The sequence below is a fragment of the Pipistrellus kuhlii genome, unplaced genomic scaffold (genome assembly GCF_014108245.1).
Source record: "Pipistrellus kuhlii isolate mPipKuh1 unplaced genomic scaffold, mPipKuh1.p scaffold_m20_p_16, whole genome shotgun sequence".
NCBI classification, from domain to species: domain Eukaryota; kingdom Metazoa; phylum Chordata; class Mammalia; order Chiroptera; family Vespertilionidae; genus Pipistrellus; species Pipistrellus kuhlii.
The window spans coordinates 10,519,459-10,591,547 of record NW_023425471.1 but is presented as its reverse complement, the minus strand read 5'-3'; the positions used below and the strand labels follow the sequence as shown (position 1 = coordinate 10,591,547).

General features: G+C 42.1%; 3 pseudogenes; all 3 read left to right on the top strand.

Moving 5' to 3' along the window:
* Window positions 1-20,191: 20,191 nt before the first annotated feature.
* LOC118720164 lies at window positions 20,192-20,632 on the top strand (annotated as a pseudogene).
* A 17,387-nt stretch (window positions 20,633-38,019) lies between these two features.
* Window positions 38,020-40,781, top strand: LOC118720163 (annotated as a pseudogene).
* Window positions 40,782-41,951: 1,170 nt separating this feature from the next.
* Window positions 41,952-44,166, top strand: LOC118720162 (annotated as a pseudogene).
* The last annotated feature ends 27,923 nt before the right edge of the window (window positions 44,167-72,089 follow it).

The window sequence follows — 72,089 nt, the reverse complement described above, 5'->3', positions numbered from 1 at the left end:
TGTCAAAATCTCAATGGGTTAGAAAGCAGTTGCAGCCGAAACCGGTTTGGCTCAGTGGATAGAGCATCTGCCTGCGGACTGAAAGGTCCCAGGTTCGTTTGATTCCAGTCAAGGGCATATACCTTGGTTGCGGGCACATCCCCAGTAGGGGTATGCAAGAGGCAGCTGATCGATGATTCTCTCTCATAGATGTTTCTAACTCTCTATCCCTCTCTCTTCTTCTCTGTAAAAAAAAGCAATAAAATATTTTTTTTAAAAAAAAGCAGTTGTGTCACTTCTGCCTACAGCTGATCCACATGAAAACGGTTTCAAATTCCCACAGCTTCCAAGAAAGTCCACAGCTGCCTTCAGGAACCTGCTTCAGTGTCTATCAGCCTTTGCTGTGAGGAAACATGCGCAGTGTATCTTAACTAAATCCCCCTGATTGCACTCTAAGTCCGTATCCTCTTATTCTAGTCTCCTTGAGTTGAAAGACAGCTGGTTTCCATCCACTGCAAAATAAGGTTCTCTCTGCTTAGAGATTTCAGCAGAGGCCCGTTCTTTAAGCTAAACAGTCCCAATTGAAGTCTTTCTTCTATAAAACCTCCCTCTAAATGCTCATGTTCCCATTTAAATTGTGCATAGTATAGACACAGTCCTCTCTGAAAACAGGAAGAACACAAATATATAAGATTGGGGTAGAGGAAACATAATTATAAAGAATTATGGAGAGACAGCACAAATGTCAAATTTTTATAGTTTCAACTCCATTAAGAGTAATTTTTCTGAAGCTGCCCACCTTTTTAGGTTAATTAAACACCCGGTAGTTATGAATTTCAGATGATCATAGATAATTGTGCTGCACAATTCACCAAACACTGTTTATCTCCTGGAACCAATAAAATATGGGAGGAACAGAGCAAATGGTGAATGCCACTAACTTCATCTGTGTAACAATGGTTAAATATTCCATTTCAGTGGCAAAGGAAGAAATACTCACCTACAGAACAATGATCAATTTGCGAAGAGCGATGACAGTTAGCCGGCAGTTGCTAAATTCGAGCAGATTCATAATGTCTCACCAATGAGTCTTTGTAAGGCACACCATTGTAATAGCATTGACATTTATTTTTTATCTGTGTATTGTATTATGTGCCCACCACCCAAAGTCAAATCATCTTCCATCACCCTATATTTGGCTCCCTCTACCCTTTACAACCCCTATCCCCTTCCCTCTGGTAACCACCATACTGTTGTCTGTGTCTGAGTTTCTGTTGGACACATATGAGTGAGCTTTTTCTCACTAACATTTCACTTAGCAGATGTGTTATTGCTACCTTATGAAAGAAGTCCTCAGTTTCCATAGTAATTAATTTTCTGAACTTTTTACAGCAAGCATGTCAAACTCGTGGCCTGTGGGCAGCCCACAATGAATATTTTGCGGCCCAGGCAATATAACGGTATGTAAGAAGTGTTTCAATAAAAATTTCATGACTTAATTTTTACAATATCCTGTAATACATAATTATTAATAATGAACTACAGTATTCGCTAATGGCTGATTACTATAATCGTGTTGCATTTATTTCCCTTACCCACTTTATGCTCAAGCACATCATTTCTCATCACTAATACCAGCAGTTAATATTTTAGCAGCCAATTGCCACGTCATTAGTCTTGTACTGATTCGTTTGGCATGCACAACAGGAAATATTTCACTTTTGGAGAAAAAGAAAAACAGGTTTATTTGCATTAAGCTTATTAATTTGTGCAATTATTTAGTGTCTGGTAAGTTAATGTTCAAGAAAAAATATAAATTTTTATTAAAATGTTCTATTATTTTATGTTAATGGTGACTCATTTATTTCAGCTCTTTGTATTCTGCATGTCTATCGAAATAAATCTACGTTTCTATGAAAATTGAAACTTTTGGGTGTTTTTGCAGCCCACATGAACTTGTTTATTTGGCCCGTTTTAGCCTTCGAGTTTGACATGCTTGTTTTACAGTGTTTTCCTTATAGGCTTTTCTGCACTGGGCCATGTGTAATATTAATAGAGCAGCAGTTCTCAAACTTTTTTGTCTCAAGACTTCTTACACTCCTAAAAATTACTGAGATCCCCAAAGTGCCTTTGTTTTACATGGGTTATATCTATTGATATCCTAAATAATAAAGAGCTAATATGCTAATTAGAACAAACAGCAGAATGACTGTCCAGATGACCTTCCAGTCAAAGCTGGGGCTGCGAGGGCCAGCCCAGGCTGTGAGGGACTGAGGGCCAAGATCCTTGCACAGATTTCGTGCACCAGGCCTTTAGTTTACCATATTAGAAATGAAAAGAGAACTTTTACAACATTTATTTATTTATTTATTTATTTATTTATTTATTTATTTATAAATAACAATAGACCCATTACATGTTCATATAAATGTTTTGTGGGGGTGAAAAATAGTTCTATTTTCCACAACAACAACAAAAAAGTCAGATGAGTGGCCTTGTTTTATATTTCTATAACTCTGATTTAATAGGAGACAAGTGTTTTATAAATCTGCTTCTGCCTTCAGTCTGTTGTGACATCACATGTTGTCCAGCCTCTAGAAACCTCCACTCTATACTCAATAAAAATGAGAATTTACAAAAGCAAATAGCCCTAGCCGGCTTGGGTCATCATATCAAATGGGTAGGCATAACGCTTAACAAGATGCCTCCCGTTACCAAGTGTTCCTCAAGCATTATCTTTATTCCCCTTGAGAGTTAGTTTTCACTGGACTGAATAGAAAGCATCCTTGTCCCTGAGGGCATACAACCAGACTCCCAGATTCAATTCAGCCTATATATATATTTTTAATATATTTTATTGATTATTTTGTAGAGAGGGAGAGGGATAGAGTTAGAAACATCAGATGAGAGAGAAACATCAATCATCTGCCTCCTACACACCTCCTTCTGGGGATGTGCCTACAACCAAGGTACATGCTTTTGACTAGAATCGAACCCTTCAGTCTGCAGGCCGACGCTGTATCCACTGAGCCAAACCGATCAGGGCTCAGCCTATATTTTTGCTTTTATCTCCTTTCTTGTTTCTAGAAACCCAAACACAAGAAGCTGTAATGTGTCATACATGGCAAGGAAGGCTCCATACGGGACAGACTATTTAAGCAGGTTTCATTCAGTCCCGGGGAAATTTAAATAACTTGATCTCTTCTGGACGTGAAACCAAAATCCTGCCTTCTCAGAGAAGGCTGCAAACGTTAAGTGAAATGTCTACCTGTATCATATAGTATAGAATAAAGCATGCCACTCTCCTGTAGGCCTAAGATATATATAAAAAAAAAAAAACTATTTCAAGACTCAATGTTTAGTGGAGTATTTGTTTGAGAAAATGGGAAAATATAGGAGAGCTCTTAGTATTCCCTTTTCTCCCTTTCACCCCTTCCTACTGATCTAGAGGAATGTGTGTGTTGGAGGTGGGCAGTATATTAATTTCCAGAAAGATAAGAAAAGAAAAAATGCCATTCATTCCACTTCTACTCATAAAAAAGTAGTTTGGCTTTTGGGAAATATTTTATTTATCCATTGCTGACTGTATGCAAAGAAAAGTCAAACAAGAATAGCTTAATTGGCCCAATCCAGGGCTTAAGTCTCTGTGAACAAAGCCATATTCTTGTCGGAGGGAATAGCAGAACAATTTCCACAGAATTAAATTGGAATATATGCGCATATGTGTATCTTTTACCCTTTGTAACTGGAAGGAGAAAACTGGGTGGCTCTGTCCTATAGTAGAACATGTATTATAACCAAACGTGGTTTAAAAATACAAAAGCAACAAATGGCTTTTTTAAAAAAAATAAAATAAAAGGAACCCCAGGGTTTCGCCTTTGGATAAGATATCACTGGGGACATTTTTTAAAAAGTCAGTAAAATACTCAAATAGCAAGTGTCAAGGTATTGTATATCCACCCAGTTGGTAAAATAAGTCAGTTAATTTGGCAGGTAAGTATTAAGTAATCACGCTGTCAGAATCGGGTGAGTATCAAAGGGAGAAAAACAAAGACTGAACAAAGGGGGAAAAATAAAATAAGTAGCAGATTATCAAATAAGTAAATAAAAATGAGAACTTTTCAATACTCTATTGTGTCCCCCCCTAAACCAGTTCAACCCTGCAGACTTTTTCCCTCCTGCTTGGGAGTCAGGAAAGCAGTGTGGGTATGAAGAGCCTGACTGCTCGTGAACTGTGCTGTTTGAGGGAAGAAAGGCCTGGCCCCTTTAAGAATGAAAAGCTGGTCTGTGGCAAGCAAGGCATTGCAGGCTGGCAAGGAAGCCCGCTTCACATGCTAGCGTTTCTCCTGCAGGAGGGGGCTGAATTTGGAGCATAGCTGCCAGGCAAAGCCTGACAAGAGGCCATTTCAGCAGATTATATTCAGGCCCAGGAAATTCACATAAGTGTTTGTTTTTTCCACTCTCAGTCTAAAACACATTGAAACCTCCCCCACTCTGGGAAGCAAGGATGCCTTATTTATCTGTGAAACTTACCGGTGGTTTTTTTGTTTTTGTTTTGTTTTTTTGTTTGTTTTCTTAAATATATTTTATTGATTTTATAGAGAGGAAGGGAAAGGGATAGAGAGCTAGAAACATCAATGAGACAGAAACATCGATCAGCTGCCTCCTGCACACCCCCCACTGGGGATGTGCCCACAACCAAGGTACATGCCCTTGACCGGAATCGAACCCGGGACCTTTCAGTCCGCAGACCAACACTACCACTGAGCCAAACTGGTTTCAGCAAAACTTACAGGTGTTTTGCACAGGGCTGGGCACATAGCAAACACTGAATACATGTTTGAGGAATCAAAAGAAAGGATAGCATCTCTAGACACTATCCACTCTTAGTTGTTACCTTATTTTTTATTAAAAAAATATATTTTATTTATTTTTTACAGAGAGGAAGAGAGAGGGATAGAGAGTTAGAAACATCAATGAGAGAGAATCATCGATCAGCTGCCTCTTGCACACCCCCTACTGGGGATGTGCCCGCAACCAAGGTACATGCCCTTGACCAGAATCGAACCTGGGACCGCAGACTGACGCTCTATTCACTGAGCCAAACTGGTTTCGGCTATTACCGTATTTTTATGTTCTGCAAGGAAACAGTGATTTCAGGCCATTCTGATGTTAATGCCAAGCTCATTTTCATAAAAAAAGACTGGAGAACCTGAATAGAATTATATGGTAAGACTGAAAAAGAGAGTTCGGATTAATGTGTGATAAACCTCTTACTGTATTTTATAGATAAGGAAACTGAGGCCCAAGGAAGTTAATAGATTTGCCTAAAATGACCTTAACTGGTTAATGGCAGAACTAAGAATAATCCATCAGGTAGAGCTGAGGTAATGAACCTGAACCTGGACCCATGGGTGGACTTGAAATCCAAAACTTTGCCCACTAATGTATGTGTGAAATTTCATGCGCATTGCATCTGTGGGAGAGACAGTCCAAAGTTGTCATTTGATTGTCAAAAAGGTATGTGACCCTCAAAACTGTGAGGAACTCCAACCTGAGAGGGAGAGCCATTAGGGAGTGACAGCGAACCCTTTCTGCCATTGCTTCTATGTTGTGAGGGGCAGAGAGCAGAATTTTGATAAGTTCCACTGAGACCTTCAGTGGGCAGAAGAAACAAGCAACAAAATGACTTTCGTAAGCTCAGGCTTTCAGTGTGCGAGAGTGCTAAAGGTGCTTCTCGAAGCAAAAGAAAAACATTCAGCCCTAGCTGGTTTGGGTCAGCGGATAGAGCTTTGGCCTTCGGACTGAAGGGTCCCAGGTTTGGACACATGCCCAGGTTGCAGGCTCGATCCCCAGTGTGGGGCGTGCAGGAGGCAGCCAATCTGTGATTCTCATCATTGATGTTTCTATCTCTCTTTCCCTCTCCCTTCCTCTGTGAAATCAATAAAAACGTATTTTTTAAAAAGAAAAGAAAAACATTCAAAAGCAGATTTAAAAGTGGCTGGTAACAGCCAGACCTCAGTGTGTTGATGACACCACATTGTACCTGGATATTTAGATTTCTTTAAATTTTAGTAAATCACTTGAGCTTATGTACATATTTAATAGAGACTATTTCCCCTGGTATTTTTTAAATCTTTTTTTAAAATAATATCTTTTTATTGATTTCAGAGAGGAAGGGAGAGGTAGAAAGACACAGAAACATCAATGATGAAAGATAATCATTGATTGGCTGTCTCCTGTACGCCCCACACTGGGGATCGAACCCGCAACCCAGGCTTGTGTCCTGACCAGGAATTGAACCATGACCTCCTGGTTCATAGGTCAACACTCAACCATTGAGCCACGCCGGTCGGCCTGTTTCCCCTGGTACTGATGCAGCTAGCATATGGTAAGAGAAGAAAATACGAGGCCTCCATGCAAGGATTCTCAGGAGAAAAATGTGCCTGATGCGATATAGACACACGGTTGGCTGGTTAACCAAATGAATCAGGTAACGCCTGGAGGTATAAAATGATACAATCACACATTAACCATTAGGTTTAACTGAAAACAAATGTAGATTTATTTGCTAATATTTCGATGAAACGTTAAGTCCTTTGAGAATGGGTCAGTTCATTGGAGTTGTATATAGTCTTTTTTACATACACTATACCTATAACAGATCATCTATGATTTTCAGATTTCACTTCTTCAGGGTGGACTGAGATCTCAAAGGCACTTATGAGGCGGTTTGCGTGGAGAATCCTTCAAGAAATTTAATGACTGGCCTGACTGGCATGACTCAGTTGTTGAGCATCAACCTAGGTGCCAGGAGGTTATGGTTCAATTCCTGATCAGGCCATATGCCTGGGTTGAGGGCTCAATCCTCAGTGTGAGGCATGCAGGAGGCAGGCAATCAGTGATTCTCTCTCATCCTTGATGTTTCTATCCCTCTCTCTCCCTCTCCCTTCCTCTCTGAAGTAAATAAAATAGTTTTAAAAGAAAGAAATGTAATGATTTTCCCCATCTTTTACAGTTATAGCCCCACATCTAATTTGTCGACAGCTGTTTTTAGCAGCTCACATTTATTGAGTCTATAAATGTATTCAACCTAATGTTCATAGAAATAAGATTATACTTACATTTCATCCATTCATTTAATATTTGATTAAACTATATAATTTACACTACTAACTCCAAGTGCCATACACAGATTGGGAACAAACACAACTGTCTGTTAAGAGCAGAGTTCATTTGGTAGGGGCGGAAATGGTCAGTGGAAAGCAGCCTACTAACTGCAAGTGGGATATTCAGTATGCTGTGGACATCAGTATGTAGGGCTTATACACGAAATGGAGAACATTAGTTCCTCCAACAACATAATTAATCTACGTCAATGAAGAAAGCTTCTATTATTCATTGTGAGTCATGGGGTCTTGGCCTCAGTTTTTGTGTTTCAAAATACATGATTCAACCACTTGAGAGACTGATTCACTCTCATCAAAATTAAAGTAACCGAGCTATCAACTGAATGCAAATGTGTTCTCTTATGGCGTATTGAACACTGATGCCCAAGGCTGCAATGATATATCCCATAGCTTCTCTCTTTCCCACCCCACCTACAACATTAGCCTGATGTTCTAAAACCTACAGCACAACGCAACTGGTGTGGCCCAATGGCTGAGTGTTGACCTATGAAGCTGGAGGTCACAGTTCGACTCCCAGTCGCGGTACATGCCTTGGTTGCAGGCTCATGACTCCCTCTGATCATTGATGTTTCTATCTCTCTGTCCCTATCCTTTTTTCTCTGAAATCAATAAAAGTATATTTTTAAAAAATATCAAGAATCTCAAAAAGTCTTTCTAATAAAGGGATGATGTGGAGGCATTATAGATTGTGATTAAGAGAACAGGCTTTGCGCCGAAACCGGTTTGGCTCAGTGGATAGAGCATCGGTCTGTGGACTGAAGGGTCCCAGGTTCAATTCTGGTCAGGGGCATGTACATTGGTTGCGGGCACATCCCCGGTGGGGGAGGGGGTGCAGGAGGCAGCTGGTCGATGTTTCTAGCTCTCTATCCTTCTCCCTTCCTCTCTGTGGGAAATCAATAAAATATATATATTTTTTAAAAGAGAACAGGCTTTGGGGAGTAAAGGAGGAAAAATACGAGACATCTGTAATACTATCAACAATAAAATACATATTAAAAAAGAGAGAGAGAACAGGCTTTGGAGTTAGACCCGAGTCCATTCTGAAATTTACCTGCTCAAGCAAATCACTAACACTCTCTAAGCCTAGATTTTACATCCTTGAAATAGAAGTGATAATACCAACATCTACTTCACAGTGTTATTGTAAAAGTTAACTAAGACAAAGAATGTAAAGCACCTGTCACAGTCCCTGGCACATATTTTTTTAAAATATATTTTATTGATATTTTACAGAGAGGAAGGGAGAAGGATAGAGAGCTAGAAACGTCGATGAGAGAGAAACATCGACCAGCTGCCTCCTGCACACCCCCTACCGGGGATGTGCCGGCAACCAAGGTACATGCCCTTGACCAGAATCGAACCCGGGACCCTTGAGTCCGCAGACCGACGCTCTACCACTGAGACAAACCGGTTTTGGCCCCTGGCACATATTAAGTGCTCACTTTATGATAGTTATTTTGATCACTAATAAGAATGCAGACTGAATCCTACAAGAAAAATGAATGTGATTACACCTTTTCTGTCACCCCAAGCAACGGTCCCCAATCTGGCTTCATGGATTTTCAAGGACGATGACTGACACTCAGTGTATTACCCTCAGGCTCTGAGAATGTGCACACACACAAGCATATTGATGCAACCATTATGGAGAACAGTCTGGCAGAATGTAATTCAAGTATCCATGTACCATATGATCCAGTAGTTCCATTCCTGGGAATATATCCCAGAAAAATTCACACATAACCCCAAAGGGGACATTTATGAGGAGTGTTAGTTGTGTTAAAGGAAGTTGGAGCAACCTAAGTGTCCATCACTGGGGAATGTGAAGGGTTCACACTGTAGCATATCAGGCAGAAGTTAGAAGCAACAAAGTAGATGGACACACAATACCATGGATGGCTACTGAGGACATGGTCCTAAATGAAAAAAAAAAACAAAAAACTAAAAAACAATAAATTCTTTGGAAAATTCATTAATGTAACTTTTTAAAAACAATGTAAATTTTAAAATAATATAAATTTTAAAATACCCACAATATAACCTTACATATTCTATATGGTCATTCTTACATAACCTACATAGCCTGATTCACATTTGAATTCAGACGTTAAACACATTGGAATCATGTCAATGGGGGGAAAGAGAGTGAGAAGTGGTGGCAAAGCGAAGAAAGGAATGAAATAATCAAGGGATAGGCGAAAAGAGGGAGGAATAGAGGGAGGGGAAAGTCTTGTGTGTTTTAATGATGATAGTGTATTTTCTTTTTTTAAAAATATATTTTATTGATTTTGTACAGAGAGGAAGGGAGAGAGATAGAGAGTTAGAAACATCGATGAGAGAGTCATCAATCAGCTGCCTCTTGCACACCCCCTACTGGGGATATGCCCGCAACCAATGTACATGCCCTTGACCGGAATCGAACCCAGGACCCTTCAGTCCCCAAGCCGACGCTCTATCCATTGAGCCAAACCGGTCTCGGCTTAATGATGATAGTGTATTTTCTATAGGGAATATAACCCAGCCCTTCAATGTAATAAGTAAACAGCACCAACAGATGTTTGCCAATAACACTTAGTGGCACAATAAATTGAGGGTCATTAAAAAACCTAAATGCTTGAGAACTACAGGGGCATGTCCTATTTTCAAATAACTGAATCACTCTGCTATTCACGTTGCGCATTTGACTAAATTCCCTTTCCTCTTTTGTTGTAAACATCTCAACTTGAAGAAATGAAAAGGGAGTGTAGAAAGTGAAAAGGAATAGAGGAGATTATTAATTTTAATATTAACCTATTAGTCTTCACTGAACTAAAGTTATAGGGTGAGATACAGTAAGAGAGCCCAGCTGGCATGACTCAGTGCTTGAGCATTGACCTATGAACCAGAAGGTCACAGTTCGATTCCCAGACAGGGCACATGCCCGGTGTAGGGAGTGCAAGAGGCAGCCGATTGGTTATTTTCTCTCATCATTGATGTTTCTCTTCTCTCTCTCTCTGTCTCTCTCTCTCTCTCTCTCTCTCTCTCTCTCTCTCTCTCCCTCCCTCCCTCCCTCCTTTCCTCCCTCCCTCTCCCTCTGAAATCAATGCAAATATATTATTTTAAAAACAGTGAGAGAGACAATATAGACTGTGATGCATACTTTCACCAAAACAGGCCAATTGTCAATATTTGAATGCTTGTACCATTATTTATTCATCATGGACATACAAAAAAAAATCAGTAAAATACTGATAGCAAGTGTCAAGGTATTGTCTATCCACCCAGTTGGTAAAATAAGTCAGCTAATTTGGCAGGTGAGTATTAAGTCATCACACTGTCAAACTCGGGTAAGTATCTAAAGAAGAAAGACAAAGACTGAGCCAAGGAGGGGGTTATGGAAAAGAAATAAGAAGGGACCAAAAATAGGAGCAAGGCGAAAATAAATGCAAGTGTGACAGATTCAACAGTGGGATGGATGTCTCCACTCCATCAGACAGACATTATCCTAGAAATAAAGACAGACACTTCAAAGTGACACCAGCGAAGCTGAGGGTCCATCAGAGAGAGGCTATTAATACAAGTGAATTATGGATTAAAGTGGTCTTTCAATGTCAGCCTTCTCCATCTTCTATCTTAATGCTTTGGATGCCACACAAACTGTTGGACAGCATATTATAACACTCACATACAGACGCTATGTTTTTCTCTCCTCACTGCCTGGGCCAGGGCTTGGCAAAGTTTTTCTGGGAAGGGCCAAATAGTAAACATTTTGGCTTTGCAGGCCAACAGTAATACCATGATTCATCAGACATTCCCTCTCTGCCCGGCTAGCCATTATTTTCTCAACTCCTGTTTTCCTCCTGTGATTGTGATGTGCCCTTTGTCTTTATAAGAGAGAGAAGATCAATATCAGCCAGACATTTTTAAAAAATGGATTTGGATGATAGAAAAGACCCTCTCTTCTGGGCATCTCTTTCCACTAATGCCGGTTCTCCCTCTGTCCTTAGCCTGCTTGTTTTTCATTTCCCAGACCTTTAATCACTTCACTTACAAGTGCCCTGTTCCTAGAATCAGTCTTTGATTTTCTTAAGAGGCCTAGACCTTTGGGGATTATCTATTGCTTTTCTTAGTCTTACAGAAGGCCCCGATTCCAAATAAGACTAAAACCCTAATTAAAAGGAGGACCACACTAGAAGACACGATACCCAACTCCAAACTGGGTGTTAACAGAACAAAGCGGGCAGTGATGCAACATGTGTGATAAGGGTTGTTCACCTATATCTGCCTCTGAAGCTCAATGCCTTCTCACAGGACCTATTTCTTCATCCACATAATATTGTAGCATTACACAAAGCACTGCTGGGTTTCTTTTTCATTCTTTCTTTTGCTTTTTTTAAATATATTTTTATTGATTTCAGAGAGGAAGGGAGAGAGAGAGAGAGAGAGAGAGAGAGAGAGAGAGAGAGAGAAACATCAATGATGAGAGCATCATGGATCAGCTGCCTCCTGTAGGCTCCACACTGGGGATCAAGCCCACAACCTGGGCATTTGCCCTGACTGGGAATGGAACCAGGACCTCCTGGTTCAGAGGTTGATGCTCAACCACTGCGCCACACTGACCTGGCGCACTGCTGAGCTTTCTGAGAGTGTAGTTAAACCTGCTTTGCAGGACAAGCTGTGCAGCATCTCGCCCAGTAGAACATCTGGATGACCCCAGAGCCTTGGTGTGCAGTGCCTTGGACACCACCCTGTTTAGAAATAGAAGTATGGGGTGGGGAGTAGTAAAAGGTAAAGGTCAAATATATGGTGATGGAAGGAGACTAGTTTTGGGAGGTGGGCATACAATGTAATATACAGATGCTGTATCATAAAATTGCACACTCGACATCTATATAACCAATGTCATTCCAATACATTTAATTTTAAAAAGAAAGAACTACGAATGGAGAGCTGCTGTAGGTCTCTTTTAAGCTTATTTTTTTTTACACACAGGGATTGGATTCTGATTCTGGTCCAACTAGAAATTAGGTCGGTTATTCCATTTTTGAAAAGCTGGCAGGAATACCTTTCTTTCAACGCACTAATTAGGCAAACTGAATATTTTCCAAATAGGAATCAGAGGGAGACTTCCGCGTCTCATTCAAGTCCACAGCTTGATCCTGCTTTGCAATCTCATTGCTGAAGGAGCGGCTGGTCACTCACAGTCACCGATGTCTCCTTGCCCACATTCACCACGTACATTTTGCTCAGAACACGAGACGTTTGCTCACAATATTGAAAGAGCTCAAGTTCATGTTGGAAAATTCAACTCAGTGGAAAAGAGAAATGATAGACCTTTCCCTGCCAAAAAAAAAAGGGGGGGGGGGAGCATGTATCTTTCTTTAGGAAGGCACAGAGGAGAGAGCCAAATCTCAACCAATCCCAGCTAAACTCTTCTCCTGGCCAAGTGCTACTGAGATACAGGTAGGCATGTGTATTGTCCACAGAAGTATGACTGAGACAGTCCCTCAGACTCAGCATCATGTCATCCTCTTCAATGGCAGACATGTTCCCTCCAAATGCAGGGCTCTTGATGACAGTGTGCTGGTAATGTGGGAAGATGAATGCTCACACTCCTTCTCAGGACGGAAATCCCAAATCTCAGCTAAAATGAAACTGCTGTGCCCTCACCTTCTATATATATATATTTTTTAATCCTCACCCAAGGATTTCCCCCCCCCCATTGATTTTTAGAGAAAGTGGAAGGGAGAGGGAGAGACGGAAAGAAACACCAATGTGAGAGAGACATGTCAATTGGCCGCCTCCTGCATGCCCCTGACCAGGAGGGGAGCTTGCAACCAAGGTACTTGCCCTTGACCGAAATCGAACCCTTCAGTCCATGAGCCAACACTCTATCCACTGAGCAAAACTGGCTAGGGATCCTTCTACACCTTTTTTAAAAATATATATATTTTATTGATTTTTTTACAGAGAGGAAGGGAGAGGGATAGAGAGCTAGAAAGATCAATGAGAGAGAAACATAGACCAGCTGCCTCCTACACACCCCCTACTGGGGATGTGCCCGCAACTAAGGTACATGCCCTTGACCGGAATCGAACCTGGGACCCCTCGGTCCGCAGCCCGACGCTCTATCCACTGAGCCAAACCGGTTTTGACTACATTTTAAATTTATCTTTATTTAAATTTATCTTTATTGTTGAAAGCCTTACAAATGTGCCCTTTTTGTCTTTCCCATTGACCCCCTCCACCCTGCACCTGCCCCTCCCAGGCCTTGGCCACAACATTGTCTGTGTCCATGGGTTATGCATACATGCATCCAAGTTCCCCCGGTTAATCTCTCCCCCTCCCCCCACCTTCCCTCTGAGATTCCACAGTCTGTTCCATGCTTTTATGTCTCTGGATCTATTTTGTTCATTAGATTCCACCGATGAGTAAGATCATGTGATATTTGGCGCCACTGATTTTACGACACATAAAGGCCTGCCTGCCCTCCTTATTCTGGTCAGTGCACCAGCTCACCATGAATATTTGTCATGGATGATACAGGCCAGCCCCTGCTGCTGTGCCGGTCCTCAGCTTCTTCCAATCCAGTGGTTGGCAAACTCACCAGTTAACAGAGCCAAATATCAACAGCACAACAATTAAAATGTCTTTTGAGAGCCACATTTTTTTCAACTTAAGCTTCTTCTAACGCCACTTCTTCAAAATAGACTCGCCCAGGCCGTGGTATTTTGTGGAAGAGCCACACTCAAGGGGCCAAAGAGCCGCATGTGGCTCGCGAGCCGCAGTTTGCCAACCACGGTTCTAGTCTATTGTTTTTTGGTTTTGGTTTTGAATTTTTGTGAGTTTATTTCAGCCAAACTGCTGACAACTGCCTGGAAGCAAAACCTAAACGAATTGAGATAATGCTCCCTCTAGTCTATTGGTGAATCCTTCTATGGTGTGTGGCGGGACAGTCCCAATTTTTAACAATTTGTTCCACATTCCCACGGTGTTTTAAACGGGACAGATTGTTAAAAATCAGGCCAAAAGCAGGACGTCTGGTCACCTTATGTCATTTTTCTTTTTTAATATATTTTATTGATTTTTTACAGAGAGGAAGGGAGAGAGATAGAGAGCGAGAAACGTCGATGAGAGAGAAACATCGACCAGCCGCCTCCTGCACACCCCCTACTGGGGATGTGCCCGCAACCAACGCACATGCCCTTGACCAGAATCGAACCTGGGACCTTTCAGTCCGCAGACCGACGCTCTACCACTGAGCCAAACCGGTTTCGGCACCTTATGTCATTTTTCATTTCCCATGGATTCTTACTTATTGTTTCAACCTCTCTCTCTTTGCTGTCCCTCTTTATTTGTTTCTGTGTATTAGATCAAACTGCTATACCTCCCAGACTTTGTGTGGTGGCCTCATGTAGGAGGAGTTTTGTGGGACCCAGTGGTGCAGTCTCTTGGATCTCCTGAGCTGGGTGTTCCAGGAATGCCCTTGTTTGAGTGATTTGGGTTCTCTTGTTGTCATTGGGTCTTGAATGTTGTTGTCCCGTTAGTGGATGGAGTCTCCTCTCAGGCTGGCTGACTATGTGGCTCACCCCCAACCACGTCATACAAACTGTTGCGGAGGTACTGACAGAACAGAACAAAATACATGACAAAACATGAAACAAAACAAACACATACACAAGACCCCGGTCTCCAGGTGTTTTGTGTCCTTCCTTGAGATGTCTCCTCAACTGGTAATACCAGGTGTATGTTCCCCACTTTAGTTGTTTTTAAAAATATATATTTTATTGCCGAAACTGGTTTGGCTCAGTGGTAGAGCGTCGGTCTACGGACTGAAGGGTCCAGGGTTCGATTCCGGTCAAGGGCATGTACCTTGGTTACAGCATATCCCCGGTGGGGGTGTGCAAGAGGCAGCTGGTCGATGTTACTCTCTCATTGATGTTTCTAGCTCTCTATCTCTCTCCCTTCCTCTCTGTAAAAAATCAAAAAAATAAATAAATAAATATATATATATATATATATATATATATATATATTTGTATATATAAATATATACTCTCTATCTATATATAACTATATAGATAGAGATAGAGTTATAAATATATAACTATCTCTCTCCCTTCCTCTCTGTAAAAAATCAATTATATATATATATATATATATATATAATTGATTTTTTACAGAGAGGAAGGGAGAGAGATAGAGTTAGAAACATCAATGAGAGAGAAACATTGATCAGCTGCCTCCTGCACACCGCCTACTGGGGATGTGCACGAAACCAAGGTATATGCCCTTGACCGGAATAGAACCTGCGACCCTTGAGTCCACAGGCCGACGCTCTATCCACTGAGCCAAACCAGTTAGGGCCCACTTTAGTTTTATTTCCAGTCTGGCTCTTCAAGCTGGAAACTCTGACATGACTAAGTCTGCTCTTCTACATTTTTTTCCACTTGCCTGTTTAATATTTTCACGCAGACCTAGCATGGTGGTGAGCAATAGTAACAGACTAATAAGTCCATGTACCTGGACTAGCTCTGTGGTCCACTATCTGAATTATTTTGAGCTATTCATCTTAAATTCAAGCTGTTCTAAATCTCGGTGTTTCTAAACATACCTTTAAAATTAAAACTCCTATAAGTCCTTTAACTCATACTTCAGATTAAGCTAGGGGGGAAAGGTACAAATCCTATTTCACTAGCCCCAACTCTTCAGTCCATCTCTGTAATCCTATATTATAAAGAGCTAATATGCTAATTAGACTGAACAGCAAAACGACCATCCGAACGACCTTCCAGACGAAGCTGGGGCTGCGAGGGCCAAGCCTCTTGCATGAATTTCGTACATCAGGCCTCTCATAGGATTATACAATATAATACTATTAAACCCACAGCCTTTGCCATTTGGCTTGCAGTAGAAGTAGAGTTTGCAAAGTAAACATCTCCACCCAATTGATTATATGCCTACTCTTGTGACTTGTTTTGACCAAGAGACGGTAGGTAGAAGTGATAATGTGTCTGTTATAGGCAGAATTTTTAACACGTATGGCAAACTTTCACCAGCAACTTTTGTGCTTCCAGCATTCACCATGCAAAAAGCATGTCTTATATCATTGTTGTTCCTTAGCCTGGGTTCCATGGACATGGAGCAAATGTGAATCAGGCCCAAAACCTGGGTCCAAGCCTACCTGAGCCTAGTCAAGCCACGCCAACCAGCCGACCCATGGACAACAGATAAAGGAATATTTTTGTTAGCTACTAAATTATCTGGATTGTTTGTTACTGCAGCTAAAGCTGATTGATATATCTTCCAAATCCAGTGCATCAACAGATTATTTTGTAAGTTATAAGCCACAAGAAGTCCTAAAGGTATGGGACACCTGCCCAAATATATTCCTAACAAGCAGACAACCAAAAAGAGGTGCCCGCATCATGCCCTAGCAGGTTTGGCTCAATGGATAGAGTGTCAGCCTGCAGATCAAAGGGTCCCAGGTTTGATTCCGGTCAAGGGCAAATACCTTGGTTGCGGGCTCCTCCACAGCCCAGGCTCTGGTCAGGACACTTACAGGAGGCAACCAATCAACATGTTTCTCTCACATCCATGTTTCTTTCTGTCTTTCCCTCTCTCATCCACTCTCCCTAAAAATTAAGAAAAAAATATCCTCGGGTGAGGAAAAACAAGAAGAAGAAAGAAGGAGAAAGAAAAGGAAAAATAGGAGGAGGAGGAAGAAGAGGAGGAGGAGGAAGGAGAAAGAAAGAAATGACTGAAGCCTCTAATAATACAGGTGGTTTGATGACACTAGTAATGGAGCAGAATATGGTTGGTCTTGCCATCAAATTTTCAGAGCTTTCTTATGTCCATTTGTTCTTCATAATATTAACCTGTAGTCATAGTTCTCAGTCTCCAAGTTTCCTCTCTTTTTATTTCCTTATTTCTTCTATACAAGACTGAATGTTGAGCTGCTGTGAATTGCTGAGTTCTGTTTAGTTCCTGGTATAATTGGAAACAATTGAATTTGAATAGCAATTTGGTTTTCACATCTTTTTTTATTAACGTTCTTCAAAATATAGAAAGTAAAAGGGTAAAAACAGTTTTACATAATATAGAGAATGTCAAGAACAGGAAAAAATGAGGACAAAGAAAAATGCAAACTGAATAAAAATGAGTCTAATTCTATCTGGAGAGTTCCAGTTTTTACATCTGTTTGAACTAATGCATACTTCTCATCTGAAGCAGTGTTAGTCCATAAATATTATAGCTATAGGGTTTACCATTAAATAAACAGACTCAGCGGTTATGTAACTAATGTTCAGAAAGAGATCAAGCATTTGCTTTGGTCTCCACTTAAAATGTAAGGATAGCAGCCCAGCCAGCATGGCTCAGTGGTTGAGCATCAACCTATGAACCAGAAGGTCACAGTTCCATTCCCAGTCAGGGTACATGCCCGGATTGGAGGCTCAGTGTGGGGCATGCAGGAAGCAGCCAATCAATGATTCTCTCTCATCATTGATGTTTCTGTCTCTCTCTCCCTCTCCCTTCCCTCTGAAATCAATACAAATATACACTGAGTGGCCAGATTATTATGATTTCTGAATGCATAATAATCTGGACATTCAGTGTATATCCTATATAATAAAAGGCTAATATGCAAATTGTCCCCTTGACCAGGAGTTCGACCAGTGGGCAGGCCAGCCAACTGCCCATGTCCCCTCCCCCTGGCCAGGCTGACCAGACCCCATCCATGCACGAATTCATGCACCAGGCCACACACACACACACACACACACACACACACACACACATACATACTGAGTGGTCAGATGATTATGCATTATGCATTCAGAGATCCTAATAATCTGGCCACTCAGTGTATTTAAAAAGAAAAATACACTATGCAGTTCCCTCTTGTGTTCAAGTAGGTGAAAAGAGTAGTGTGCATTGTCCAAGGCATATATGGTCTTTGTCACCTCTTACAAGCTTTGGAAACTTTTAATTGGCTCTTTACTCCTGGGCACTAGATCTGCAATCCTCTCTGTGACTCAAGGACTAGGCTCTCATGTCTAAGTATAAAGGTTTAAGTACCAGCTCAGCCACTTACTAGCTATACAACCTTAAGCAGGTATTTAACACCCTATCTCAGCTTCATCATCTGTAAAATGTAGACAATAATATTAGCTACTTCTGCGATAGTTGCAAATAATTTTATACCTGGTATCTAGGAAGTGTTCAATAAATGCTCATTATTATCATAACTTCCATGGTAGTGTTTCAGTATATAAGACATGAATAACTGAGAGAAGAAGAAATAGAAGCTGATTTCGCCTAACTTGCTATCTCTTCAAAAATGTCTTTGAATGTTTGAAGTGCTCATGGGGCAATTGATGGATGGATATCAGAATAAATAGATGGATAGATATGTGATAAAACAAAAAGACTGAAACATTCATTGTAGTATCTAGATGATGTGTGTGTTCACAGCACAATTTTTCAATTTTTTATGTAATATAGATGTTGGAAAAACAAAAGAAATCTGAAAAAAGTACATGACAAATATGTAAACCCTGTATCATTACCAAGTATAGGCAGAGACCCTGTACTATTCAACTTTGAGTTAAATATAAACACCTAATTATGGATTTTTCTTCTTATTCTAAACTGAAATGGTAGGCTTCAGTTTTCCTTTCTAATTTCAGAAAAACCTTCGCTTTCACCCTAAATCCTTCTATCCTGTCAGATGTTCTAACGCTTCTTTCTCATTCTATGTACGAGCATATATTGTGTTCAAAGCCTTTTTCCTGCAAGAAGTGATAAGAACCACAAAGCCGCCTGGCCAGCATGGCTCAGTGATTGAGCATCAACCTATGAACCAGGAGGTCACAGTTTGATTCCAGGTCAGGGCACATGCCCGGGTTGCGGGCTCGATCCCCAGTAGGACTTGCGCAGGAGGCAGCCGACCCATGATTCTCTCTCATCATTGATGTTTCCATCTCTCTCTCCCTCTCTGAAACCAATAAAAAAAAAAAGAACCACAAAGCCCACTCTGACTTGTCTTACCCTAAGAAAATAAAAGAAGGGGTATGGGGCCCTTTCTCTGTTTAAATAGCCCAGAGATCTAAGTTATTTATATTTTATCTATCCCTTAAATTAGGCAAATTCTAAGACAATTTAATTCCAAGAGCACATTAATTCTCCAGAGAAATGTGGGGTTTTTTTGTTCAAAATTCTATCATTGTTATTTCTTTTTATAAAGAGCTTCGTATTTGGTCCATTATTGTTCAGACCAACAAAAGGAGAGAGATCTCTGGCAGACACAGTTGTTTTGCCTCCTCCACAACCCTTGCCTACCTTCTTTTTAGCCTCCTGGCTCCTAAGACTATATGCAGGCCCAAAATGAAAACGAGGCATGGTGGGATTCAACTGAGTGGTGCTGGACTTCTCATTTCTCTTAAAGTGATTGGACGCTGAAAATGCATAATTTATATCAGCTGTGGATGCTGTGGCGATTGTAAAACATGTCCCCAAACTCATTGTCCTCCCATCAAAAGATAGGATCTATGTGCTAGACTGGAAAAACAGGCTGGGACAATGAGTGCCTGGTTTTTCCGGCATCTATAAAAATCTACTAGTATAAGGAATACAAGGTTGAGAATGGCTTTTATTATTATTATTTTATTGTTGTTTGTTGTCAATCCTCACCGGATATTTTTCCATTGACTTTTAGAGAGAGTGGGAGGTAGGGTGAGAGACAGAAACATCGATATGAGAGAGACTCATGGATTAATTGCCTTCTGCACATGCCCCAACCAGGACTGGGGATTGAGCCTGCAACTGATGTTCGTGCCCTTGACCAGAATCGAACCCGAGACCCTTTAGTCCATGGGCTGGCGCTCTAACCACTGAGCAAAACCGGTCAGGGTGGGACTGGCTTTTAGGTAGTCAGTCAAAATAGTCTGCCACAGCTTTTTTTGGAATTGGTTGTAGGGTATCTGCTCTGGGAGTGAGCTGCCCCTGTTCCGTTCCCCCAACCTCTGAGTCTGAGTCCTAGAATGGAGACTGAAGGAGACCCAGAGACACAAAGAACTAGAGACATCCAGAATGATCAAATAATGTCCAGACCCAAGTTCCATGAGAGCCCATGGGCATCCAGCAGACAGCCTTGAAAGAGGCTGTGTCGAAGATGCTGAGACCTGAGACTAGGCCAGGAAGGAACCCTCTCAACCCTGCGGCCTTTAGGCAGATGTTCAGAAAGTTCCGCTCTGAGGCTGCAGCTGGGGCCACAGATGTCCTCAGACATCTCCTGGAGCTTGCCAGGAAGTGGCCGAGACCTGATATTCCTGAGAAGGAGCAAACTGTGGAAACGCTGCTACGGGAACAATTCCAGGCCATCCTGCCTGAGGAACTGAGCTCAGGTGAAGAAATGTCAGCCCAGGGTCAGATTCACTGAGTCTCACTGCTCACTTGTTGCTCAGCATACACATGAGATGTAAGCGAAGGTTCTCTTTGTTGCAAGTTCCTACCGCAGTCACGGGAAATCTGAACCTTGGCTGTATTTGAGTTTGCCTTTGACTAGTTGCAATAAGAATATATCAAGAACCCTCATGCACTGCTGGTGGGAATGCAGACTAGTGCAGCCATTGTGGAGAACAGTATGGAGTTTCCTCAAAAAACTAAAAATGGAACTCCCATTTGACCCAGTGATCCCACTTCTAGGAATATATCCCAAGAAATCAGAAATGACATATGTACCCCTATATTCATAGCAGCACAATTTACCATAGCTGAGATCTGGAAACAGCCTAAGTGCCCATCAGCAGATGAATGGATTAAAAACTATAGTACATCCATACAGTGGAATACTACGCTGTTATAAAAAAGGAATTCTTACCATTTGCAGCAGCATGAATGTACCTGGAGAACATTATGTTAAGTGAAATAAGCCAGGCAATGAAAGAAAAATACCACATGATCTCACTCGTTTATGGAAAATAAAGAACATTATAACCTGATGAACAAAAAGATACAGAGGCAGTAAAGCATTGAACAGACTGTCAAATTACAGCGGAAAAGCTGGGGAATGTTGGGGGTTGGGGGGTAAGCGATCAACCGAAGGACTTCTATGCATGCATATAAGCACACCAATGGACAAGAGACATGGGGGGGGGGTGAATGCGATGGGGTAAGGGAAGCTGGGGGAAGGTCAATGGGGGGGAGGAAAAGGAGATATATGCACTAATATATGTGATATTTTAAACTAAAAAAAAGAACTCTTACCATTCACAACAACATGGGTGGACCTGGAGAGCATTATGTTAAGCGAAATAAGGCAGTCAGAGAAAGATAAATATCACACGATCTCACTCATTTATGGAATATAATGAACAACATAAACTAATGAACAAAAACAGACCCAGAGACAGAGAAACATCGATCAGACCATCAAGCCTCAGAGGGAAGGTAGGGGAGGGTGAGGGTAATGGGGAGAGATGAACCAAAGGATTTGTATGCATGTATATAAGCATTACCAATGGACACAGACAGTAGAGGGGTAAGGGCATGACCGGGGGTGGGGGGACCAGGGAGAGGTCAATGGGGGGGTAAAGGACACATATGTAAAACTATATGTAATACTTTAAACAATAAAGAATGTTTAAAAATCTATAAAAACTCATGTCTGGACTTGTTTTTGTCCGGGGCAGGGCTGTGAACTCCAGGAGGAGTTTCTCTGCCTTCTTGTTATGCCCATCAGCCAGGTGCTTGTTTCTTTGCTCTGCTGAATGTTGTTTTTTTTTTGTACCTTGTGACATCCTTAAATATATTGTTTTTATGTACGGTATCCAAAGAGGTAATTGCTTTAACATTCAGAACTCTCGATTCTTGCTGTGGTAGCATGAGTGGGAGTTTCTGCAACCCAACCAGTAACTCATTTGGGATGTCCTTGAAATAATAAAAATTTGTTTCTTAATAAAAATGCACTGTGGTATTAAAATAAGAATAGTCTGTCACAAATATTTTTTAAATATTTTTTTTTTTATTTCAGAGAGGAAAGAAGGAGGAGAGATAGAAACATCAATGATGAGAGAGAATCACTGATAGGCTGCCTCCTGCATGCCCCACGCTGGGGATTGAGCCCGCAACCTGGGCATGTGCCCTGACCGGCCATTGAACTGTGACCTCCTGGTTCATAGTTTGATGCTCAACCACTGAGCCATGCCAGCTGGGCACAAATCTTTTTATAATAAGGACAAAATCAAATGAGCAACTTATTTGGTAAAGAGATAACAACATGGATTTATTTTGCTACTAGATGATCATTTTGAGGGCTCATGATTTACAAACACCTAAAAACAATTTCTAATCATGTTATATAACTCTTGACTTTTTCCATGGTGCTGCTATGCCATCAATGCCTCTCCCTATCTGAAATTTCTTTTTGTGGTTTTTGTGTTTGTTTGGTTTGCTTTATTTGAGGTGTAACATACATACAGTATAGAATGCACTCTAATTTCAAGTGTGCAGCTCAATACATTTTGACGTATGTACACAGCCAAGTCACCACCACCTCCCACCCAAGATTTAGAATATTTACAATATTTAGAAGGCTCTCGCATGCCTCCTCTCAGTTAAAACCCACCTTCAAGGATAACCACTTATTCTAGCTTTTGTCATCATCAATTACGTTTGCCTGTCCTTGAACTTTATATTAACAATTTAAATAGTATGTATACTTTCATGACTGGCCTCTTCTGTAATGTCTGTGAAAATCAGTAGGATTGTATGTGTGTGTGCGTGTGTGTGTGTGTGTGTGTGTGTGTGTGTTGTACACTTGTTTTCTTTTTTGGAGTACTTCACTGTATGTGCATGCTATAAATTACCCATTCTCCCACCAATAGGCATTGAGGTTGTTTCCAATTTGGGGCTATTAGGAGAAGGTCACTATAAACATTCTTATAATGCATGTCTTTTGATGAATATGTGCACTCATTTCTCCTGGGTATATATCTAGAAGTGGAGTTTCTGGATCATGGGGTAGGGATTTGTTCAGCTTTAGTGATGATGCTAAACCATTTTTGCGAAGTTGCTATATCCCCGTATTTGGTTGCAGTTTCTAAGGCGCTAATATAATCTCTGATGCTACCTCTTCTTAACAAGAGTACCTTATTTTGTTTATCCTCACCTGAGGATATTTTTTCCATTGATTTTATAGAGACTGGAAGAGAGAGGGGAAGACAGAAACATTGATGTGAGAGAAACACATCAATTGATTGCCTCCCACAAAAGCGCCAACCAGGTTCTCCTCCTGGGGAGGAGCCTACAACCAAGGTATATGCCCTTGACCAGAATTTAACCAGGGACCCTTTGATCCACATGCTGATGCTCTATCCACTGAACCAAACCAACTAGAGTCCAAAAGAGTACATTTTTAAAAAAAATGTAAATTCTTTATTGTTCAAAGTATTACACATGTCTCCTCCTTCCCCCATTGACTCCTCCTGGTCTGCTCCTACCCCCAGCACATGCCCCCACCTCTTATTGTCTGTGTCCACCAGTCATGCCCATATGCATGCATACAAGTCCTTTGATTGACAAAAGAATACCTTTAAAGAGAAGTTTTACGACATGTAATCTTTCCTCTATAATTGGCTCATCAGCCTTCCAGCCTTTCTCTGTTGTTCTAACTAATAAAGGCCAGCTTAAAGGAACCCACACCAAGTGAATATTTTAGGCTGTCTTGTGACCTAATAAAATAGAAGCAGGTAAAGGCAAATGATTTTTAGGTCCATTTTCGCTTCATCTCATTTCATAAACTTGAGTTGCTCCTTCACCCCCTTTGGTTCATGCCTTTGTGGTTGAAAGAAATGACAGCAACTAAACTATGGGCACGTTGTGAAAATAAATGAGTCAAGTTCTTTAGGCTTCCCAGGGACAGGAAGGAGGAGGGGAGGAAACTGTTACAGAAATGTAATCATTATTGTAATTGGCCTGCAGTACTATGAATAAGTCATAATTATCTCACAATCTGAGTTAATGCTGTGATGCTTTCTCTTGTCGCGTCAACACGTGCATGTACATATCAAGACGACCCACAGAGCTGTTCCAATGCTGAACACGCCAAGGCCCCACTGTACATGCATGTCGAGTTCACAATCCAGAAAAACAGTTAATGCCCTCAGGACTATGGGGGCATTTTTACCCACGGTTTCCTCATCTTTCCCTATTCAAATCGCTACTGATTTTTTTTTTTTTTTTTGCATGAAAACCACCATAGCATTCAACTGTAAAAAAATGATTGATTTGTGCCAAAACCGGTTTGGCTCAGTGGAAAGAGCGTCGGCCTGCAGACTGAAAGGTCCCAGTTCGATACCGGTCAAGGGCATGTACCTTGGTTGTGGGCACATCCCCAGTAGGGAGTGTGCAAGAGGCAGCTGATCGATGATTCTCTCTCATCAATGTTTCTAACTCTCTATCCCTCTCTCTTCCTCTCTGTAAAAAATAAAAATATATATTTTTAAAAATGATAGATTTGCATTGGATGGGGACCTATTTCTGACATTTGTGCAAGTGCATTCTTTTTTTTAATTTTTAAAAATACTTTTTATTGATTTCAGAGAGGAGGTGAGATGGAGAGAGAGCAACATCAATGATGAGATCCCACAGTGGGGATCCAGCTTGCAACCCCAGGCATGTGCCCTGACAGGGAACTGAACCGTGACCTCCTGGTTCATAGGTCAACGCTTAACCACTGAGTCACATTGGCTGGGTTGTATAGGTGCATTCTAAAACTTATACAAATTCAGGGGGGGGGGATGTCATATTCTCATGCACATGGATGTCCCCAAACTCATCTTCAGTCAATACTTGTGAACTATTAGAGAATATTCCCCTCCACATGGAAAAAAGAAAACTAAATCAATAAAGTAATGAGAATGGGTTTACAAAACTTTCATGTTCATGAAATGGTCTGTGTTAAGTGTGCTAAATTGAATGCCAGCAACTTCATTCGAGACCAGCTATTTTGTTGTTCCTAGATTTTTTTTTTCTAAAACACATCAAGAGGCAATGCTAAACCAAGGGCATGTGTGGTAATTTCTGACAGATTAAGTGGTTCCTGGGGTCAAAACTCAAGGCTCCCTCAGATGCTCTGTCTTCAGCACCAAGACTTGTTGACACCAGTCCTTATTGGACCCCTGATCAATTCAATGAGAAGCTCTGGAAGAGGGAGGGCCCAGACACTGGTAGTTTGGTGATTTTTTTTAAGCTCTCCAGACGATTCTAACGTACAGCCAGGCAGATCTGAGTGTTACTGCAGTCCATCCTGCCCTGCACCATGGGCAATAAGAGGAAGGCAGCATTAGCTAAATTGTGATAGTCGCAGTCAGAATATTATCAATGGGATCTGCTTCGTTCTTTTTTTAAATATCTATTATTGATTTTTTACAGAGAAGGGGGGAGAGGAATAGAGAGTTAGAAACATTGATGAGAGAAAAACATCGATCAGCTGCCTCCTGCACACCCCCTACTGGGGATGTGCCCGCAACCAAGGTACATGCCCATAACAGGAATCAAACCTGGGACCCTTCAGTCTGCAGGCCGACGCTCTATCCACTGAGCCAAACCGGTTTCGGCGGTACAAACATTTTAATGTGGGAATCTGTGTGGGCTCTGGTATAGGCTGCTTACCCAGAGCAGGGGCCCTGATCTATCTGAGATCATGTCTTAAGAGACCAACCAGCACAGCCCCTACAAAGGAGTTTATGTGCATGTTGATGCACTTTTTGAATAAAGGAGGAGGGAACGTTTCGTGTCCCAGGACCAGAGGCAGGGATGAGAGGTGGGAGCGGAAATGGAGAATGTCCTGGTATTAGTTCTCCAACTGGCCCTAGGAGACAGAGCCTGACTTTCAATCAAGAGAAGAAATGCAAGGAAAACTGGAAGGATCATTTTAAATTTTTTTTTAATATATTTTATTGATTTTGTACAGAGAGGAAGGGAAAGAGATAGAGAGTTAGAAACATCGATGAGAGAGAGTCATCGACCAGCTGCCTCTTGCACACCCCCTACTGGGGATATGCCCACAACCAAGGTACATGCCCTTGACCAGAATCGAACCTGGGACCCTTCAGTCCCCAAGCCGACGCTCTATCCATTGAGCCAAACCGGTCTCGGCTGGAAGGATCATTTTAATTCAAGATTCTGTGAGGCATGATTTGAGGGTCTCTGTACTCCAGAAAGCATGATTCCACCTCCCAAGGATGAATGCCTCTGTGAGCATGCAAACAGTCCCCTTGGCGTTCCCACAAGAGGTAACACATAACAGCCGGAAGTACCACCATGCAGTCAGGAGCAAAACCCATCAACTAGGGCGACTTGGAGTATGAGAGAAACAATATGATTATACTCCATGGTGATCTGCAAGCACGTGCGTGTCTCCTCATGACTTAATAGAAATGCTTTTGGGGAGGACGGGGCTTTAAGGAGTCTGGAAGACCTATGCTAGGAAATCTGGACTCCCATTGTTAATACAATTCCATCTGTGTCCAACAGTGAAGTCAAGAGGCGTTTATGTCACAGTAATTTATTGTCTGATGTCAAAAAGAAAATAGACCTGCCAAGCATAAGAATCCTCTTAAATCTTCACCTCTTTTGGTGAATTAACAGTCTTGTGAATAAAAGAAAGCTGCAGAGCAAGGGAGGTCATATTGTAAAACTACTCAGGAATCAAATAATTTTGACTGTGTATCTTAAGTAATTCTTCTTTTTCACCATAATGCCAATAGGAAACTTCTGAATAGAGTGCTGAATAAATCACAAAGTCTTCCCCCCACTAAAGTCCATTAGCAAAAGAGATCATAGAATCAGAACAGATGAGAAGAAAAAGGTATCTTTGGTGGGAAAAGTAAATGCCACTATTCTACTGTCACATTCTTGAGCTCATTCTCATCATTCAAGAAAACTAAACTCTGTGATACTAGAAGGATTCACAGGATAAAGGGTGGAAAACACCCAAGAGCCTGGCCTGTGTGGCTCAGTGGTTGAGTGTTGACCTATGAACCAGGAGGTCATGGTTTGATTCTCAGTGAGGTCACATGCCCAAATTGCAGGTTCGATCCCCAGTAGGGGGTATGCAGAAGGCAGCCGATCAATGATTCTCTCTCATTATTGATGTTTCTCTCTCCCGCCCCCTTTCCCTTTCTCTCTGAAATCAATAAAAATGTGTTTTTAAAAAATGTGGCCTCACAGAGTGAATCCTAAGGGACTAATCAGCTCATAAAAATGCTAGCAAATGACCACAGGTTAAGGAACAAATTCCAGGTAAGCCTGACTCTCAAGGGCTCCGTTTAATAACTTCCACTAAAGACAACTTTGACACATTCATACTTGTGGTGTTCTGAAGAGGGCCATCTATGCCACACTGAAAAAAAAAATCAAAATGTTCTACAACTTAAAGCTTTTTTTTTTTCCAACTGCATTTTCCTTTTCCTTTCTCACTTTGAGGACATAGATTTTTTTCACTTTTTTTTTTTTGCACTTGATCATAGCAGAAGTGTCTATTAAAAAAAAAAAAAAAAAAAAAGCAGTCGTGTGGGGGGTGTCCAGACCATAGCACCACCTTGCAGGCAAAACTACTCTATAGCTACCTGGTCATTAGCATGCCTTGATAATTAGAATCCTTTAGATGAGATCCAACACAGAATTCCATACCCAATTCTAGTTTCATATTCAGGGCATTAGAGAGGTGTGCATTTGTTTCCAAAACCAAAAATAAAAGCCACCCAAGGGGTTCTACTTCTGAATTAAATCATATTTAATAACCCCCCATATATCATTTGTATAGGTCAAACATTGTTGCTATCCCATTGAGATAGTTAGAGAGGGAATAGAAAGTTGTAGTGCAGCTTTGTTATTAGCTGGGTTTATGCTCAAAATACTGATATGGAGCTCTTGTACGCAGGACGGAGAGAGCTGCTGTGGCTCTCTCTCTGCCTCAAATCCAAATGTGAGATATGAATAAAAGAGATGGCCTAACCTTAAATGCTCTATACGAGGGCCAGGCTCTGACCCAGGTAAGGAGAAAGCTGCCCCCATTTTGTCTCTGACTTCTAAATAAAAGGACTCCGAAAGATGGGATGCATCAAACATCCTGGTCAATTTGCCTTGGCCTATAAAAAGAATGCGAGTGCCCTAGCTGGTTTGGCTCAATGGATAGAGCATTGGCCTGGGGACCGAAGGGTCCCTGGTTCGATTCCAGCCAAGGGCACATGCCTGGATTGTGGGCTCGATCCCAAGTAGAGGGCGTGCAGGAGGCAGCCCATCAATGATTCTCTCATATCATTGATGTTTCTCTCTCTCTCCGCCTCTCTAAAATCAATTAATATATATATATATATATATATATATATATATGTATATAACATGTATATATGTTATATATGTTATATGTATATTATATATATATATATTTTTTTTTATTTTATTTTATTTTTTTTTTTTTTTTTAAAGAATGGGTGTGTTGCCCTGTGGTACCACATTCCCAATTGAGGGTCTAGACAAGTCAAGCCTCTGCTCATAGTAGGGTTTCCATGTACTAAGAGTGCTATCGCTAAGGGGAACTGAGAATGCTGGTGTGGGAAATTTGCCATATCAAGCTGACAGCCAGCCAAAGGTGCTGAAGAAATTGAGATCTAGGCATCAGGGTTCAAATCCTGAGTTTCCCACATACCAGTTTGGTGACCTTGCCAAGTTCTCTCTCTTGAGCCTCAATTTCATCATCTGTACAATGAAGCTGATAAAAAGGACCTACATCTTTTGGGTTACATGAGTTAAAACACTTAACGAACGGACCAATGCCCGATACATAACAGAGTCTCAACCTAAACTGTTATTATTTACAACTTTTTCCAGTGGTTTGAATTATTGCTTGTAAAGCCAGAAATGGATTACAGATTAAAAACAGGACATTTAAAAAAAATCAGTGATGGTTCTGATGAGATTGATTAGGCTGGAGATGAAACAACACAGAATAGCATACTGGAATCAAATGAATCATTCTCTAGCAATTGCAGTACATAAAATGAAAATAATGTACCCAAAATGCTCTCACGATGTCATTTAAAGACAATAAAATGGTGGCTGACTTTGTTATATGCAGTAAGCGGTTATCATGTCAAAACAGTGCACAAGTCATCAGCAGAGTTGAAACAGTGAAATTTTTCAAAGTATAATAGTTCGCGGTCCTTGGCAAGTTAGAACATCATTTTGAAACAACACATGCACACAGTGAGCATAAAAATAAGGCTCTTGGTTCTTTCAGCATAAATTAAACAATTTAATGTTATTTTTTAATTATGCAAACAAAATTTAAATCTGATTATATAAATACAAATGAGATATTTCAAAGCAAGATGCCACAATGCACATAGAGAAAAGCTTACTAAAAGAAGGAGACAATTTAATACAAAAATGGCCAAAGAGTTCATCAGACACATCACAAGAGAGGATATCCAAATGGGTGTTATCAATATAGGGATCGGGGCCCTGCCTAGTCATCAGGGGAATGTAAGTTAAAACTGCAATGCCATATTGCTACACATCCACAGAATAGCTAATATGAAAAAGACAATACCAAGTGTTGACAAGGGTGCAGAGCAACCAAAAGTCTCCTGTTTCTGGGGGGAATGTAAATTGGTTCAAACATTTTGGAAAACTCTTTGTCAATATCTACTGAAGTTGAACATAAGAACTATCTATGAGGCAGCAATTCCATGTCTACTTATATACCCAACTGAAATGCATACAAATGTCCCCTGAAAAGCATGTACAAGAATGTTTATACAGTCCTATTCATAGCTGCCAAAAATAGGAGCGCGCCAATGCCTTCAACAGGAGCAAGGGTAAGAGCACTGTGGTATACTCACACAATGGGTATGATACAGTCAGGAGAAATGAACTGTAATTACATAAACCACCTGATGGATCCCCTGAACAAAATCTTGAGTAAAAGGATCCAGCCACAGGCGATCATATACTGTAGGGTTCCATTTACATCAAGTTTTAAAAGCAGACAAATATCATTGATGTTGTTAGAAGTCCCAGAATACTGGTTACTCCCTGGAAACAGAGTGAGGCAGCACAAACAGTACCATGGGTTCTGGTTACAATGGTTTGCTCGCTTTATGAAAATCCATTTAGCTTTTGAGATATGATTTCTGCACTTTTCTGTACGTATGACATATTTCAATTTTTAAAGCTCACATTTTTATAAAAAGTGCTTAGTAAAACCTGATCTACTGATATTACAACATAGATGGAAGTTCCATGACGGGAAGCGGTATTTGTCTCTTTTATTCACTGATGTGCTGTAAGCACCTAGAACAGCACCTGATACATAGTAGGTACTCGACAGATATTTACTAAATGAATGGTAGAGAAGCCAACTGCTCCAAACATATAATGTGTACCATTATCTGAAATAACTGGAATAGAATCCAAGAAAGTACATATCCAATGAATCTGTTCAAAGGCTGTTATGTGAAATCTACAATTCACCTGCATAATATAGATTTGTGTCTTTCTTCTCTGCCTATTTTTTATACACTGAGTGGCCATATTATTATGATCTCTGAACGCATAATAATCAGGTCACTCGTGTGTGTGTGTGTGTGTGTGTGTGTGTGCGTGTGCGTGTGTGTGTGTGTGTGTGTGTGTATTAGAGGCCCGGTGCATGAATTTGTGCATGGGTGGGGCCCAGCCAGTCTGGCCAGGGGGAGGGGACATGGGAGGTTGGCAGGCTTGCCCGCTGGTCAAACTGCTGGTTGAGGGGACAATTTGCATATTAGCCTTTTATTTTACAAGATATACACTGAGTGGCCAGATTATTATGCGTTCAGAGATCATCATAATCTGGCCACTCAGTGTATATGTTCTTTCACGTGACTATTAAGAAGACTTTTAGTATATAAACCACTTATCACTTATTCAACAGAAATGTCTCTTTAAGTATTTGATATTTTAGTTTATTACCAAAAAGGTAATAATAAAGTAGTAAGCCCTTTACTGAATAAACTGGGCAAGTGTGGGCTTTGATCAATGCTGGTGCCACAACATTTTCAATGACAATAGTTCTTATTCTACTTAGATAAGTTCTAAGCATTAACAAGATGTCAGCATCTTTCAAAATACGAGTTGAATAATGCCATACAAACTGCCAATTTTATTACAGAGCAGACCTTAAATTACAGACTTTATAGAGGTGTTTATAATTACATGGGCAGCAAGTATCATAATTTCCTTCTTTATATTAAAGGCCAATAACTGTCTCAAGACAAGGAGCAAGTACCAATTTTTTTCAAATTAAACAAGAAATCAGTATTTTTATGAAGGAATCTGATTCAGAGACAGATTTCCATGCCCCCCCCCCCCCCGCTTTAATAACGGAACACCTGATTTTTGGCTGGACACATTACCTCCTAGCCGAAGACTCCATTTCCTGGCCTCCCTTGCAGCCAGGTATGACAAAGTTCTGGCAAATGGGATGTCATTGAAAATGTTATGTGCCTCTTGTGGGTCATGCCTATAAAAAGAATGGGTGTGTTGCCCTGTTGTACGACATTCCCACTGGCTGATGGGTGTGGACTCATAAGTACCTCAGACCATGGCTAGAAAGCCAAATGGTGAGGCTGGCAGAGCAACAAGACAGCACGTGCCTGGAGCCATGAATGACCTTGTGGCACAGACCTACCCTTTCAGACCTTCACTGCCTTTTCACTGGAACATTACATGAAAGAGAAATAAATTTCTCTGTTGTTTAAGCCACAGTGTCATGGGGTCTTTTTGTTACAAAAGCATACATTAGCCCTAACCAGTGTGACTTGGTGGATAGAGCGTGGGCCTGCAGACTGAAGGGTCCCAGGTTCGATTCCAGTCAAGGGCATGTACCTTGGTTGCGGGCACATCCCCAATAGGGAGTGTGCAGGAGGCAGCTGATCAATGTTTCTCTCTCATCGATGTTTCTAGCTCTCTATCCCTCTCCCTTCCTCTCTGTAAAAAATCAATAAAAATATTTTTTAAATAAAATTTGCTATGTTCTTTAAAAAAAAGCATACATTAAACATTAATGAATAAAAATGCCACTAACTAAACTATCCCTGAAAAAGCATATGTAACACATTCACTTATACAGCTTTGTTTCTCATTTCTCCACTCTCTGAATGTGGCAGGCAGAATAATGGCCCCTCAAATTTTCCAGGAATCTCTGATGTCACTTACATGGCAGGAGACACATTGCAGATGTGATTAAGTTAAGGGTCTTGAGATGAGAGGAACCTGGATTGCTCAGGTGGGCCCAATGTAATCACAAGGATCTCTCAAAGAGGGAGGCAGGAAGATGGGAGTCAGAGGCGATGTGATGACTGAACCAGAGGTTGGATAAAGACACTTCAAAGGTGGAGGGAGAAGTCATGAGGAAAAAAAAAAGAAAGGAGCCTCTAGAAGCTAGGAAAGGCAAGGAGACTGTTTCTCCTTTAGAACCTGCAGGAGGAATTCAGCCCTGCTGACACCTTAATGCTATCCTCGTAAGACTCATATCAGACTTCTGATGTCCGGAACCATAATCAATCTGTGGTCCTCTCTTGCTGAAGCAATGGAAAACCAATACACTGAACATGGTTCAGCCACTTGGATCTTTCAGTTTATCAAACACACCAAGCTCTTTCGTTCCTTAGAACCACTATCCATGCTATTCTGTCTGCAATTGCCTGGATAACTTATCTTCTTCCAAACTATTAAATGGTGGATTCCTTCTTGCCATCTGGGCTCATCCTAAAAGTCACCTTTCCTGCCTACTAAAACAGTGACCCTTATTCTCTCTTACAGTACTGTTCTTTTCCATCATAAAAGGCCCATTTTTTTTGAAATTATTTACCTGTTTACTTATTTATTTATTCATCAACTAGACTAAATTGCGAGTACCATGAGGCTGAAAATCATATCCATTGTCTTCATCTTTTGTGAATTGTGGACCTGGCATGGATATCCCATAAGCATTGTGGGGTTTTTGGTTCTTGTTTTGTTTTTTATTTTAATGATTTCAGATTGAATGGTCTGAGAGGGAGGGAGGGAAGGAAAGAGAAAGAGAGAAAATCATTGATTGGCTGCCTTTGCACACCCCCTACTGGGGATCAAGCCTAAAAACCCTGGCGTGTGCTCTGACTGGGAATCGAACCCTGACCTCCTGGTTCCTGGGTCGATGCTCAACTTTGAGCCACACTGGCCAAGTTGTTCTCATTTTTGTTTTTTAATTTTTATTAAATGTATAGGCGTGACAAAACTTATATAGCTTTCAAGCGTACTATTCTATGTGTGACCGGTATAATGTAATGTGTGTTCACCACCCAAAGTCAAACATATATTAAATGGATGTTTAATAAGTCCAGCACATTAGGTTAGCAATGGAGTTACACTATTACCAAGTTAAAAAACTGAAAATAAATGTCCAATGAAACAAAATATACTGTCCTCAACAAGAACAAAATTACTTCATTGTTTTGAAAGTTTGAGAACATCTTAGAACAAAAGGAACAAAAGGTCAAAGATTCCTTTAAACAACATCAGAAATTGTGCTATCAGAGAGATTTTAACTGGCCAGAAACTCTTTCACTAACTGTACACTTAGTGGTTGAAAAAAACTGCTAACAACTAACTTTGGAACTAAGTGTCTCAAAATTCCTCTTACATGACTCTAGATCAGCTGACATTCAGATGAGTCATACGACTCCATGGTAAGATGTCACAACCTATTTCAAGTACTTATCTATGTAAGATTTTTATAATGCTACATAACCAAAGCAAAATGCAACAGTAAACTGTAAAAACACACAGGTACCGAGACCATTATCTCAAAGAGAAATGTGCACCCTCATGTCCATAGCACCATTATTCACGAAGTTCAAAGGAGGAAGTGACCCAAGTATCCATCAAGAGATGAATGAACAAAATGTGGTCTGTGCACTCAATGAAATGTTCTTCAGCCTTAAAAAGGAAGGAGACTCAACACATGCTGCAACAAGAATGAACCTCATATATGTCGAAGCAATTTCTTCACCAATACTGCTCCTAGGGCAATGGAAACTAAAGAGAAAATAAACAAATGGGACCCCATCAAAATACAAAGCTTTTGCACAGCAAAAGAAACCATCAACAAAACAACAAGAAAGCCCACTGTATGGGAGAACATGTTTGCAAATGTTATCACCGATAAAGGTTTAATCTCCAACCTCTACAGGGAATTTATACAACTTAATAAAAGGAAGATAAATGATCTAATAAAAAAATGGGCAACGGACCTCAATAGAAACTTTTCAAAAGAAGACAGAAGGAAGGCCTAGAGACATATGAAAACATGCTCAAAGTCACTAATTATCCAAGAGATACAAATTAAAATGACAATGTGGTACCATCTCACACCTGTCAGAATGGCTATCATCAACAAATCAACAAACGACAAGTGCTGCTGAGGTTGTGGAGAAAAAGGAACCCTCCTGCACTGCTGGTGGGAATGCAGACTGGTGCAGCCACTGTGGAGAACAGTATGGAGTTTCCTCAAATAACTGAAAATGGAACTCCCATTTGACCCAGTGATCCCACTCCTAGGAATATATCCTAAGAAACCAGAAACACAAATCAGAAAGGATATATGCACCTCTATGTTCATAGCTGCACAATTCACCATAGCTAAGATATGGAAACAGCCTAAATGCCCATCAGCAGATGACTGGATTAAAAAAACAGGGGGAACATCTACACAATGGAATACTATGCTGCTATAAAAAAGAAGACATTCTTACCATTTGAAGTAGCATGGATGGAACTGGAGAGCATTATGCTAAGTGAAATAACCCAGGCAATGAAAGAAAAATACCACATGATCTCACTCATTTATGGAAAATAAAGAACATTATAACTTGATGAGCAAGAAGAGAGATACAGAGACAGTAAAGCACCGAACAGACTGTCAAATTATGTGTGTGTGTGTGTGTGTGTGTGTGTGTGTGTGTGTGTATGCTGAGTGGCCAGATTATTATGACCACCCCATCAGTACTTCGTTGGGCTACCTTTTGCCTTCAATACTACGGCGATTCTTCTTGGCATTGACTCCACGAGATGTTGAAAGGTGATGCAAGGAATCTGACACCATGCCTGATGAATAGCACTGTCCAGTTCTGTGAGATTGGATGGTGGTGGAACCAGCTGCCTGGTGGCTCTTTTAACTTCGTCCCACAAAATGTTCAATTGGATTGAGATCTGGTGATTGTGGGGGCCACCTAAGCAAGGTAAAGTCTCCCTCATGTTCTTGAAACCACTCCTGCACAATACGAGCACCGTGGCATGGCCCATTGTCTTGTTGGAAGAAGCCATCTCCATTGGGATACACCATCAACATGATAGGATGAAGTTGATCAGCAATGATACTTAGGTATGTTGTGCTATTCAGATATTGTTCCACACGAATTAAAGGGCCCAAATCATGCCAGGAAAGCATGCCCCAAACCATAACACTGCCCCCGCCAGCTTGAAGGCTTGCACTCATACATGTGGGGTACATGCTTTCATGCTGTTTCCATGAAATTCATTCTTCCATCTGAATGATGCAACTGGAAATGTGATTCATCGGACCACATGTCTTTTTTCCAATGCTCAACTGTCCAATCCTTGTGCTCCTGAGCAAATTGGAGGCATTTTATTTTGGTAACCGTAGACAGCAAAGGTGTTCGAACGGGCCTTTGGCTTCCATATTCTATACAATGCAGTGTACAGCTAATTTGCCTACAAATGTCAGGTGGTCATAATAATCTGGCCACTCAGTGTATAATAAAGAGCTAATATGCTAATTAGACCAAACAGCAGAACTACCTTCCGCACAAAGCTGGGGCTGTGAGGGCCAAGCCCCTTGCATAAATTTTATGCATCGGGCCTCTAGTCGATAATAAAAATATATATTTTTAACAAGACAAGTAACCATATGATTCCACCTATGTGAGGTCGATCAAAATATAAAGAGATGGTGTCTTATTTTTGGTATCTTCCAAATGACTATATATTATCTTTATTATTGGAAAGAAGAATATACTATTCAATAAGAAAGATTTGCCCAATCATAATGAGCAACACCCCCCCCCCCAACCAAGGACCCAGATTGTGATATCTAAATACCATTTCCCACTAAAAGAAACAAGGACTTTTTGGAGAAATAGCAAGGTCAGGTGGTATATAAGGGAATCCTGCATCATCTTTTTATATCAGGAAGCAAGGAAACTATAATCTAGCGTTGTGTCAAAAGAACTAGGGCACCAACTTGAAGGATCTTGTGGAACAAAATGGTGGATCGTGTTCAGAGCCTGGTCCAGCTAGAGAATCTGTGCAAACAGCCGTATGAAACCACAGATACAACCACTCCGCTCCGGGCAGAGAAAGGCTTGGCTGAATTCACCAACAGCCCTGATTTCCTGAACAAGTGTGAGCTACTCCTGAAAAGAGGGAGTTGATCATATTCCCAGCCTCACAAAGCTTGTATCATGCAGAAATAATCCTTCACCAATGGAACAACAAATAGATTTTGGAACTCAATTACCTTCCCTCTTGGCCAAAGTTGGCTACTTTAGTGACACAAGCATTTATCTATAACAATAAAAGGGTAATATACTAATTAGAATGTCTTCTGGACATCATTCCAGACATCCTTCCTGACAAAGCCAGGGCTGGAGGGAAGCCAGCCTGGGTCCAGGGTGCCTGTCGGCAGCCAGAAGAAGGAAGTAGCCAGGGTCCCAGGTGCCTGCCGGAGGCTGGAGGGAAGCCCGGGTCCTGGGTGCCAGAGGGAAGCTAGTGCCAAAGCCGGGGAAAGGAAGACCTACTCTTGCACAAAATTTCATGCATTGGTCCTCTAGTCTATATATATATATATATATATATATATATATATATATATATATATATATATACACACACACACACACATACATATATAAATATATATGTGTGTGTATGTGTGTGTGTGTATATATATATATATATATATATATATATATATATATATATACCTAAGCAACTGTCCGACCATTTGCCCAGTAGCTATGATGCACAATGACCACCAGGGGCCAGATGCTCTGAGAAGTAAAGGAGAAAGCCCAATTCCTCACATAATCGGCTGTGGGTTAGGTTGCTGCTGGGGCACTGTTGGCCCTGAATCAGCTTCACCAGCACCCCAGAACCACAGAGGAGAGAGGAAGGAACCCGATTCGTCGTGGAATTAGCCATGGGTTAGGTTGCTGCTTAGGCACTGTTGGCCCCAAATCTGCTTCACCTGCACCTTGGACCCATCATGAAATGTCAGAGGCCTGATGCATGAATCCCTTGGCCTGGCCTGTGCTCTCTAGCAATCCGGGACCCCCTCAGGGAGAGCTGGTTTCAGCCTGATCCCCACATGCCAGGCTGAGGGACCCCACCTCTAATCTATATATTTGAAAGTCTAAGCAACCAGCTGACTGGCCAGTTGGTATGATGCGCACTGACCACCAGGGGACAGACACTCAATGCAGGAGCTGCTGAGTGACAGCTTCTTTGCAGAGTGCCCTCTCATACTCAGGGACCCATCGGGGGAATGTCATAGACTGCCGGTTTCAGCCCAATCCCTGCATGCCAAGCCAAAGGACTTCACTTGCCGGAGGAACTCCACTCACTCTGCAGACGCCCTTCAAGCCACGGTGCCACCCCAGGTGCAGCTGGCCAGGGAGGGACCGCTGGAGGTTGGCCCTAGGGTGTGTACAGCCTATCTCGCCCAGTCCTGCCCTGCCACCCACCTTCTAATTAATTTCCTTTATTTTGCATGAATCCATGCACTGGGGTACTACTTCAGTTATATTCCAGTATCAGAAAACTGGGCTGGTTTGCCTGTCAGAAGGACTATGTCTTCAGAAATGCAATCACAGACGTCACAAGGTTTTTACAGGATAATGTTGAATACTGCATCATTGGCGTCACAATTTTATCTCAGCTAACCGATGAAATTAATCAAGCAGACACCACCCATCATTTAACCCAGCACAGAAAAATAGTCTCTTCTTTCTGAGATTCATCATTATTTGATATCTTCACACTCCCCTGCAATTTACTAAAAACAGGCTTCGGGAAAGAATCTAAACTTGAATGATGAAAGTCAGCATAGTTTGCTCGTGCAACTGCTCAAACTCATGCATAACTGCCTATACTCTGATTTCATCCGTGCATCTACTGACGAGTCCTCACATGACCTGTGCACAGTACATATTCTCATCAGCTGGAGGATCAGCATTCTGAGATTCTTCAACTCTGCAGCTGTTTTTTTGTTTTTGTTTTTGTTTTTTTAATTTGTATCATTCCATTCCTCCTTCATTTTCACCTCGGGGGTTATCCTACTTAGTACAGATCACCTAAGTTTGAAGATCCCTGCTTAACAATGCAAAGACGAAGTTTCTCTCATCTTGCTGATGGTGTTAAACAAATACTGGAAAATCCATAGAGTTTATCAGACCCGAACAATTACCATGAGGTTTGCAGAAGACTGGCCCAACTTAAAAAAAAAAAAAAAAAATACTGGCCGAAACCAGTTTGGCCCAGTGCATAGAGTGTCGGCCTGTGGACTGAAAGGTCCCAGGTTCGATTCCGGTCAAGGGCATGTACCTTGGTTGTGGGCACACCCCTAGTAGGGGCTGTGCAAGAGGCAGCTGATCGATGTTTCTCTCTCATCGGTGTTTCTAACTCTCTATCCCTCTCCCTTCCTCTCTATAAAATATCAATAAAATATATATTTTTTAAAAATTCTCTAAGCTGTACTGCCGACTCTTGGAAGTTCTGGTTTGAACAATGAGACCATGGTCCTAAGCAGCATCATAGAAAACAAAATCACCAACCTCAAGTACTGGGGCCACTGTGAACCAATCACCTCTAGGATGCTACAGCTTCTCAATTCCATTGGATACAATACTGTCAGGAAACCAGTGAAGCTTGGTGAACAAGCACACAAGCAAGCACTTTTCCTTTTTGGGTCTTAACAATCCAACCTGACAGACATGCAGTGTCAGTCTACCTTCTACACAGCATTTGGGCACCTGCTCGTGGTAGATTAAGGAGAGGATGAAGATCAGTCTGAACAACTGATGCTGCCACTCACAGCAGCATTGGAAGCTATGGCCCAGATGTTTAGCACAAATAGTTCCAATGAGCAAGAGGCAAAGCGAACTCTAGTGGGCCTGGTAAGAGACCTGAGAGGTGTAGCTTTCACCTTCAATGCCAAGACCAGCTTCATGATGCTGTTTCAGTGGGTATACTCATCCGATATGCCAGTTCTCCAGTGGACAACTGAGCTATGGTACCGTGATCCAGCCTGTACCACACCTGTGCTCAAGCTGATGGCTGAATTTGTTCATAATATATCCCAGCAACTCCCATTTGATGTCTCTTTCCCCAGTGGCATCTTACTCTTCAGAGAAACTAGCAAGATGATAACAATATATGGCAATCGCATGCTGACACTAGGAGAGGTCTAAAAAGATCAGGTCTAGACACTGAAGCTCAAGGGCATCCCCAGCTGCTTCTCACTCTGAAGGCTACTCTCTCGGAGCAATGTCAATTTGGGGATCTTCTATCTCTACGGAGACAATGCCCTAGACAACGCTCTCCAGACCTTCGTCAAGGTGCTCCTCTCTATTCCCCAAGGTGTTCTCCTGGATTACCCTAAGCTCAGCCAGTCTTACCATTCACTACAGAAAGTCCTGGCACAGGACCACAACTTTATTGCAAGCCTGGAACCTCCTATCATCATGTATATTCTCTCTTCCATATCTAAAGGACTAACTATACTTGACACCGTGGTATGCACAGGCTGTTGCACCACATCATGACATGCCTCTTCAAGCAGCTGTTGCATAGCAACAGGAAGACTACAATGACCTTGCACCAGGAGAGTGACTATATTCTGCATATCCTATAGCAGCATGCAGAGATGATCCAGCAGATGCTATCAATGGTGCTGAGCATCATCATCTATAAAGACTATAGGAACCAGTGGTCTATGTACCATTCCCTACCTGGCTTAATCTTGATGAAAACTATGTTTCTGATCTAAGGAACAGCAGTGGAACAGCCAGCCTCCAGAGAAGTAGCAAGCTATACGTCTTTGTTTCGAAAACCTGATGGAAGGCATAGAGCAAAATCTTCTAACGAAAAACAGGAACGGAATCACCCAGGTCTGTCAGCTTCCCATCAAGAAGTCATCACTTCAATGAAGAATCCCACTTATGGTGTGAATAGCAATAATATGATGAGCTGACACCTCCTTGGACTCTACCCGTACAGAGCAGCATTCCTTTGGTCTGGCTCATGGGCGCAAACAATTACAAGGGAGAGGGCCTGGCTGATCCTGGTTCCCTCCTCCAGAGGTGTGAAGAAAATGGCAAAGGTCAACTAGCTGTTTCCCCAGGGAATATGGATATGAATGCACCCACGAGGGCACAGAATACTGCTGGTTCTTGGGGGATGGGATGGGAAGGGGGGTGTGAGGAAATAAAGACACAAATATGTGAGACTCAAGCTCCCTCTCCTGGGGCCACCCAAAGGGAGAGAAGCCCTGTGTCCTGCCATAACCTGCCTTGTAAAAACATATACATTTTTTCATAACATTTTGAACAAGGTTGACATTAACTCAAGTTTAAAAGCAATGGTTTGAAATTAGAACTCAATTACAAGGGGAAAAAATCTGAAAAACACAAAACATATTGAGTCTAAATACCATGTTACTAAACAATGAATGGGTCAACAATGAGATCAAGTCAAAAATCAAGTTACCTTGAGATGAACATATTATACAACCCCAAAACAGTGAAAGCAGTTCTAAGAGGGAAAGGGATCTTCCTGATTGAGTTTGGAAGGTTGTATTTTTCTAGGAATATGTCCGTTTCTTCCAGGTTTTCTAGTTTGTTGGGATAGAGTTGTTCATAGTATTTTTTTTAACAATCCTTTATACTTCTGTGGGGTCTGTTGTTATTTTGCCTCTATCATTTCTGATTTTGTCTGGGTCTTCTTTTTGCTTCTTGGTGAGCCTGGCAATCTTGTTTATCCTTTCAAAGAACCAGCTCTTGGTTTCATTGATCTTTCTTTTTTTTTTTTTGTCTCTATGTCATTTATTTATACTCTAATCTTTATTAACTCCTTCCTTCTGCTCACTCTGGGCTTTGATTGTTGCTCTCTTCCTAATTCTTTGAGTTGTAGGATTAGATGATTTGCTACCACTTTTTCTTATGTTTTGAGGTAGGCCTGTAGAGCTATAAACGTCCCTCTCAGGACTGCTTTCATTGTATCCCATAAGTTTTGGATTGTTCTGTTTTTATTGTCATTGTTTTCTAGGATGTTTTTATTCCTTCTTTGATCTCATTGGTAACCTAATCAATATTTAATAACATGATATTCAGCTTCCTTCCAAGTGTTTGAGTGTTTTGGATTGTTTTTATTGTAGTTAATTTCTCATATTATGCCATTGTGGTCTGAGAAGATGCTTGGTATGATTTTAATCTTTTTGAAATTGGGAGACTTTGCTTGTGACCCAGTATGTGGTCTATTTTTGAAAATGTCCCATGTGCACTTGAGAAGAACGTATATTCCATGGTTTGGGGGTGAAATGTTCTGAAGAGGGAATTGCACAGCTGGTGTGGAGCAGAGCAGCTTGGACAGCTGCACTGGGGCACAGGCAAACAGGCAGAGCAGCGGATGGTGCCCAGGCTGCCCCAAGTGCCAAGCTTGTGGTGGAGCACGCCGGACTCATAGGGGCCCGCAGCCACCTGCGCCTTTCAGTGGGCAGCTCGCACTTGCTGAAGAAGAGCCTGCTGCTCTTCAGACTCTGAGCCTGGCACAGGTGCCAGTGGCTGTCATGGACCTGGAGCCTAAGAGCTTTGGTTTGAGACAATTAGAGACATGGGATGAGAATCCAGTGGCAGGACGCAGTTCTGCCTGGGGACTTGGAAGATAAAACGTGTTGAAAAGTCAAATTCATGGTTGTGGAAGCTGAGCCCATTTTAGGCAATGTCAGGCGTCTGACCCCTGATCATGAATGAGCCCCTGCACCCCGGCCCCTGCACAATGGAGATGCCTATCCTGAAAGACATGGCCACAGTGGCCTGTGATGTGCAATCCACGCAGGAGACCCATGAGAAGGTCCTGAACGAGGCAGTGGGCATGCTCATGTACCACATCATCCCATTGACCCTGGAGGATCTGGACAAGTTCAAAGCCCTCCAGATAATTGTCCGGATTGGCAGTGGCTTTGACATCAACATCAAATTGGCTGGGGACTTAGGCATTGCTGTCTGCAATGTGCCAGCAGCATCCATGGAGGAGATGGCTGACTCCACCATGTGCCACATCCTCAACCTGTACCACAGGACGACCTGGCTGCACCACGTGCTGTGGGAAGGCACTAGGGTCCAGAGCATTGAGAAGATCCAGAAAGTGGCTTCTGGAACTGCCAGGATCTGTGGGAAGACCGTGGGCATCATCAGACTAGGTTGCATCGGGCAGGCAATGGCATTGAGGGCCAAAGTCTTTGGCTTCAACATGCTCTTCTAAGACCCCCTACCTGCCACACGGCACTGAGTGGGCACTGGGGCTGCAGAGTGTGAGCACCCTGCAGGACCTGCTGTTCCACAGCGACTGCATGAGCCTGCCGTGCGGCCTCAACGAGCACAACCACCACTTGGTCAACGACTTCACCAGCAAGCAAATGCAACAAGGTGCCTTCTTGGTGAACACAGCCTGGGTGGCCCGATGGACAAGACGACGCTGGCCCAGGCCCTGAAGGAGGGGCGGATCCATGACACAGCCAAGTTGGAGCCCTTCAGCTTCAGCCAGGGCCTTGAAGGATGCTCCCAACCTGATCTTCACCCCCGACATGGCCTGACATAGTGAGTAGGCATCCATTGACATGCATAAGGAGGCAGTCTGGGAGATCCCAAGTGCCATCACAGGCCGGGACCCTGACAGCCTGAAGAACTGCATCAACAAGGACCACCTGGCAACCACTGCCCACTGGGCCAACAAGGACCCAGCTGTCATGCACCCCAACTCAACAGGTCCACCTATAGATACCTTCCCCCCAAGTGTGGTAGGCATGGTTCCCAACAGCATCCCAGCCGCCGTTGAAGGCATTGTCCCCAGTGCCATGTTCCTGTCCCACAGTCTGCCCCCACTGTCCCACCTGCCCCACACCCCTTCTCCCAGCCAAACCTTCAAGCCCAAGATAGATAGAGACCATTCGAGTGTAGCATGGGCGGAGCTCTGCAGCCTTGGACAGGTGCCCTTGGATGCCGGTGGCACTCCAGAGATTGTCCGGGTGCCCAGCAGTGGGAGGTGGCACTGACCTCCCCACATTGACTAGTCCTGTCCTGAGGGCTCATGCTGCCCCATGTTTTGTGTCCTCATTAAGCAAAAGAAGTTAGTAGTTAATTCTATCATGAATGCCCTTGTCTGTGTGCAGCCTTTAGAACATCACCAAGGGTTTATTTGCTTAGCTGTCACCAAACAGACCGAGGGGCATCAGCAGCCTTCGAATCGCTCCTTCTCTGCAGAACGTGCCATGCAAGGCAGTTGGCAAACTTCTCAGGACTATGAATCCTTCCCATTTTTCTTTCTACACCACACAGTGCATTTTTTTCCTATCAACTTGTCTTATTTTTAGAATAATTCAGAGAAGCAAAGCCAAGGCTGTTTTTCCTAATTTTGGCATGAATCCTCGTTCCAAGTGAAGACTGCACTGCAAAATAGTGGGAGAGGTGGGAGCACGCAGTTCCTGGCCCTCAGCACTGTCACAGGGGTGCGAGGCGCGGCATCTGGCCTTTGTGGAGCCAGCCTGCTGATGTGGTAGGCTAGCAGTATTTTGGTAAAAATCATGTTCATGACTGTAACCATTTGTATGAATTATTTTAAAGAAATAAAAATCCCAGAAAGAGCGAGAGAAACCAAGATGGTGGCATAGGTAAACACCTAAATTGCTGCCTAGCACAACCACTTCAAAACTACAAATAAAAGACAAAACGGACATCATCCAGAACCACAGGAAGGCTGGCTGAGTGGAAATTCTACAACTAGAAGGAAAGAGAAAAGCACACTGAGACTCAGAGGAGCTGCAGGAGTCAGAGGTACTGAGATGTGCGCGCACGCAGAAAGGACTGGCAACTGAGTGCACAGCTGGCTTTCTCAAGCAGGAGGGAGACAAAAGCTCCCTACTGCACTGAATTCCAGTGCCGGGTGAGACTCTGGGGACCCAGACTCATTTGGGGAGAAACTGGACTGTCAGGAAAGAGAAAAGCACACTGAGACTCAGAGGAACTGCAGAAGGCACAGGTACTGAGTCGCGTGCACAGAGAGAGCAACAAAAGCTCCCGACTGCACTGAACTCCAGTTCCAGGCAAGACTCTGGGGACCCAGACTCATTTGGGGAGAAATTGGACTGTCTGCCAGCAGGCAAAACTTGAGGGCGGCTTTATCTCAGAGGTGCTTGTAGCAATTACCACGGGACACTGAGATACAGGTGCCTATTAGGGCAGGGCTGACGGGATACCAATGCTGTCTGCTCTGCCCTGAGATTCCGCCCCATCCAAGCTGAGCACAGAGGCTTTTGCAAGTCTTGCCTATAAGGATGTCTCCAGCACAGAAGTTCTCCCAGGGTAGACACAGCTGATCCTCACAGCCAATTGGCCTGGAGGTCAATTCCCCCCAGTGATACCAACAACAATCAAGGCTTGACTACAACAATACTGTGTACACAGCCCAAAAAGGGGTGCACCAAGAGTGTCCACCTCAGGTAAGTGGTAATCCTAAACCACTGAGCCTGATAGGGCACCTAGCACACAAAGCTACTCCACCAACTCAGGAAAGCAGCAAAAATGTGGAGACAAAGAAACAGATCACAAATGAAAGAAATGGAGGAAAGCAAACAACTGGATAGAGTTCAAAACCACAGTTATAAGGTTTTTCAAGAATTTCCTAGAAAAGGCTGATAAATTTAGCATGACCCTCGAGATATAAAAAAGGACCAACTAGAAATTAAGCATACACTGAAATAAAAAATATTATATAGGGATCTAACACCAGACTAGAGGATCACAAGAATCAAGTCAAAGATTTGAAATACAAAGAAACAAAAAACACTCAACCAGAAATGCAAAAAGACAAAAGAATCCAAAAATATGAAGATAGTGTAAGGAGCCTCTAGGACAAATTCAATTGTACCAACATCCAAATTATGGGGGTGCCAGAGGAAGAGAGAGAGCAAGATACTGAAAACCTATTTGAAGAAATAATGGCCAAAAACTTCCCCCACCTGGTGAAAGAAATAGAGAAGTTAGGCTTACAAATCCAGGAAGCACACATAACCCCAAACAAAAGGAATACAAAGAGGATCACATCAAGATACATCATAATTAGACAGGAGGATCCAAGATGGCTGCTTGGGTAGACACCTAACCGCAGCAGCTCACAACAATTTCAATGGAATACAACTAAAATGTAGAGTGGACATTACCCAGACCTACAGGTAGTCGACTGACTGAGAACTCTACAATAGGAAGGTGGGAGAAAACCAGAAGGAAAATCAGAGGAGCTGAAAAAAAAGCCTAAGGTACGGAGACATGCTTTGCGCTCGCACGCACACGCGCACCGAGAGGTCGCAGCCGGAGAGGAGGAGAGGGCTGGAGGCTGCCTGGCGTTCCCTAGCAGGAAGGAAATAAAACCCCCAGCCTGGGCTGAACCCCGAACCGGCAGTGCTGAGCCCCATTATGGGCCAGATTCTGGGGATCCAGGCTCCGACAGGGGGAGACGGGGCTGGGAGGCTGAATCCCAGGGGAAAAACGAAAGGCGGGGGGGGGGGGCCCCCCCGGAGTCGCGCGCACTTTGTGCACAGAGGACTGAATGTAGACTCTGATGTTGGATTACCCTAGCGGGAAGAAACAAAGCCTCCGGCGGCGTTGAGCCTCAGAACGGAGCGCCCCGAACTCCCGGTCTGGGCCAGTCCCTGGGGACCCAGGCCCGTGCACGGGGAGACGGGGCTGTGAGGCGAAATCCCGGGGACGGCGCGAAAGGCGGGGGCCCCCGGAGTCACGCGCTTTGTGCGCAGAGGACTGAATGTTGACTCTGATGCTGGATTACCCTAGCCAGAAGAAACAAAGCCTCCGGCGGCGCTGAGCCTCAGACCGGACCACCCCGAACTCCCGGTCTGGGCCAGTGCCTGGGGACCCAGGCTGGGCAGGGGGAGACGGGGCTGTGAGGTGGAGTCCTGGGAGCGCGGTGAAAGGCCGAGCCCCCGGAGTCGCGCACACTGCGCGCAGAGGACAGTCTGTTGACTCTGATCCTGGACTCCCCTAGCGGGAGAGAGAAAGCAAGCTCCAGACTGGAGGATCGAGACGAGGAGCAGGAGCCCCCTCTGGACACCGGCCAGCCGGGCGCCAGCAAGAAGCCGGGCGACGGGGCCCCCAGGGGGGGGGGTGCCCCTGAGCCATCGACCGCTGAGCACAGGCAACGGAGCCAAGGACCGGGGATGCTTCCTGGGCGGCGCCAACCCCGGAGACAGGCTGAAGCAGCGCAGGAGCCCGCGGAGAACAAAGGGGTGCCACAGGCCAACCTGCTGAGATTCCAGGACGAGGAGGAAGAAACCATAGAAGTTCTCAATGTGAAGAAATCAAGTGAGAGCAAATGATAGTAAAATTACTTAAGAAAGAATGCAAAGAATATCGTGAAAAATCAAAGACTAAGTCAGAACTCAACTCACCAGCCAACATTGCAACATAAATGCGTTTAAAAAAAAAAAAAAAGAAGAAGAAAAAAAGAAAGAAAGAAAGAAAGAAAAAGGGACAGAATGTTGGAACAGCGGCAACCAGGCCTAGAGTGGCCAGGCACAAGGCAGTGGCAGCTGGGCCCAGAGCAGCAGTGGCCAGGCCCCAGAGCAGCAGCAGCCAGAACCAGAGCATCAATGGCCAGCACTGGAGCGGCCAGACCTGGGGCAGTGGCAGCCAGGCCTGAGGCGGAGGCGGCCAAGCCCAGGGTGGCCAGTCCAGGAACACTCAGACCTGGAGTGGCCGGGCCCGGAGAAGCCGGGCCCAGAGCAGCCGGGTTGGGAGCAGCCAGGCCCAGAACAGCAGAAGCCAAGCCCAAAGCATCCAGCCCGGGTGCGGCCAGGCTCGGAGTAGCCGGGCCCGGGGCAACCGGGCCCAGAGCAGCCGGGTCTGGTGCGGCCAGGCCCGGAGCAGCGACTGCCAGGCTGGGAGCAGCCAGGCCCGGAGCAGCCGAGTCTGGTGCGGCCAGGCCCGGAGCAGTGGCTGCCAGGCTGGGAGCAGCCGGGCTCGGAGCAGCGGCTGCCAGGCTGGGAGCGGCTAGGCCCGGAGCAACCGGGTCTGGTGCGGCCAGGCCCGGAGCAGCGGCTGACAGGCTGGGAGCAGCCAGGCCCGGAGCGGCCGGGCCCGGAGCAACCGGGCCCAGAGCAGCCGGGTCGGGTGTGGCCAGGCCTGTAGCAGTAACAGCCAAGTCCAGAGCAACTAGGTCGGGAGCGGCAGTGACCAGACCCGGAGCAGCAACTGCCAGGCTGGGAGCGGCCAGGCCCGGAGCAGCCGGGTCTGGTGCGGCCAGGCCTGGAGCAGTGGCTGCCAGGCTGGGAGCGGCCAGGCTGGGAGCAGTGGCTGCCCGGCTGGGAGCGGCCAGGCCCGGAGCAGCCGGGTCTGGTGCGGCCAGGCCAGGAGCAGCGGCTGACAGGCTGGGAGCAGCCAGGCCCGGAGCGGCCTGGCCGGGAGCAACTGGGCCCAGAGCAGCCGGGTCGGCTGTGGCCAGGCCTGTAGCAGCAACAGCCAAGTCCAGAGCAACTAGGTCGGGAGTGGCAGTGACCAGACCCGGAGCAGCAACTGCCAGGCTGGGAGCGGCCAGGCCCGGAGCAGCCGGGTCTGGTGTGGCCAGGCCCGGAGCAGTGGCTGCCAGGCTGGGAGTGGCCAGGCTTGGAGCAGCGGCTGCCAGGCTGGGAGCGGCCAGGCCTGGAGCAGCCAGGTCTGGTGCGGCCAGGCCCGGAGCAGCGGCTGCCAGGCTGGGTGCGGCCAGGCCCAAAGCAGCGGCTGCCAGGCTGGGAGCGGCCAGGCCCGGAGCAGCCGGGTCTGGTGCGGCCAGGCCCGGAGCAGCGGCTGTCAGGCTGGGAGCAGCCAGGCCCGAAGCGGCCAGGCCCGGAGCAATTGGGCCCAGAGCAGCCGAGTCGGGTGTGGCCAGGCCTGTAGCAGCGACAGCCAAGTCCAGAGCAACTGGGTTGGGAGCGGCAGTGACCAGACACGGAGCAGCTGGTTGTGGAACGAACCAGAGCAACAGAGGCCAGGCCCGGAGCAGCCTGGCCCGAGACAGCTCGCTCCTCGCCTGCCCCTGCCCCACGGCTGCCTCTCAGACATGGCTGGAAACTTTTGCGGGAACTTGAGGGTCTGCTGAATCAAGTGATGAAGGCTTATATCTGGATGTGTTGAGTTAGTATAGTGCTGGGGTGTTGATCTGTGAGTGCCTTGGGTGGGGCCTGGATGAGGCTGGTTGTCCTATTTGGAAATGTCTTTTGTGTGAAGTGTATCATTGGGCATGTGGAGGTATTATTGATATGAGAAAATGCTAAGTAACAGATTTGCTATCTGAAAAGGGATTTACTATCGGGGAAAGGGAGGGAGAAAGAGACTGAACATAAACTGTGCACCAATGGATGAGGATGAGGGGGCAGAGGGTGGGGTGGGAACCTGGTGGAGGGGGGAAGAAACGAGGAACCTTTGTAATAATATGAACAATAAAGATTGATTAAAAAAAAAAAAAAAGATACATCATAATTAAAATGCCAAGAGCAAAAGACAAGGAGAGAATATTAAAAGCAGCAAGAGAAAAACAGTCTTTTTACCTACAAGGAAGCACCCATTCAATTGTCAGCTAATTTCTCAACAGAAACTAAGCAGGCTAGATGGGAGTGGCAAAAAATGTTCAAAGTGATGAATAGCAAGAACCTACAACCAAGATTACTCTACCCAGCAATGCTATCATTCAGAATTGAAGGTCAGATAAAGAGCTTCACAGATAAGAAAAAGCTAAAGGAGCTCATCACCACCAAACCAGTGCTATATGAAATGCTGAAAGGTATTCTTTAAGAAGAGGAAGAAGAAAAAGGTAAAGATAAAAATTATGAACAACAAACACCTATCTATCAACAAGTGAATCTCAAAACCAAGTGAATAAAAAAAATCTGTTGAACAAAATAAACTGGTGAATATAATAGAATCAGGGGCATAGAAAGGGAGTGGAATGACAATTCTCGGGGGGAAAGGGGTGTGGGGTGTGGGAAGAGACTTGACAAAAATCATACACCTATGGATAAGGACAGTGGGGGGGGGGGGGAAGGTAAGGGCAGAGGGTGGGGTGGGAACCGGGTGAAGGGGAGCTATGGGAGAAAAAAAGAGGAACAATTATAATAATCTGAACAATAAAGATTTATTAAATTTTTAAAAATCCCAGAGAGAGAGAGAGAGAAAAAAAAGAGGGAAATGCATAGCATTACAGGTCTACCTCAAGAAGCAAGAAAACCACTGTTCTCAAAACTGCCTGGTACTGGCACAAGAATAGACATATAGACCAATGGAACAGAACAGAGAACCTAGAAATTGACCCAAGCCATTACGCTCAATTAAAGTTTGACAAAGGAGACAAGAGCATACAATGGAGCCTCAACAGTCTCTTCAATAAATGGTGTTGGGAAAATTGGACAGATACATGCAAAAAAATGAAACTTGACCACCAAGTTATATCATACACAAAAATAAACTCAAGCCGAAACTGGTTTGGCTCAGTGGATAGAGCATTGGCCTGTGGACTGAAAGGTCCCGGGTTTGATTCCAGTCAAGGGCATGTACCTTGGTTGAGGGCACATCCCCAGTGGGGAGGTGTGCAAGAGGCAGTTGATTGATGTTTCTCTTTCATCGATGTTTCTAACTCTCTATCCCTCTCTCTTCCTCTCGGTGAAAAGTCAATAAAATATATTTAAAAATAAATAAACTCGAAAGCAGAAGGGTAGATTTAAGTGTCATGAAAGTACTCAAAGCTCTGAAGATCTATGTGCAGCAATAACCCAAAAGATTTATGACTGTGTTGGGAAGAAGACTGGCTGTCTCCTCGGCAGGAGGCTCAAGGGCTGACCTTAGGCTTGTAATGCGGCCTTGGAAATATGAATCATGGCTGGGAGGACTTGAGAGGTGAAGAGGAGGTAAGATGGCGGAAGAATAAACGGGCGGATTCTGAGCCCTCTCCCGAAGCAGAAAGAGAGAGCAACTGAGGGTCTTGTGCTGTGAGTGTTTATTGGCAAGCTGGGAGACAGTGAACACCAGAAGAAACTGCTGGGGGGCTGCTGACAGAGGTGCCCCTCACAGGGAAGCACCCACGAGGGCTGTGTCCCTGCCCGGAGCTACCTACTGGCTTGGACAGGGAAACCTCGCCATCTTGAGAGGAAGATAGGATCATGTCAGAGACCTGAATATTCACAGCCGCAGCTACCACCAAGCATCTGTGACCCCCAGAACGCGGATCCCAGGCGGCGTGAACACCTGCCCTCACAGGATTGCCCCACTGCTCAGCGAAAAGGTCAGATTTCGCGGGGAGAGGGTGAAGAGTGCTCGCGGCGAAAACAAAATGCCTGCGCACACAGAGCGCGCTCCCGGAAGCTGGAGGACAAGGGCGGTGATTACAAGTAGAAGCCCCCGCTGTTGGGCTGTTGTCACCCTTGACAGTGGACGGGGCTCCTAACAGGGGAGATATCTAAAGAGCAACACATTTGGATCCAGCTCGGAGGGATATCGGAGAGTTGCGGGAGATTCCAGTTGCTCGGACCTGCCCCCTCCCCCCCTCCATAGTTCCAGCTTCAGAGAGGACAAAAAAAAAAAAAAAAAAAAAAAAGCTGGAGAGGCTCTAGGCACATGTGTCAAACACAAGGCCCGTGGGCCAAATCCGTCCCGCCAGGCTTTGCAATGTGGCCCGCACTGCGCTGTCATCACTGCACTCCGCTGCGTTTCCATCACAATGACAGTTTATGACTGTTCAGTAAACCATTCGGCCCGCAATTTAGGCTGGATTTTAGATTTTGGCCCCTTCTCTGATTGAGTTCGACACCCCTAGAAACTTAGTCAACCTAGAAACACTGCCCCCAGAGGCTAATTCACAAATTGACTCTAGTGTAATAAAAACAAAGCAAAACCTGCCTAAAAATCAGGACTGGACCATAACAATAGAGGAAGCGAATGACCTTCATTACTGCAAATTTTAATTAAATTTTTTAAATTTTATTATTATTTTTTTTAATTTTTAAATTTTTGTTTTTTATTTTTGTTTTCATTATTTGCAACGTTTACTCAAGAAACTATTTTTTTTCTTTTTCCTCACTTGATTTTATCTTGATAATTATTACATTGTATATGTAATCAACATTATTACTACTACTAATTTACCTTTTTCATCTTATTTTCTTTTGTTTATTTTTATTATTTTTATTTCATTTGATTTTATATATATATTTTTTTTTTTTAATTTCAGGATTACTGTTCTAGTCTTTATCTATCCTTCTTTCTCCAACGCTTTATTCTATCTCAACCCTACCTTTATGCCTTCACCCTCTTTTCCAATCTTTTCCTTTGATACCCTGTTTATCTTAACCCTTTCCTGCTCTAGATTTCCCCCATTCCTTCTGTCTACCCCCTCCTAAAATTTCACCCTACTTGTATATATCTAATTTCCAACTACCTGCTCCAAACCCATTCACACCTCCCTCGCAGTTGTCCTAAAAACAAAACAAAACAAAAAAAACAAAACAGTCTTTCTCTCTAACTCTTTGAAGTTGTATGTTGAATGTTAACTTTACTGAAGTTGTATGCTTTTCTTTTATAAGATTGATTTGCCTATGCTTTTTGTTTGATTGTATGTTTTTGTTAGCTGGGTTCTAGTCACCCTTATTGGTGGTTATTAATATCGCAAACACATTTCTATTCAGTGCCTTGTGTGTTGTACCTGGTTGCGTTGTATTTTGTGCCTTTAAATCAAAGCAGGAGAGAGAGAACTACACAACCAGACATCCTAGATCATGGGGAGACCAAAAAACAGCCCGCATATGAAAGAAAAGCAGGCTTCACCAGAAAAGGAAGTAAATGATATAGAGGCAAGCAACCTACCAGAGCAAGAATTCAGAGTAACGATCTTAAGATGGCTAAAAAGAATGGAAGACAAATTTGACAATATGAGTAAGACCCAAGAGGAAATGAAAAAAACCCAAGAGGAAATGAAGATGACTCAAGATGAAATGAAAAATGACATTGCTACTATGAAGAACTCAATAGAAAGCATCAAGAGCAGACAAGAAGAAGCAGAGGATCGCATCAGTGAGCTAGAAGACAAGATGGAAAAAAATACCCAATTAGAGCAGCTTCTAGAAAAAAAAATTAAAAAGCAGGAGGAGAGCCTACGGGAGCTTTGGGACAATGCAAAACAAAACAATATTCGAATAATAGGGGTTCCGGAAGGAAAGAAAACCGAGGTAGATATGGAAAACGTATTTCAAGAAATAATGACTGAAAATTTTCCTGAGATAGAGAAGAAAAAAACCACACAAATCCAAGATGCTCGCAGAGTCCCAAGCAAAATGGATCCCAGAAGACCGACGCCAAGATATATTATAATTAAATTGGCAAACACCAATGACAAAGTTAGAACCTTAAAAGCAGCCAGAGAGAGACAGAAAGTTACATATAAAGGAACCCCCATCAGACTAACAACTGATTTCTCAACAGAAACTTATCAGGGAATGGGATGAAATATACAAAGTCATGCAAAGAAAGGGTCTGAATCCAAGAATACTGTACCCAGCAAGACTATCAATCAAAATTGAAGGGGAAATCAGGAGCTTCACAGACAAAAAAAGACTAACGGAATTTATCTCCACCAAACCAGCAATGCAAGAAATGCTAAAGGGTCTACTGTAAAAACAAAGAAATAGGAAGCGAAGAAAGAACACAGGGGTATAGAATAAAAATGGCATCAAATGAGTACCTATCATTAATAACATTAAATGTAAATGGTTTAAATGCTCCAATCAAAAGACATAGGGTAACAGATTGGGTAAGAAAACAAGACCCATACATCTGTTGTCTACAAGAAACCCACCTCAGAAAAATAGATGCGCACAGACTGAGGGTAAAGGGATGGAAAAAGGTTTTCCAGGCAAATGGAAATGAAAAAAAAAGCTGGGGTAGCAATACTTATATCTGACAAATTAGATCTCAGAGTGAAGGACATAATAAGAGATAATGAAGGCCACTTCATAATACTAAAGGGAACAATCCAACAAGAAGAAATAACCCTGGTAAATATATATGCACCCAATACGGGAGCACCCAAATACATAAAAAAAACTGCTGGAGGACATTAAGGGAGAGATTAACAGCAATACAATCATAGTAGGAGATTTTAATACCCCACTGTCACCCTTCGACAAATCATCTAAACAAAAAATCAGCAAAGAAATATCAATCCTAAATGACTCACTAGACCAGATGGAATTAATTGACATCTTCAGAACATTCCACCCCAAAGCCACAGAATATACATTCTTTTCAAATGCACATGGGACATTCTCAAAGATAGACCACATTTTGGGACATAGGCAAAGTCTCTTCAAATTCAAGAAGATAGAAATAATATCAAGCATCTTCTCAGACCATAATGGAATAAAACTGGAAATTAACTACAATAAAAATAATCCAAAGAAATCAAACACATGGAGACTAAACAGCATGCTTTTAAACAAAAAGTTACCAGAGAAATCAAGGAAGAAATTAAAAACATCCTGGAAACAAATGACAATGAAAACAACAATCCAAAATATATGGGACACAGCAAAAGCAGTTTTGAGAGGGAAGTTCATATCCTTACAAGCCTATTGCAAAAAACTAGAAAAAAAGTGTAACAAATGAACTAACTCTACAACTCAAAGAGTTAGAAAAAGAGCAACAAGAAAAGCCCAGTGTAAGTATTGTAGAAGGAAGGAAATAAGAAAAATCAGAGCACAGATAAACGACATAGAGACCAAAGAAACAATAAATAAGATCAACAAAACCAAGAGCTGGTTCTTTGAAAGGATAAACAAGATAGATGGACCTCTAGCCAGGCTAACCAAGAAACAAAGAGAGAGGACCCAAATAAACAAAATCAGAAATGAAAGAGGTGAAATAACAACAGACCCCACCGAAATACAACAGATTGTTACAAAATACTATGAACAACTCTACTCCAACAAACTGAACAACCTGGAGGAAATGGACATATTCCTAGAAAAATATAATCTTCCAAAACTCAATCAGGAAGAATCTAAAAATCTCAACAAACCAGTGACTTGGGAAGAAATTGAAACAGTCATCAAAAAGCTTCCGGCAAACAAAAGCCCAGGGCCAGATGGCTTCACAGGAGAGTTTTACCAAATATTCAAGGAAGAACTAAAAACTATCCTCCTCAGACTATTCCAAAAAATCCAAGAGGAAGGAACACTTCCAAATTCCTTCTATGAAGCCAGCATCACCCTAATACCAAAACCAGATAAAGACAACTCAATGAAAGAGAATTACAGGCCAATATCCCTTATGAACATAGATGCCAAAATCCTCAACAAAATTCTAGCAAATCGACTCCAGAAGAACATCACAAAGATCATACACCACAACCAAGTAAGATTTATTCCAGGAATGCAAGGATGGTACAATATCCGCAAATCAATAAACGTAATACATCACATAAACAAATTGAAAGATAAAAATCATATAGTCATATCAATTGATGCAGAAAAAGCATTCGATAAAGTCCAACACCCTTTTCTGATAAAAACTCTTAACAAGGTGGGAGTACAAGGATAATACCTCAACATAATAAAAGCTATATATGATAAACCCACAGCCAACATTATACTCAATGGGCAAAAACTAAAACCATTCCCTCTAAGAACAGGAACAAGACAGGGATGCCCACTCTCGCCACTCCTGTTTGACATAGTACTGGAAGTACTAGCCATTGCAATTAGACAAGAGGAGGAAATAAAAGGCATCCAAATTGGAAAAGAAGAAGTAAAGTTATCCTTATTTGCAGATGACATGATATTGTACATAAAAAAAACAAAATACTCCATTAAAAAACTAATTGACTTAATAAATGAATTTGGCAATGTAGCAGGATACAAAATTAATGCCAAGAAATCCATGGCTTTTCTATACACCAACAGAAAAACTGCAGAAACAGAGACTAAAAAAGCAATTCCATCGCACCAAAAAAATTAAGATACCTAGGAATAAATTTAACTAAGGAAGTAAAGGACCTATATGCGGAAAACTACACGACACTGAAAAAAGAGATAGAGGAAGATGTAAGGAGATGGAAGAACATACCATGTTCATGGATTGGTAGGATCAACATCATCAAAATGTCCATACTTCCTAAAGCAATCTATAGGTTCAATGCACTCCCCATTAAAATACCAACGACATATTTCACCGACCTAGAAAGAACTCTCCAAAAGTTCATTTGGAACAATAAAAGACCCCGAATAGCCACAGCAATCCTGAGAAAAAAGAGTAAAGTAGGAGGGATCTCAATACCAGACTTCAAACTATATTACAAAGCCACTGTTCTCAAAACAGCCTGGTACTGGCACAAGAACAGACATATAGATCAATGGAATCGAATCGAGAACCCAGATATCAACCCAAATCACTATGCTCAATTAATATTTGACAAAGGAGGCACAAATATACAATGGAGTCAAGACAGTTTCTTCAATAAATGGTGTTGGGAAAATTGGACAGACACATGCAAAAGAATGAAACTAGATCACCAACTTACACCATTCACAAAAATAAACTCAAAATGGATACAGGACTTAAACATCAGACGGGAAACCATAAAAATACTAGAATCATCCACAGGCAGCAAAATCTCAGACGTATGCCAAAAGAACTTCTTCACTGATACTACCCCTAGGGCAATGGAAGCTAAAGAGAAAATAAACAAATGGGACTACATCAAAATAAAAGCTTTTTTACAGCAAAAGAAACCATCAACAAAACAACAAGAAAGCCAACAGTGTGGGAGAACATATTTGCAAATGATACCACTGATAAAGGTTTAATCTCCAACATCTACAAACAGCTTATACAACTAAATAAAAGGAAGCTAAATAATCCAATTAAAAAATGGGCAATGGACCTAAATAGAACATTTTCAAAAGAAGACAGAAGGAAGGCCAAAAGGCACATGAAAACATGCTCAAAGTCACTAATTGTCCAAGAGATGCAAATCAAAACAACAATGCGGTACCATCTCACACCTGTCAGAATGGCCAACATCAACAAATCAACAAACGACAAGTGTTGGCGAGGTTATGGAGAAAAAGGAACCCTCATGCACTGCTGGTGGGAATGCAGACTGGTGCAACCACTGTGGAGAACAGTGTGGAGTTTCCTAAAAAAACTGAAAATGGAACTCCCATTTGACCCAGTAATCCCACTTCTAGGAATATATCCCAAGAAACTAGAAACACCAATCAGAAAGGATATATGCACCCCTATGTTCATAGCAGCACAATCTACAATAGCCAGAATTTGGAAACAGCCTAGGTGCCCGTCAGCAGATGATTGGATCCAAAAACTATGGTACATCTACACAATGGAATACTATGCTGCCATAAAAAAGAAGGAATTCTCATCATTTGCAGCAACCTGGATGGAATTGGAGAACATCATGCTGAGTGAAATAAGCCAATCAATGAAAGAGAAACACCACATGACCTCACTCATTTGTGGATAATAAAGAGCATTATAAACTGATGAACCAAAAGATAGATATAGAGACAGTATATCAACAAGTAGACTTCAAATTACAGCAGGGAGGGGAGGAAGATATGGGGGAGATAATAGATCAACCGAAGGACTTTTATACATGCATATAAGTACAACCAATGGACACAAAACTCTGGGGAGGGAGGGGATGTGTGGAAGGGAGGGAGGGGGGCAAAAAAATCAATAAAATATATTTTAAAAAGTCTTCAAAAAAATCTTCAAACATGAAAAAAATAATAATAAAAAAAATAAAAATAAAAAAAATAAACTCAAAATGGATAAAAGACTTAAATATACTAGTAAGACGGGAAAGCATAAAAATCTTAGAGCAAATCACAGGCAGCAAAATATCAGACATTTGTCGTAGCAATATATTATCGATACAGCTCCTAGGGCAATAGAAATTAAGGAGAAAATAAGCAAATGGGACTACACCAAAATAGAAAGCTTCTGCACAGCAATGGAAACCATCAACAAAACAACAAGAAAGCCCACTGCATGGGAGAAAATATTATCCAATGTTATCTCCCATAAGGGTTTAATCTCAAAAATTTATAGGGAACTCATACAATTTAACAAAAGGAAGATAAACAACCCAATGAAAAAGTGGGAAAAGGACCTAAATAGACACTTTTTGAAAGAGGACATACAGAAGGCCAAGAGACATATGAAAACGTGCTCAAAGTCACTGGTCATCCAAGAGATGCAAATCAAAATGACAATGCGGTACTATCTCACACTTGTCAGGTGGCTATCATCAATAAATCAACAAACGACAAGTGCTGGCGAGGATGCAGAGAAAAAGGAACCCTCGTGCACTGCTGGTAGAAATGCAGACTGGTGCAGCCACTGTGGAAGACAATGTGGAGTTTCCTCAAAAAATTAAAAATGGAACTCCCATTTGACCCAGTAATCCCACTTCTAGAAATATATCCCAAGAAACCAGAAACACCAATCAGAAAGAACATATGCATCCCTGTGTTCATAGCAGCACAATTCACCATAGCTAAGATTTGGAAACAGTCTAAGTGCCTATCAGCAGATAAGTTGATTTAAAAAGTGTGGTAGAAATGAGTCAGTAAGAGAAAGATAAATATCACATGATCCCACTCATTTGCAGATTATAATGAACAACATAAACTGATGAACAGAGAAGCATAGATGCATTGATCAGATGCTCAAACCTCAGAGGGAAGGTAGGGGAGGGGAGGGGTAAGGGGGAGAGATCAACCAAAGGACTTGTATGCATGCATATAAGCATTACCAAAGGACACAGTCACTACAGGGGTGATGTCATTTGCTGAGGGGAGAGGGGTACAGAGAGAGGTCAATAGAGTAAAAAAAATAATATAGTAATAGCTATGTACTTGAAATATTAGGGGGACCACTCTGTAAAGTATATGATTGTCTAACCACTATGTTGTACACCTGAAACTAATACAGAATAATACTGAATGTGAACTATAATGGGGACAAAGATGGAAAATTATGTTTTTCATCATAATAATAAAAAAGGAAGCAAGAAAAATCTCAAATAAACAATCTAAACTTACACCTGAAAGAACTACAAGAAGAATAATAAATAGCCAAAACCAGTTTGGCTCAGTGGATAGAGCGTCGGTCTGCGGACTAAAGGGTCCCGGGTTCAATTCCGGTCAAGGGCATGTACATTGGTTGCGGGCACATCCCCAGTAGGGGGTGTGCAAGAGGCAGCTGGTCGATGTTTCTCTCTCATCGATGTTTCTGGCTCTCTATCTCTTTCCCTTCCTCTCTATAAAAAAATCAATAAAATATATATTTTTTAAAAAGAACAATAAATAAATTCCAAAGTATGTAGAGGAAATAATAAAGATTAGAGCAGAAATAAATGACAGAGACAAAAAAAATCAATGAAACCAAAAACTAGTTCTTTAAAAGGATAAAAAACATTGATGAACCTTTATCCAGACTCAACAAGAAAAAAAGACAGAAGTCCCAAATAAATAAAATCAGAAATGAAAGAGAAGTAACAATCAACTCCATAGAAATATAAAGGATTGTAAGTACTAGGTGTACCAGTTAACAATGCAGACTATTTTCAATAGATGGAGTTACACCTATGTTGATACATATGCGATTTGATACATATGCTATTTTATTGTATTGACAGCAAGCTTCAAAACTTTATATGTCAAATTTGCTGAAAGTGCTAAGAGCATAGATACTTTTATGCTTAAAAATGTCAAATTTGATGCCAAAAAAAGAACATTTGTAGGAAGTTTTAATTCATTACTTTATTTTGAAGAAAAAGTTATTGTATACTTCAGGAAGCTTATGGTGAACATGCTCCATCTCAAGATACTTGTGAACACTGGTTTAAATGCATTAAAAATGATGATTTTGATGTGAAAGACAAAGAACGTTCAGGTCACTGAATAAGTTTGAAGACCAACAATTACAAGCATTATTGGATGAAGATGTGCATCAAACTCAAAAACATCTTGCAGAAAGATTAAACATTCCTCAGCAAACAATTATCTGATCGCTTACAAGCAATGAGAAAGATTTTAAAGGAAGAAAAATAGGTGCCACATCAACTGAACAAAAGACAAATAGAAAACCGAAAATTCATCAGTAAAATGTTGCTTCAATGGCACGAAAGTCTTTTTTGCATCAAATTGTGACTGGCGATGAAAAGTGGATTTATTTTGAGAAAATGCACAAAATCATGGCTTGATCCAGGTTAACCATCAACATCGACAGCAAGGCCAAATCTCTTCGGAAAGAAGACAGTGCTCTGCATTTGGTGGGATGAGGGAGGTGTGGTGTATTATGAGCTTCTAAACCAGGTGAAACCGTTAATACTGATTGCTACCAACAACAAATAATCAATTTGAACCATGCTTGATCATGAAACCAGAATGTGCCAGAAGACACAGCAAAGTAATTTTGCTTCATGATGACGCACCTCACACACTTCAAAACCAGTTAAAGACACATTAAAAGATCTTGCCTGGGAAGTATTAACCTGCTGCTGTACTCACCAGACCTTGCTCCTTCAGATTACCACTTGTTCTGATCGATGGCACACACACTTTCTGAGCAGCACTTCCAAACATACGAAGAAGTGGAAAATTGGGTCTCTGAATGGTTTGCCTCAAAACAAGAAAAGTTCTATTGGGACAGTATCCATAAATTACCTGAAAGATGGGGAAATGTGTAGCTAGCAATGGACATTACTTTGAAGAAATCACTTTTGATGTTTCTCTTGAAATTATCATGTTTTCTTTAATTACAAAATCCGCCAATATTAACTGGTACGCGTAGTAAATATTAAGAATAGCTATATGTCAACAAATATGGACAGTTTGAATGATATGGATAAATTCCTAGAAACATACAAGGTTCCAAAACTGAATCAGGAAGAACCATAAAAGCTGAATAGACAGATTGCAACAAAACTCTGAAGCAGTAACAAATAAAAACTCCCAACAAACAGATGGCTTCACAAGTGAATTTTATCAAACATTCAAAGAAGAACTAACATCTATCCTTCTCAAACTATCCAAAAAAAATTTAAGAGCTCTTTTTCATGGCTGGCATTATCCTAATTCCAAAATCAGATAAAGACACTACAAAGACCCCTGGCCAGTTTGGCTCAGTGGATAGAGCATCAGCCTGTGGACTGAAGGGTCCCAGGTTCGATTTCGGCTAAGGGCACATGCCCAGGTTGTGGGATCAATCCCCAGTAGGGGGCATGAAGGAGGCAGCTGATCAATGATTCTCTCTTATTGTTGATGTTTCTATTTCTCTCTCCTTCTCCCTTCCTATCTAAAATCAATAAAGAAATACATTTTTTTTAAAGGAAAGAAAACTTATAGGCCAATATCCCTGATGAACACTGATGCTAAAAACCTCAAAAAAAATATTAGCAAACCGGATCCAGCAATACATTTAAAAAATCATACACTACGATAAAGTGAGATTTACTCTGAGGATGCAAGATTGGTACAATATGTGCAAATTAATAAATGGATACAGCACATAAACAAAAGAATAAAAATCACATGATCCTACAACAGATAAAGAAAGACATTTGATAAAATCTAGCACCTATCTACACTAATAAAAGAGAAATATGCAAAAATGACCATACCTCTGCAACACCCATCAGCCAATCAGTAGTGAGTATGCAAATTAACCCAAGAGATATGGCAGGTTGATTTGCATATGCAGGCATGGAGCAGTTGGTCAGGGTGGGATGCCTGCTGAGGGGAATGGCAAGGGATCGGAGGGAGCTACAGGAGCCGAAAGCAAAGACTTGCAGGCTTTCAGGTGGCTGAGAGCAAAGCCAGGAGAAGGAAGACCTATTCTTGCCCAAATCTTCGTGAAACAGGCCTCCAATCTATAATAAAAACTCTCAACAAAGTGGGAATAGAGGGATCAAACCTCAACATAGTAAAGGCCATATATGACAAACCCACAGCCAATATAATACTCAATGGGCAAAATATAATTTCACTTAAGATAAAAAACAAGACAGGCATGTCTGCTTTCACCATTTACTGGAAGTCCTAGCCACAGCAATTAGACAAGAAGAAATAAAGGTATCCAAATTGGAAAGGAAGTAAAAGTGTCATTATTTGCAGATGGCATGATGCTGTATTTAGAGAACCCTAAAGATTCCACCAAAAAGCTATCAGAACTGATAAATTCAGTAAAATAACAGGATATAAAATAAATTTCCAGAAATTAGTTGCATTTTTATACACTAATAATGAGCTATCAGAAAGAGAAACTAGGAAAACAATCTGATTTACAATTGCATCAAAAAATAAATAACAAAACAGTAGTACGAAGTTTCCTCAAAAAATTAAAAATGGAACTGCCTTATGATCCAGCAACTTCAGTTCTCAGAATATATCTGAAAAAAACCTGAAACATTCATTTGAAAGAATATATACACCCCTATGTTCATTGTAGCATCTATCTAATAATAGGGTAATATGCAAATTAGTTGGGACACCATCACATAACAACTGATCAGCAGGCTGTGTCCCTGCCCCCTGCTCAGGCAGCTGCAAGGCCTGGGGTAGGTAGGATAGGATATGATAGGAGGGAATAAGAAAGGAGAGGGAGAAGAAGGCAGACAGGCCAAAAGGAGAAACAGGAATATAGAAAGGAAATGAGAAAAAGATGCAGGAATGGAAAAGGTAAAGAAATGTGGGGCTGAATGCGGGAGGGGGTGGTGACCACAAGGGGGGTGGAGCAACAGAAACAGACTCACTGATACAGAGAACTGACAGCTGTCAGAGGGGAGAGGGGTTGGGGGTAGGGTAGGATGAAAAAGGTAAAGGGATTAAGCAAAGAAAAAAACAAAAAACCTCATAGACACAGAAGAGTATGGTGATTACCAGAGGGAAAGGAAGTAAAAGAGAGTAAATGGGGATAAAAAGTGATGGAAGGAGACTTGAATTTGGGTGGTGAACACACAATCCTCCTATATAATAAAAGGCTAATATGCAAATAGACCAAACAGCAGAATGACCGGTCACTATGATGTGCACTGACCACCAGGGGACAGACGCTCAACACAGAAGCTGCCACAGGGGGAGGCGTCACTCAGCCAGAAGTCAGGCTCAGGCTGCTGAGTACAGCAGGGGTGGCAGGAGCCTCTTCCACCTCCGTGGCAGCACTAAGGATGTTGGACATCCCCTGAGGGCTCCCAGAGGGTACAGGCCAAGCTGAGGGACATCCCCCCCCCCCCCAGTGCACGAATTTCATGCACTGGGCCACTAGTACAATATACAGATGATGTATTATGGAACTGCCCATTTGAAACCATTATAATTCTATTAATCAATGTCACACCAATAAATTTAATAAAAATATACTTTCAGAATGTTTAAAAACAAAAAGTGTGAGTAAAAAATGTCTAGAGTCTAGTGCAGCAATGCCGATGTGAGGGGTTGTAAGGAAAAATGTGTATTCTGGTTCTATGAAGCTTTACTGGATGAGAGTATGTGAACATGCAGAGATATAATCAGTGATACTGTAAGGCAAAAAAAAAAAATTAAAAATTCCAAATGTGTATTTTTTCATATTGCTCTTTCTTTGCCCCTAAAATGATCACTTCCTGTTTCTGTATTACTCTTGTTATTAGGAACTCTCAGCTATGTTTGGCACCATACCTCCACTTTCAACCATCCTTCACCCACAGATCCTGCCACAGGTCCCTCAGCCTCTTGCAGTGACAATTCCCCCTAAAAGTGTTGGGTGTTCTTAGCTTCATCCTTCTTCTCATTTTGCTCCCCCTCATCCTGACAATTGCCTCTTGTTTTTATTTTTGTCACTCCTCACCTGAGCTTTTCCACTGATTCTGAGAGAGAGTGGGAGAAAGAGTGGGAGGGGAGAGAGGGACAGAGATGGGGAAGAAAGAGAGAATGAGAATGAGAGAGACATCAATTGGTTGCCTCCTGCACAAGAGGACTAGAACCCACAACCCTTTTGTGTGTGACCAATGCTTTATCCAAGGAGCCACAATGTCCAGAGTGATGCCTCTTTCTTTGAAAAGTCGGATGTAGCCGAAACCGGTTTGGCTCAGTGGATAGGGCGTCGACCTGCGGACTGAAGGGTCCCAGGTTCGATCCCGGTCAAGGGCATGTACCTTGGTTTCGGGCACATCCCCAGTAGGGGGTGTGCAAGAGGCAGCTGATTGATGATTCTCTCTCATCAATGTTTCTGACTCTCTATCCCTCTCTCTTCCTCTCTGTGAAAAATCAATAAAATATATTTTTTTAAAAAAAGAAAAAGGAAAAGTCGGATATAAGTCTATGATTTAGGGTTCTTGGTCTCCCTAAAGGCAGAGACCAGAGAGAAGGGCTTGAGCCAGTTGCTCTCCTATGGAGCGACTTGGATGAGTCCACCAGAGACCCAACTGCATGTGGTGAATAACGTTTAGTCTTCCAGCCCTACGGCAGCGTGTGTGGACGTGTGCGTGTGGATATTTATGTACGTACCCCGCACTCGTGAATGTATGAACTGGAGGAAGTTACTACAGTGGAGGTGTTCTTCATAACTAGGCCTGTCTGGCATCAAGTACTGAACATTATCCCATGACCTTAAAAATATACATTTTTCTAAAATGGAAACCATAATAAATGTTTTGAATATTTTTTAAAAATCAACCAACAGAGGAAAACTAATGCAGAAAGCTATTTGCCTTATGCGTTTTCAACAATGTTGCTGCTAGTTGTATGCATCTCTAGTTCAGCTCTTGCCATTGCACATTTATCAAGTATGTTTTTCTTTCATTTTTCTCCTCTACCTCTAGAAACAAACCTATTAATTTTTTTCTTCCTTCTCTGGCGACAGTGTGGTGAATCCTTTCCTGTGTGGTCAGGTTGCGGATAGACTTGTAAGGGTGTTTGCTGCATACAGTGCAAGCATCGTAACCACCAATACACTTCAATGGTTTCGACTGGAAGGAAAAAAAAAAGCAAGTGTCATATTGACCAAAGAGGGGATTATTTCAAAATCAGTAAGAATAATAATGGAATGGGTTTCAATACATCAAATAGTTGAAAACGTATAGGTTCATAAATTTACTCAAATGAAAAACTCACAAAAATGTTAACTCTCAATGACCACCTTTGTAGAATGCAAGGGAACCAATTCATTTGTATGAAAATACAGAAAAAGGAACAAAAGCATCTATGTTGACTTCCTTTACAAAGTCTACCTCAGAGTAAAAGAAACTAGTGCATGAGGAAAGAATCTCTCTTCATAAAAGTATTCCAGCAAGTAAACAAAGAAGGAATGACAGAATTAGAATAGCCACTAATGAGTTAATGGACCTAAAGCAATGACCACTAACTGCTAACATCACAGAAAGAGAAACTAGCAGATATGGCATGCCTCTTACATACAATCCTACTGATGAAAAATTCTTACCAAAGAATCAAGCCTGAATCTGAGCAAGCCTTTATAGCTAACTACCAATTTACCATCTCACCAGAAATACAGGGGGCATAAGAAAATGTTAAATGACGCTGTGGAGGATGCATTTGGCAAAATCTAGACTCTGAAAACGTCTACAGGTCAAACAATCCAGTTCAACAAATTAATTAGAAATTTAGAAGAAGAGATTCATGGATTAAGAGAAATAAAAGATATATCAACAAACTGGATCAAATGGATCTCATCTGAATCCTGTTTCAAGCAATTAGACTGTTTAAAGAGATGTTTATGGCACAACTGGAGAAATTTAGGCACAGACTCAATATTTGATGATTCTAAGAAATTACTGTTTTGCCTAAACCAGTTTGGCTCAGTGGATAAAGCGTCGGCCTGAGGACTGAAAGGTCCCAGGTTCAATTCCAGTCAACAGCATGTACTTTGGTTGCAGGCACATCTCCAGTAGGGGGTGTGCAGGAGGCAGCTGATCGATGTTTCTCATCAATGTTTCTAGCTCTCTATCCCTCTCTGTAAAAATAAAAAATTTTTAAAAAGCTCAATTAAAAAAATATATATATATATACATACATATATATATATATATATATATATATATATATATATATTAAAGAAATTACTGTTTTGTGGATGCAATCACAGTATTGTGGTTATGCTTTAAAAAAAATCTTTGTGTCATATACATACAATGGAATATTGTTCAGCCTTAAAAATGACTCAAGTTCTGACACATGTTACAACATGGATGAAGCTTAAAGATACTATGCTAAGTGAAATAAGCCAAACTAGCCAAAACTGGTTTGGTCCAGTGGATAGAGCTTCGGCCTGCAGACTGAAAGGTCCCAGGTTTGATTCCGGTTATGGGCATGTACCTTGGTTGCGGGCACATCCCCAGTGGGGGGTGTGCAGGAGGCAGCTGATCGATGTTTCTCTCTCATGGATGTTTCTAACTCTCTATCCCTCTCCCTTCCTCACTGTAAAAAATCGATAAAATATATTTTTGAAAAAAATAAGCCAAACACACATGGACAAATGTTGTATGTTACTACGTATATGAGGTATCCAGAATAGTGAAATTCACAAAGACAGTATGTATAAGGGCGGTTGCCAGGGGCTGGAGGAGGAGAGGAATGGGTACTTACTGTCTAATGGGTATAGAGTTCCCGTTGGGGATGATGAGAAAGTTGTGAAGATGAATGAATGGTAAGGATGGTTGCACAGCAGTGATATACAGCCCTGGCTATTATGGCTCAGTTGGTTGGGTGTCATCCTATGCACCGAATGGTTGCCAATTTAATTTTTTTAAAAACCATGTGCGTGTGTACATGACACTGAACTATATAGTTAAAAATGGTTAAAATGGTACATTTTATGTTATATGTATTTCACCACAATAAAAAGAGTTATCTTTTAGAGATGCTGAGGTAGTGATTCTGTGATTCACTTAAAAATATTCAGGGTATACCACCATTTGCCCACCATCCAGGACTGAAATACCATTGCTGACATGCGCACATGAGGAACTGTTTGACATAGAAATTGGGACTCAAAAGAACTGTTGACCCAGAAAGAAGCTCACTACAGACTGATTCATTTGCCTCTCAGCATAACCATTATGGATTGTCTCATTTTCGGTTCTTATAAGTGTATTTCTAGTATCACATGAGCTCACTCATCTAGGGGAAATGATGAACAACATAAACTGATGAACAAGAATAGCATCGATCAGACTGTCGGACCTCAGAGGGAAGGTAGGGGAGGGTGGAGGTAAGAGAGAGATCAACCAAAGGACTTGTATGCACATATATGAGCCTAATGAGTGGTCATGGACAACAGAGGGGTGAGGGCATGCGTTGGGAGGGGTTGGGAATGGGAATGGGAATGGGGGGGGGGGGACTGATGACAAATATGTGATACCTTAATCAATAAAATAATTTAAAAAATAAATAAAAATAAAAATATTCAGGATGGCCTGGCTGGTGTGGCTCAGCAGTTAAACAAGCCATAAACCAGGTCTCAGTTTGATTCCTGATCAGGGCACATGTCCGGGTTGCAGGCTTGACACCCCAGTGGGGAGCGTGCAGGGGGCAGCCGATCAATGAGTCTCTCTCATCATTGTTTCTCTCTCTCTCTCCCTCTCCCTTCCTCTCTAAAACCAATAAAATATGTGAGGGTTTTTAAGGAAAGAAAAAGCAATCTCACAATAGCCCTATGATTTCAGTGCCACTGCAACCTCCACTTTGAAGCTTAGGAAACTGAGGCATTGACTGGATTAAGTCGCACATCCGAGCTAGCTCTGCCAAGGGATGGTGCAGCCGGAATGCAGATCCCGGCACTGCGGGTTCAGAGTCCTTGGCTTCCCCCCCATACTGGCTATCTTTATCTCTTACAAATAGAACATTCATATCACTTGCTAAGAAATCCAGCTTAACTCGCCCTTGCTAAATTCCTAAGACTTGCTGAGTGCTTTATTCAAGGTCAATGGCCCTTAGAAAAACTGTAGCTGTGAAACTCTTCAGCTGATGAAAGAAATCCTGGCTCCCTGAGAGGGTCCCGCATCCACGCGGCAGTGTCCCCAGCCCTTGACCTGTGAGCGATAGGGCGTGGGAGGGGGGAAGGCGATTCGGATCCACACACCAGATGGTATGGGAAGCATCTGGCACCCTGCAGAGTTCACTGTGATGGTATTTGACCCGTGTTAAAAGTCTCCCACCTGAAGTGAGAAAATGAGGATTTGTATGTTGAGCTTGTGACACAGAGAGGTTACATTATAGTGTGCCAAATGAGATTAATAGTATCTAGACAAGTGTTCGAGCACACCTGGGAATACATTACTGGCAGGAATATGCTAATATATTTTTATTCCCATAGCATGCAGAAAAACACTTTCCCTTTACAATTCGAGACAAACCTATATTCCAATCACACCCAAATCTTTTAATTTTGTCTTCTAAACTAGAACTCTTAAGTTTTTGTGAGTTTGGGGCATCATTGGTGAGGGGAGAGCATTTTTGGCAAGAGCTTTTGCCAAGCCCTGGCTGGTGTGGCTTAGTTGGATGGAGTGTCATCCCATTATCCAAAGGGTTGCATGGTTGATTCCCTGTCAGGGAACATACCAGGTTGTAAGTTCAATCCCTGGTCGGGGGTGCTTGCAGGAGGCAATCAATCAATCAAAGTCTCCCCACACACACACACACCTTCTCTCTCTCAAAAAAAAAAAAAAAAAAAAAGAAAAAAATTGCCAAGATCAGGTTTCTTTTGCTTTCATTTCAATGGCATGTAGCTTATTACTATGCCAATTCTTTTTTTTAAATATATTTAATTGATTTTTTACAAAGAGGAAGAGAGAGGGATAGAGAGCTAGAAACGTCCATGAGAGAGAATCATCGACCAGCTGCCTCTTGCACACCCCCTTCTGGGGATGTGCCCGCAACCAAGGTACATGCCCCTGACAGGAATCGAACCCGGGACCTTTGTGTCCACAGGCCAACGCTCTATCCACTGAGCCAAACTTGTTTCGGCTACTATGACAATTCTTCATAAATGTGTTATAAGTACACTAGAGGCCTGATGCACAAAATTCATGCCAGAGTAGGCTTTCCTTCCCCTGGCTGCTGGCACCAGCTTCCCTCTGGCACCCGGGACCGGGCTTCCCTCACAGCCCCGGCTTTCTCTGGAAAGTCATCTGGAAGGATGCCCAGTCTAATTAGCATATTATGCTTTTATTATTATAGCTATAATATACATTTATATTTATTTATACACATAAATAAACGTTTATACATATAAACGTATATATTCTCATCATTAAAATATTAATTCCTCCCAATTGATTATATGTATATATACACACAAATATACACTCATTTTACATACATGTGTGTATACACTGAATACAACCCAACCAGAATCCTAAGGGACTGGGTTAGGAATAGGGAAAGTTATTCTAGAGTTTATACAGAAGAATAAATGGCTGCAAACTGATGGCCAGGCCATTTCTTAAGTGGAAAAATAGTATATGCTTATCTTATCCAATATTAAAAATTATTGCAAAATACTAAAATAAAAATAGTCTGGTATTAGTATAGGAATAGATAAGTCAGTGGAACAGAATGGAGAGATCACAAAGAGGTCCGAACATATATAAGAACTCAACACATGAGCAGAAATCCCACAAAGGGAGAATTTTACATCTTTGCCAAAATGATAGATTATTTAATACAAGGTGATGACATAATTGCTAACTATCCAAAAGAAAGCAAAACTAGACCTTTACCTCATGCTGTGTAATAAACACAAATAAGAATACTACTAAAGGAGAATTTAGGGTAATTTTATATTACCTTAATGCAGTGGAGATCTTATGAAGAAGACAGTTAACCTAGGAACCATAAAGAAGACGACACATAATTACATTTTTTTAGTCTTAATTTTTTGTATAGCAAAAGAAACCATAAACAAAGTGAAATATGGGGAGAAGTGGGCAAAGAACAGAAATAGAAAACTTAAATAGCCCCAAATTATGTACTAGGTAATAGTCTCATTAGTAGTCTCAGAAATGCAAGATAAAATGTGGGTTTTTACCCATCAGATTTGGGAAAATGGGATTCAAGCCAATTATATCCAGTGATGTTGAGAGTTTGGGGAAACAGGCGCTCTCATATACTGTTGGTGAAAATACGTTACTAATTTTTGATAATTTTGTAAAATGAAATGTCAACCAATAAATAAAATGTCAAAATTAAAAATATACATCCTTCTTGTCCTAGCTGGTTTGGCTCAATGGATAGAGTGTCATCCTGTGAACTGAAGGGTCCCAGGTTCGATTCCAGTCAAGGGCACATTCCCTGGTTGCTTGATCCCCAGTAGGGGGCATGCAGGAGGCAGCCGATCAATGATTCTCTCTCATCATGGATATTTCTATCTCTTTCTCTCCCTTCCTCTCTGAAATAAATAAAAATATATTTTAAAAAAAGAATAGCTTTATTTTTAAAAAGTAGGTCAGGAAGAGGACATCATCCTTTACATTAATACTGTTAATTGAAATGTCATGGGTAGGGCTGAGAGGATCCAAGATGGCTGCCCAGGTAAACACCTAACCGCCGCCTCACACAACAATTTCAATAAAATTTTATACAACTAAAATATAAAATGGACATTGCCCAGAGCTACAGGAAAGTCGACTGACTGGAAATTCTACAACAAGAAGGAAAGAGAAAACCAGAAGGAAAAGCAGAGGAGCTGTAAAAGCCTAAGGTACGGAGACACGTTGCGTGTGCGGAGAGGACGGAGCTGGAGAGGAGGGGGAGGCTGAGTGCCTGGCTGGTGTTCCCTAGCAGGAAGAAGATAAAAGTTCCAGACTGTGCTGAGCCCCAGATCCGACAGCACTGAACTCCAGTTCTGGGCGAGACCCTGGGGACCTGGGCTCATTTAGAGGGATTCTAGGCTGTAAGGTGGAAACTCAGGGGAGCAGCTAAAGACAGAGCCCCAGAGTTGCGCACATTGCATGCAGAGGACGGACTGTTGACTGTGCTGCTAGATTGCCCTAGCAGGAAGGAGATAAAAGCTCTGGACTGTTCTGAGCCTGCACTGAATCCAAGTTCTAGACCAGACCCTGGGAACCCAGGCTTATAAGAAGGGAATCTGGGCTGTAAGGTGGAAACTCAGGGGAGCAGCGAAAGGCAGAGTCCCAGAGGCACGCACGTTGTGAGCAGAGGATGGACTGTTGACTGTGCCGCTGGAATGCCCTAGCGGGAAGGATACAAAAGCTCTGGATTGCACTGAACCCCACTTCCAACTGCACTGAACCCCAGTTCCGGGCTCATTGGGGGAGAGACTAGACTGTTGGGTAGTGGGCGAAACTCGAGGGCACCTTTCTCTCAGAGGTGCTTGCAGCGAGTACCAAAGCAGCAAGTACCAAAGGACACTGAGGAACACTGAGACTCAGGAACCTCATAGGGCGGGGCTGATAGCCAAGGCTGTAGGCTCCACCTTGAAACTCTGCCCCATCCAAGCTGAACACAGAGGCTTTTGCAATTTTCCATGTCTAGTCGAATAAGGCTGTCTCCCGGCATAGACAGAGCTGATCCTCACAACCAATTGGCCTGGAGGTCAGTTCCTTCCAGTAATACCAACTACAATCAAGACTTAACTACAATAAGGCTGTACATACACTCCACAAAGGGGTGAACCAAGAGGGTCCAGCTCAGGTAACTGGGAGGCTTACCCACTGAACGATATAGGACACCTTTGCACACAAAGCTACTCTACCAACTCAGGGAAACTGCGAAAATGCCAAGACAAGGAAACAGATCACAAACGAAAGAAATGGAGGACAAGTGACTGAATATAGAGTTCAAAACCACAGTTATAAGGTTTTTCAAGAATTTCCTAGAAAAGGCCTATAAAATAAATGAGACCTATGAGGACATAAAAAGGGATCAACTAGAAATAAAGAATACATTGTCTGAAATAAAAAATATTATACAGAGTCCTAAAAACAGAATGGAAGATCGGAAGAATCAAGTCAAAGATTTGGAACACAAAGAACCAGAAGACACTACTCTGCAGAAGCAAGAAGACAGGAGAATCCAGAAAGTTGAAAATAATGTAAGAAACCTCCGGGACAACTTCAAGCACACCAATATCAGAATTATGGGGGTCCCAGAAGAAGAGAGAGAGCAAGATACCAAAAACATAATGAAAGAAATAGTGACAGAAAACTTCCCCCACCTGGTGAAATAATTAGACTTACAAGTCCAGGAAGCGCACAGAACTCCAAACAAAAGGAATCCAAAGAGGACCACACCAAGACACATCATAATTAAAATTCCAAGAACAAAAGACAAAGAGAGAATATTAAAAGCAGCAAGAGAGAAACAGGTAGTTACCTATAAAGGAGCACCCATAGGATTGTCAGCTGATTTCTCAACAGAAACCATGCAGGCCAGATGGGAATGACAAGAAATATTCAAGGTGATGAATAGCAAGAACCTACAACCAAAAATAATCT